The sequence below is a fragment of the Capra hircus genome, chromosome 12 (assembly GCF_001704415.2).
Source record: "Capra hircus breed San Clemente chromosome 12, ASM170441v1, whole genome shotgun sequence".
Classification (NCBI taxonomy): domain Eukaryota; kingdom Metazoa; phylum Chordata; class Mammalia; order Artiodactyla; family Bovidae; genus Capra; species Capra hircus.
In genome coordinates this window covers 73,803,490-73,875,578 of record NC_030819.1, presented here as the reverse complement: position 1 = coordinate 73,875,578, position 72,089 = coordinate 73,803,490, and the positions used below count along the sequence as shown (strand labels likewise).

The 72,089-nt window shown below is 44.1% G+C and overlaps 1 protein-coding gene across 1 annotated transcript; it reads left to right on the top strand.

The window, feature by feature from the left end:
* On the top strand, window positions 22,430-64,193 carry TNFSF11 (tumor necrosis factor superfamily member 11). Its single transcript, XM_018056784.1, has 5 exons — window positions 22,430-22,676; window positions 29,834-30,001; window positions 55,363-55,408; window positions 55,489-55,587; window positions 62,645-64,193. The coding sequence occupies exons 1-5, from the start codon at window positions 22,461-22,463 to the stop codon at window positions 63,064-63,066; spliced, it is 951 nt and encodes a 316-aa protein (XP_017912273.1). The 5' UTR covers window positions 22,430-22,460; the 3' UTR covers window positions 63,067-64,193.

Genomic DNA, 72,089 nt, shown 5'->3' with positions numbered 1-72,089 from the left:
AGCCTTTGACTGTGCGGATCACAATAAACTGTGGAAAATTCTGAAAGAGATGAGGATACCAGACCACTTGACCTGCCTCTTGAGAAACCTGCATGCAGGTCAGGAAGCAACAGTTAGAACTGGATGTGGAACAACAGACTGGTTCCAAATAGGAAAAGGAGTACGTCAAGGCTGTATGTTGTCACCCTGCTTATTTAACTTCTATGCAGAGTACATCATGAGAAACGCTGGGCTGGAGGAAGCACAAGCTGGAATAAAGATTGCTGGGAGAAATATCAATAACCTCAGATATGCAGATGGCACCACCTTTATGGCAGAAAGTGAAGAAGACCCAAAGAGCCTCTTGATGAAAGTGAAAGAGGAGAGTGAAAAAGTTGACTTAAAACTCAACATACAGAAAACTAAGATCATGGCATCCGGTCCCATCACTTCATGGGAAATAGATGGGGAAACAGTGGAAACAGTGGCTGACTTTATTTTTCTGGGCTCCAAAATCACTGCAGATGCTGACTGCAGCCATGAAATTAAAAGACACTTTCCTTTCCTTGGAAGGAAAGTTATGACCAACATAGACAGCATCCTGAAAAGCAGAGACATTACTTTGTCACCAAAGGTCCATCTGGTCAATGCTATAGTTTTTCCAGTTGTCATGTATGGATGTGAGAGTTCGACTATAAAGAAAGCTGAGCACCGAAGAATTAATGCTTTTGAACTGTGGTGTTGGAGAAGACTCTTGAGAGTCTCTTGGACTGCAAGGAGATCTAACCAGTCCATTCTAAAGGAGATCAGTCCTGGGTGTTCATTGGAAGGACTGATGCTGAAGCTGAAACTCCAATACTTTGGCCACCTGATGTGAAGAACTGACTCATTGGAAAAGACCCTGATGCTGGGAAAGATTGAAGGCGGGAAGGGAAAGGGACGACAGAGGATGAGATGGCTGGATGGCATCACTGATTTGATGGACATGAGTTTGAGCAAGCTCTGGGAGTTGGTGATAGACAGGGAAGCCTGGTGTGCTGCAGTCTATGGGGTCGCAGAGTCGGATACGACTGAGCGACTCAACTGAACACAATAGTGCATGCATGTCCAACTTTTCAACCCTGTGGGCTGTAGCCTGCCAGGTTCTTCTGTCTGTTGGATTTCCCAAGCAAGAATACTGGAGTGGGTTGCCATTTCCTTCTCCAGGGGATTTTCCAAACCCAGGGATGAAACCCATGTCTCCTGCATTGCAGGCAGATTCTTGACCAACTGTTTCATCTGGGAAGAGGTAATCAAGTTAAAATGGGACCTCTAAGGGTGATGCCTAGTCCAATAAACTGGTGTCCTCATGAGAAGGAAATTTGGACTCAGAGACAGGCATGAAGGGAGAGCCCCAGCTTGAAGACAGCCATGTACAAGCCAGGGAGAGAGGCCTGAAATAGACCCTTCACTCACAACCCTCAGAAGGAACCCACCCTGCAGACACCTTGATTCCAGAGTTTCAGCCTTCCAAACCATGAAACAATAAATTTCTGTTGTTTAAGCCACATTCATGGTACTTTGTTATGGCAGCCCTAGCAAACTAGTCAAACCAAACTAACGGAGGTAATGCAATTTGCCAAAGACGGCCCAGAGAATGGAGTCTGTAGCTCACACTTACATTTCCGTTCCCGAGTCCTGGGCTCCCCTTAACACCACTCCCTCCAGCCTCTAGTGGGGAGAGTGGACTCTCTTCCCTGGGCTTCATGCTCTGCAAAAACGGATGAGCCCATCCGTGAGAGGCTGGTGGTTCCTGTAAAACTTTTCATGTCACACAGCCATTATTGACCTGCCATGCCATACTACTGGTGAAATACTGGTTACATTATTACTCCCCAGGGAAAAATGAGAGCCAAACTGATCCCATCCATCTGTCCTACAGTCTGACAGTGGGCCCAAAAACACTCTTCAGGGACACTCTTGTCCAAGTCATCTCCTGAGTCTGATAGTTAGGGTCTGCAACTCAGGGACACTGCCTGAAGATATATCAAATCTCAAAGTTCTGATCAGGTCATTCAACTGGATGAAACCCAGATGACCATCTACTGCCAGGCTGTGTGGAATAAAATCGCTAATCTTCCAGCTCATACAGGCATTACCCTGGCCTATGTTTCCAGACCTCATTAGAGCACTGACCCTCTTCCTCCCCACATGTAGGCATGTGCAGGTGTGTGTACACACACAGAGACACATCTGGGCCCACAGTCACGTTGGCCCACCCCCTTCATCCAGGACTCTCCATGCAGACTGTCACACCTGGGCTCTCAATCCAGGGACCTCCTTGATCTGAAATTTCCTTCTTTTCCTTTGTTCATCTGTTGACACTCTGCTCATGACTTGCAAAGTCCAGTTCAAACCTCACATTTGCCAAAGACATTTCTTCTATCCCTTCAAACAGAATTATTTCCCCTCTAATTCAAAGTCCCAGGCCTATTTCCCAGTCTGTCTTCAAATGGGGATAATTATGAGTCTGTAATCCCATGAAATCTTAGGGGAGAGAGACTTTGTTGTTTTTTTTTTTTTCTGTGTCCACAATACCTAGAAAGGACGTCTTTACACAGTAGGTTCTCAATTAGTTTTTGCTGGATTTACTGTAGTCTCCTAGGTTATCTCCATAAGACTTCTAAACTAGCTCCATAAACTTCACCAACCTTCAGGAACAAAAAGCAAAACCCTGGAGTCTTGCCCTTGGCTTTCATTTTAAACAGAGCCAGCTCACAAGGGTAGAGAAACTCTTTCTCGTGTTTTTCCTGGAAGACAAAGTATGGGCCTGTGATCACTAAGTATGCCTTGCGGTCTCAAGTTCATTGTCTACCAACTCACAACATTTTATTTTGTTCCTAGACTTAACTACTTCGAACTCCAGGAGTTGGTAGTACAATGTACCCAACGATTCCTTCCATTTAGGTCAGGTGACAAAATGACAATTCAGGTAATGTGGTGGCCCCAAACATAAATGACATCCAGTGTCAGAGTGGGGGCTGCATATGGCCAAAGGCTATGTCATTTCTCTAGGTTGCTTTCTTCTTAAGAAATGAGAAGAGAGCACAAAATAAATCTGTTTCCCAGCTCACAGGCCTCATTGAGGCTGACTGTCCAATTTAAAATCACACCAATTACAATTGCAACAATTTCATGAGCAGCATGACCAAAAACTTAAGTCTCTTTTTCCTGCAACATGTTGCTTTTGAACTTGACGACAAGTATTCAGTTCTCAATGGCGCTTGTGCCTGCTCAGTTGCTCAGTCGTGTCTGACTCTTGGTGACCCCATTGACTGTAGCCCACCAGGCTCCTCTGTCCATAGGGATTCTCCAGGCAAGAGTACCGAAGTGGGTTGCCGTGCCCTCCTCCAGGGGATCTTCTCGACCCAGGGATCGAACCTACATCTCCTGTGTCTTCTGCTTCGGCAGGCCGATTCTTCACCACTGCACCCCCTGGGAAGCTCTCAGCGGTAGCTGGGTATAATTGTTAATTGCATGGGAACAAATCCTGGTGGTAGTGCTAACTAAATCTTAGGGATCTTTGACTTTCTGGGCCTCAGTTTCATTATCTGTAAAATGGAGGCAGAGGACTGTTTTAAAGGAAAGTATGACGGCCTATTAACTGAGTCAATAAAGAGAAACTACACTGACTAGTACCCAGAACATAGTCAGTGTTGGGTTTAATGGTCACTGTTATGATTTCAAAATGTTCCCTTCACCAGAGACAGGAAGCAGCAGAGAATATTACTGGCTTCTGTTATGGATGCCATCTCAAACTTCTTTCCTTCTGCTTTTTTTTTTTTTTCCCTTTCCAGAATATCTTGGAAATTGTAAGCAAACATGCAAGTGATGCATGTGTATTTAGTTTCACATACAACCTCATTGTTACTTCCTGGCGTGCTCCCAAGGTATCTTACAAGTTATCAGTCTCACCAGGACAGAGTGTGTTTTCTGACCACTTCCCCTTTGCAATTAAGGACTCTGACCACTCGCTTACGCAGACGGAGACCAGCATCCGTAACCCCAAAGGAGGTCAGAAACCCCCAGCTCTTGCCACCGAGGGGGCTAGCTGAGAACCCGACACTGTGTGTTTCAGGGCTGTGGCCACGACCGTGACCGTAGGAACTGGGAACACCCACCAACACCCTGCTTCCCCCAGCCCCACTTCCTTCGCTCCAGTGCCATTAAGTATGGTTGCAGTGCCTCCGTGAATGTTTTGAGTGGAGTTAGGTTTCTGGTGTTTATTATTGAATTGCTAAAGATTTGGAGAGAAGACAAACAGACAGACGAACCAGCAAAGCAAGAGACAGAAGACACCCTTGACGGACACGCACTAAGTGCATATCTGGGGTCCGTGACGGTCGGGGCTCTCACCAGAGCCCCAGGGTTTTGTCAGTGGCTCTGCAAATAAAACCTGCCCTAGATACACACAGAGGAGGCTCTATTTGCCTAGGAAACCTGCCGCTCTGGCCCTGCAGATAGCAGGTCATAGTCTGAGAGGTGGTGAGTTTTCCTGTTTACCTTCTGCCTTCACAGAAGTATTGAATGCAGGGCCTGGGGAAGGTCTGGGAGGGCCAGCTCTCCTCTTTCCCAGACTGGGGTTTCGATTAAATCCCAGCCGTTGCCTCTTTGCTCTCTGTATCGCCTCTACTCAACAGCATGTTGAACACAGAGAAGTTAAACTCACAGAGAATTCTCTTCTGAGGATGTGGGAGGGCTTGAGAGTCGGGCTGGTCAGGCTGGCAGCTGAAAGGCCAGGCTGCACTGTGTCGTCCACAGGCTCTCCCAGCTGAGCAGGAAGGCTTCCCCATCTGACTTCTTGGCGCCTCTTACACAAACTCCCTCAGCCACAGAAACTAAATCCACGTAGGTGGAGGCTGTGTCTATGCTCTTTGCCATTTGCAATCCCAGCATCTACCACATATGCGCCTGATGCATATCAGATTCTTTGTGCATGCTTGTTGAATAATAAATGAATGTCTATTCTTTAACTTTTTATTTCATATTGGAATATAGTTGATTGACAATGTGGTGATAGTTTCAGGTGTCCAGCAAAGTGATTCAGTTATACATGTACATGTATCTACTCTTTTCCAAAATCTTTTCCTGTTTAGGTTGTCACATAATATTGAGCCGAGTTCCCGGTGCTATACACCAAGTCCTTGTTGGTTATCCACTTTAAATATGGAGGTGTGTACATGTCGATCCCCAATTCTCTAACTGTCCCTTCCCCTCTGGTAAGCATAAGTTCGTCTCTAAGTCTGTGAGTCTCTTTCTGTAAATTCATTTGTATCATTTATTTTTAGATTCTACTTAAAAGTGATATTGAATGCAATATCATGCAATATTTCTCACTCAGTATGACAATATCTAGGTCCATTCATGTTGAATAAATGTCTACTAATAGACACAATTGGCCATCTGCTGTGAAGAACTGACTCATTGGAAAAGACCCTGATGCTGGGAAAGATTGAAGGCAGGAGGAGAAGGGGATGACAGAGGATGAGATGGTTGGATGGCATCACCGACTCAATGGACATGAGTTTGGGTAAACTCTGGGAGTTGGTGATGGACAGAGAGGCCTGGCGTGCTGCGGTTCATAGGGTTGCAAAGAGTTGGACACAACTGAGTGACTGAACTGAACTGAACTGAATAGACACAAACACACCAATCGATATAGTCTAGACTTAAAATATCCAGTCCCGCTGTCTTCATATGTACATTTATATACAATCATGCTAGATTTTTCATTTAGTCAGTATAGTCAGCGTGTCTATTTTATCTTTTTTATTGTTGAAATGGGGATGGCAACCTTCCAAGGGCTGGGGAAAGAACATGTTTGAGAGAATCTCATGATTTCTTGGGAGAATGGACTCCAAAGGCTTTCCAACATAGTTGAAAAGTCTTGAAGTGTGCAGGCTTCTGCATCTAAGAGAGACTATATATTCCTTGGGAGTCTAGAATCTTATCACTCCTTTGAGAGGGGATTAATGTTTAAAGAAGCTGAAGTCACTGGATCTGGTGGGGGGAAACTGAATGGCACACTTTAAGATTATGAAAGATCATGCTCTTTGAAAATGATGTTGGCTGCAAGAGTATAAATTATAGCTTAGAGAGTCTTAAAATTTTATCTTTTCATCTAAGAATTCTCTAGGAATATAGCCTAAAGATATAACATGGAAATCAGCAAAAGATCCTTACCTAGTAAAGTTCATGACATCATGACATATGAGAGCCAAAAGCTGGAAACAATTTTAAAGTCCAGCAAGGGGCAATGGCTATGTAAATTACACGGTGTAATCATTAAAGTGGATGATAGAGCACTTCTTTGTGGTCATGGATAATTTCTGTCCCTAAAGAACAAACTACTCAATTCATAATTAAAAAAAAATAAAAGTGATGTACTTAACACGTATTCCATCTCTGAAACACTGCTTCTTCCTACTCTGACCCTAACCCCAGGACTTTAGGGATTAGGTGGATTTTAGACATAGGATGAGTCTGTTTGATGCACAAATAATCTGTAATTTAAAATTAAAAGCTTAAGGATTTATTTTTAGTGTCACCAAATAGCTGTGGATGTTAAACATGACAGCCAAAAAAAATAGGGTCCAACTTTTACTTATCATAGTAATATTTATTTATGAAGAGTATTTATTTGGGCTTCCCAAGTATCCCAAGGCTTCCCTGGTAGCTCAGATAGTAAAGAATCGGTCTGAAATGCCGGAGACCTGGGTTTGATCCCTGGGTTGAGAAGATCCCCTGGGGAAGGAAATGGCAACCCATTCCAGTATTCTTGTCCGGAAAATTCCTTAGACGGATGAGCCTGATGGGCTACAGTTCATGGAGTCTCAAAGAGTGGGACACATCTTAGAAACTAACACTTTCACTTTCAAGAGGCTCAGTGGTAAAGAATCTGCCTGCCAACACAGGAGACGCAGAAGACATGGGTTCAATCCCTGGATTAGGAAGGTCAGCTGGAAAAGGAAATGGCAACCCACTCCAGTATTCTTGCCTGGGAAATCCCATGGACAGAGGAGCCTGGTGGGTTACAGTCAGTCCATGGGGTTGTAGAGTTGGATATGACTAAGCAATCAAGCATGCATGTATTTATTTGTGAAAAGGAATACTTAATATCAAGACAAAACAAGACACACATATGCACATACAATGCAGTCTAAATAAAATAAACATATTGATATGAATATACAGATAGTCACATGCCAAATTATTTACATGAGTTTCACCAGTGAGATATGATGAGTGATTACTTTCTCCTTAATATTTTAATATATTTTTTCATATAGGGGCATATAGCTTTTTAAATTAAAAATTTATAATAAAAGTATTAAAATGACAGTGTGCTGGATTGGGATAATTATCAAGGAGAACATATTGATGGAAAATGCTTTTAAATACTTGAAATGAGATCCTTGGGTAAAATGTGTGGCTACTTGCCCCCAAAAGTTATGGAAAAAGGATGCCCACTTTTCTCCCTGAAAGTTTAGTGAATCTGAAGTGTGGGCAGTCTAGGTCACTGATACCTCTTGTGTCCTAAATATCTGTTAAATTTAAGCATGCAATGATCATGTTTTTTCTCTTGACCACAGTTTTTCTGGCAAGTGCTTTACTACTGACATGGCTTGAAAATTTATCCCAAGGACATAGCTGTTTGTAAGTTCTCTGTTGTTTACCACTTCTCTCCATCCAAGTCCCCTTTCAGTATAAGCCCCTGTTAGCCGAAGAATTGATGCTTTTGAACTGTGGTGTTGGAGAAGACTCTTGAGAGTCCCTTGGACTGCAAGGAGATCCAACCAATCCATTCTAAAGGAGATCAGTCCTGGGTGTTCTTTGGAAGGACTGATGCTAAAGCTGAAACTCTAGTACTTTGGAGTTTCACCTCATTCATTGGAAAAGACTCTGATGCTGGGAGGGATTGAGGGCAGGAGGAGAAGGGGACAACAGAGGATGAGATGGCTGGATGACATCACTGACTCAATGGACATGAGTTTGGGTGAACTCCGGGAGTTGGTGATGGACAGGGAGGCCTGGCGTGCTGCAGTTCATGGGGTTGCAAAGAGCTGGACACGACTGAGTGACTGAACTGACCTAAACTGATAGATGGTGGAATCCTTGAGGGCTGAGTTCATCTACTTCTCCCAAGGCTTCCTATGCATTGTGCAGTGCGAGGTGCTAATGGATTAGATGACAGTTTAGATAACAAAGCCAGAAGCTGCTGAAGCTGAATGGTTCTTTTTTACCTTGCAATTGGCTATAACCTCTACTCTCAAACCCTGAGGTCCAGCTTTCTCAGGGATATAGACCCAGACTAGGATAGGTAGGCATCAGAAGAGGACAGGAGAATCTCCTAAGGTTTTCAGTTGCCTTTGAGGTTCTCAAAATATGGCCAGCTCTCTTTGTGACCCTGTGGACTGTAACCCACCAAGCTCCTCTGTCCATGGGATTCTCCAGGCAAGAATACTGGAGTGGGTAACCATTCCCTCCTCTAGGGGGTCTTCCTGGCCAGGGATGGAAGCTGGGTCTCCCACACTGCAGGCAGATTCTTTACCATCTGAACCACCAGGGAAGCCCAATATGGCAACACTAAATAACAAATGGAATCACAAATTTGGGCAAGAAAATGCATATCTCCTGAATAAAGTTAAAGGCAATATCATTCATTTCATTAATAATTTCAATTATTTGGAGGCAGGACATGGAAGAGGGTGTGTTATGGAGCAGGAGTTTTATTCCCATGGATCCTGACAAAATACCACTTGGACCAGAAGCAGCCCGTCTCAGTCTTCATTTTCCTAAAGCCAACTTTGGGAGAATTGGCCTGGATGCTGGGGACCCCTCAGAGCTTCCCTGGCCTCTCCAGGGACAGTCTGGATCCTGAAGATGCTTCCTAATTTATTCCAGGCAATGGGAAAAGAGGGAGCCAAGGGAGAGAAGCAGCAAATGAATTGTTGTAACTGATTTGCGACATTTTGGGTAAAGGTTTCCAGGGGAGGAAAAACAGCTCCCATCTTGGGCAGAGGAGTGCCTTTGTGTTTTTTCTGGCTGTGTGTTCATGGTAGTAAAAGGAAGATGGTGGTAAAGAGGTCATATCCCTCCCAAGAAGTCTACGGCCCTATACAGAGATGGAGCTAGAAGACGTCTGTGATCATTTACTGGGGCTGCGTAGCAAGGTACCATGGACTAGGGGCTTAACCAACAGAAATCCATTTTCTCACAGTTACAGAGGCTAGAAGTCTGAGACCAAGGTGTCAGGAGGGTTGGTTCCTCCCGAGGGCAGTGAGGGAAGGATCTGTTTCAGGCCTCCGGCTTTGGCTTCACACCATCTGCCCCTTGTATGTATTTGTATCCAAATTGCCTCATTTTATAAGGACCCCAGTTACATTAGATTAGGGCCCACCCTAATAATTTCATTTTAACTTAATTACCTCTCTTCAGACCTGATCTCTAAACATGAGCACATTTTGAAGTACTGGGGCTTAGAGCTTCAAAAAATACGAATTTTAATTTGGTTTCTGTGGCATTCTCTTCCATTCTAAGTAAGGTGCTTTTATGTATAAGAGACTCGTTGGAAAATACCCTGATTCTGGGAAAGATTGAGGGCAGGAGGAGAAGGGGGCGACAGAGGATGAGATGGTTGTATGGCATCACTGACTTGATGGACATGAGTTTGAACAAATTCCAAGAGGTGGTGAAGGACAGGGAGGTCTGGTATACTACAATCTATGGGGTCGCAAAGAGTGGGACACAACTCAGAGTGACTGAACAACAACTTGTAAATTTGCTAGGGTAGATGCACAGTGCCCTAGAAATACTGATTTCTTTTTTTAATGAAAACATCTTTATTTATCCCAAGACATAGAGTTGTCCAAATTGAATAAAATTACTGCTCTAATCTCAAAAAAATATAAATTTGGGAGGATATACAATTCGAGCCATAACAAAGCCTGTTCATTTCTGGCTGTGGTAGACTCTGGCTGAGGAGTATTTCTCAGTCTTTAGAGTCTATAGGTCTGGGGTTCTCCACTCTTTATACTAGTGGGAGAGGGGTGGAGAAAACCAACCAGCAAGCACATTGCATGCAAAACTTCACTCTTACAACAGGGCACTGCGTGAACCACCCACTCAACCCCAGCCTAGACTGGGGACCTGCTCTCCTTCTAAATGGAGCAGTTGCAGAAAAAGCAAAGTTCTATGGTGAATCCAAAATAGTCTGAAACTATGAAGCTGGGCAGTTTGGCTGTGTGGTGGAGCCCATTAATTATAGAGTGTCCTGATCCTGTTTATTTGTCTAAACTCTTCTCGGTGTGGCAGAACCGCCCCACTTAGGCATTAAGCAACAAGAAAGTGAGAGCCCGTGTAGCGATAGTCGTCCGCCTGTGGCTGCAGGTCTTGGAGGGGAGGAGTGGGAAGGCACGCCGCATCTCACTGGGCTGGGGCCCTGGGTGACAGAAGTGCAAGGGTCCCCTGGAGAGAGATGTTCCTGAGGGCCGTGGTGGGTTGCCCGGAGTGGTCGCCAAGACCAGCTGCCATCTTGTTTATCACCAGTCAAATGCTTTGTGAGCAAAAGCGATGGGTTCTGAGCCAGGGGGTTGGGTGACGAGGTGAAAGGAACACAAATCCTTTCCTAAAATGCCTTTTGTCCCTGTCCCAGACTGCGGTAAAAGAGAGCAAGGACCAGCTGGCCAGACTTGTTTGTTTAAGCTGTTGACTAATCTCTGAGTTCATGGGCTGAGTTGGTTCATGAAGTTCTAGAACTTTTATTATCCTTGGACTTTTGGTACAGTAAAAATGAAATAAGAAACTGGTGCTTTTCTTTAAAAGAAACGTATGGGATGGAGTCAATGAGATGTTTGAATTCAGAGACTCAAGGGATTCAAAGAAAATTTGCGTGATGTTTTTTGACAGCTACCCTGTGTCAGGCACTGTGCTAGCCTATGGAACTGGAGTCAAGTTGAATTTTCTTCTCAACTCCATCAAGAACTCTACTCACGTGGGCTGGCTCTAGAGTTATTTGGTCATAGTGATCCTGAGTTTCTGTGAAATGATGTTTTAAATGCAAAATACTAAGAAGCATTTCTAAGTCAGTGTTAAAGAAAAGTGAATATAGACCTGTACTTTCCAATATGGTAGCCACCTATCTCAGTGGCTGATGAGGGCTGAGGAAACTAATTTCCTCAGTTGCACTAGCCACACTTCAAATGCTCCCTAGCTATGCTTGCCTAATGGCTACCGGATTGGATGACACAAATCAAGAAATTTGCATCCTGGTAGAATGCTCTGTTGGGCAGCACTGGTGTAGACAATAAAGAAATACAGATTCATATGGAATATTTATCACTCCAAAACATTTTGCCAACTGCAGCCTATGACATCTGGAAAGGCCAGGTAAGATTTTACATTTATATCTCAAGACTGGAAACAACTTTAAAGGTGACCTAGATCATCTGCCTAGCTGATGATGAACCCATCCTGCAACAATCCTCTGTCTATTTTGGGCTTGAAAATTCTGAGAATAGACAATCGCTTTACAAGGCATTGGATTTTGTTCTGTGAATTTCCCCTAGTCCAAAATGGCTGGTATAATTCAGTACAAGGCCCTTAGCAATGCCACTTTTTTTCTTTGAAAGTATTAAGTCCATATTTGTCTTAATATCTTTTATAGATGCCTCACACAATTTCATTACAGTAGTGCACAGGAAGAATAAATGTCAAATGCAAATACAAATGTCAATAATAAAATGAGATTATGCATCAACAAGGACCTATTGTATAGCACGTGGAAATATGTTCAATGTTATGTGGCAGCCTGGATGGGAGGGGAGTTTGGGGCAGAATGGATACATGTGTATGCATGGCTGATCCTTTCCCTGTTCACCTGACACTATGACAACATTGTTTGTTAATTGGCTATTCTCCTATAAAAAGTTTTTTTTTTTTTTTTTTTTAATGAGGTTATGCAGTCGTCTGCTCTGTGTCCTATGGTATGCTTACAACAACTTAAAATTAGGTTTGGACATACTAACGTGAACGACCAAACAGATGACTTACTACTAATACTGATCTTACACATTCCTCAATGATTTTCTTTCTCAAAAATATTTCACCATTGAAAAATGAAGGAATTTTCCAGATAAAAAGTTAGTAAGTTTTCTTTTTACAGCTCCCACATCATCAGAATGAAAAACTCAAGCTTGATGGAAATATTTCCATAGAATGTCTAAGCTTAATTAAGCAAGGCATACTGACACAGCCAGCTTTCCATGAGGGTCTTGCCCTCAGCCCTGGAGTTCTGGCCCGGGCCCTCACACCCCCGAGGCTCACTGGCTGTGCAGCTCCGCAGCCACTCTGCTGTGCAATCCTCACTTGTTAGTCATTCTTCCAACTCTTCCCCAGCTCTCACCAATCATTTCTAGCTGCGGTGGGCCGTCCTGTACTACAAGGCAGATTTTCTTGTTTCAATGCTTCTGTTTCTTTTCACATGCACAGAATTTATGTTTGAAGATAAGAACCTGAAACAACGATTCTTCTAAGATTCCTAATTACCGCCGCTAAATACAGGGCATAGGCTTTGGGACAGCTTTTTCTTCATGCCTGTCCTCTTACTTCCAGTCCTGACTGATGATGACAGACCATCTCCCTGGCTGATAAATGATGCTGCAAAGCACTCACAGGAATAATATCAAAAGGAGAAGAGGAGGGGGAGGGCAGGAGGGATGATGGGGAGGGCAGGAGGAAAGAAGAAGAAGAAGAATGAGAAAAACAGCAACAGCATGGCACCACTCACTTGCAGGAGGCAGAAACCTCTGGATATCTCTGACTTGGTCCCTATTCCTCACTGTCCACAGCCAGCCAGGCACCAAATCCAATGCATTCCATTTCCCGAATGGCTCGGGAACCCATCGCTTCTCTCTACTGCTTTTGCCGTCACCTGTGTACCAGGTGGGCGATCAGAGGGGAGCCCGTCTGAAGATGGTATTAAGTGGACTCCATCCACGCAGATATAGAGAACACGCTTATGGACAAAGGCAGGGGAGAGGAGAGAAAGGGTGAGGTAAATGGAGAGAGCAGCATGGATGCATCTGCACCACCGTATGTAAACAGCCAGCCAGTGGGAATTTGCTGCATGACTCAGGGAACTCACACTGGAGCCTGTAACAACCTAGAGGGGTGGGAATGAATGGGAGGTGGGAGGGAGACTCTAGAGGGAGAGGACATATGTACACCCATGGTTAATTCATGTTGATGTATGACAGAAATCAAACTGACATTATAAAACCATCATCAATCAATTAAAAATAAATATCTTTTCAAAGTAAAGTGAAAAAATAGCATTAAAAAAAAAATAAATAAAAGGACTCCATCTGAAAAAGGGCTTTTAGCCAGAGACAGACTGTGGTCAGAAGACAAAGGGATGTACTCATTAGTTGTAGAAACTGAGGGGGAGAATTATAAATATTTAGCCAGAGGAGGGGGAACAATGGAGGCAGTGAAGGGGGGATAATGCACTTTTTTCTTTCTTTTTGCATTTACTAGGTTTCTGTTCTTTCAATGCAACTGTGACACCTGTCTTAGACTGTAAGCTCTATGGGGACAACATCATACCTCCTATGCCCACCACAGTGCCAGACTCATCGCTGGTGTTCAGTAAGCACTTGTTGCAAGAATAATTATCAGCATGAACAAAAAATGCAGGGGGTTTGAAATACATAGCACAGCGTATAGGGAAATTATAACTTATCCTTTATGTTCTAAAACTAGAACTTTAGGTACAAGGCAGAGAGCGATGGGTGATGAGGCTAAAGGTACAAGTGGGAAAAAGATGAAGAAGGCGTTTGTAAAGAGCTCGGATTTTATCTGAAGTGATCACAGGCCACTGACCAGTTTCAGATGGGAGAATGACACAGGCAGCTGCACATGGTAATTAGATTCTTCTGGAAACAGGCTTAAGGAGCAGCAGTTTGCTGGCAAAGGGACAGCAGGGAAGCCAGTTTAGAACGAGAGGCAAGAAATGACGAAAGGCTGATTCAGAGACAAATAGCAGGGAGCAATAATTTGGGGAAGATGGCAGCATCAGCAAATACCTTTGTCACCCTCTGACTCTCAAGAAAACAGATAATATGCAGGAGGTTTACCTGAAATTTCACATCCTGAGGACTCAGTAGAGAAGCAGAAAAGCATGGGCTAATTTCTGGACGAAATTTCTTATGGCAATGTGTAGATCTAAGAATTAATAGATTCTATAAAATCTTAAAAAAAAAAAAAATCCCATAGCTTACTGAGAGACACTGGCCAGGTGATACCCATGCATCCTGAAACACTAGGAATTACTTGAATCTCATCAGCCTTTTCTAAGTCAGCCTGCTGGTGAGAAAACACCTTTAAAAAAAAAAATTGTGCTATAATTGCTTGCCAATGTTGTGTTGGTTTCTGCTGTACAACAAAGAGAATCAGCCGTGTGTATACAGATATCCCCTCCCCCTTGAACCTCTCTTCTGACCTGGCCCGTTTCAGCCCTTCAGGTCAGCACAGAGCACCGAGCTGAGCTCCCTGAGCCATACAGCTGCCCTTTCATCCCCGCTTCCTGTGTGCGTCCACCATTGCCTAAGACGCCTCCAAGAACCGATACACACGGGCCTCAGAAACTGAGAGGAGCCAGCCCAAGTAAACAAAAGAACTGCCTTGCAGAGTAGAGATGAATGTAAAAATGGTTGTAAGGAGAATTCTTAAAGACACACAAGAAAGTGTTGCAAAAGATCAATCGGAGACGGAGAAAAGACGTCTTAAAATAAAATTTGATTCTGAATTTAAAAATCCAACAAATGACCTGAAGAATAGACTTGAAACAGCTGAAAAATGAAAACAAAGACCTAGATGATCAAATGAAAGTACATATTCATGATGAGAAGTAAAAATAACACAAAAGAATATTACAAGTTAAATGATCATGAGATCATTACAAGCGATCATGAGAGATTCACCTGAGAGACCCAATATAGTGAAAACAGGATTTCCAAAGGGGAGGAAAGGAGAAAAAATAATTACTTTCTGAGCAAAACTGAAGAGGGGAAAGATTCAGAAAACATTTAGGAGATAAATACAGTAAGGTTCTTCACTATCATTAATCCCATTTGATGATGTTTTCAGAAACAGCTACAATCCCTTTGATTAATTCTTGTATTTCCCAAAACTTTAGTTAAGAAGTCTAATACTTCAGATGATTTCATCTTCAGAATAAGTCTGAGATGATGTTAATTAGTTAAAAACCTATCAAACACAAACAACAAGTTCCCATTGCACAGCACAGGGAAATGTATTCAATATCCTGTGAGAAATCTTAATGGAAAAGAATATGAAAAAGAACAGATAGATAGATAGATAGATAGATAGATCTCAGCCACTTTGTTATAGAGAAGAAAGTAACACATTATAAATCAACTATACTTCAATAAAAACTTGTTTTAAAAAGCCCTATCAAACACTTGCTTCTTAAAGAGCTGGAGGTAAAATTTCTATAGATAGTTCCAGCATTGTGCATCAAGTTGACACACCGCTGCAGGCAGGTATACTTCCTTCGTACACGGTCAAGATTTTTCTTCACCTCCACTTTACCATTCAAGATTCCCTAGAGTCTCATAATTTACCATTAGAAATGTACTCGTGGACTTTCCTGGTGGCGCAGCGGATGGGAATTCACCTGCCGATGCAGGGGACACGGGTTTGATCCCTGGTCGGGGAAGATTCCACCCGCCGAGAGAAAACTAAGCCAAGTCAACCGTAACTACTGAACGCTGCACACTCGAGAGCCCGTGCTCAGCAAACAAGAGAAGCCACTGCAATGAGAAGCCTGTGCACCACAAGCAGAGAGTAGGGCCGCTCCTCGCAGTTAGAGAAAGCCCACGCACAGCAGCGAGAGACCCAGTGCAGCCAAAAAAAAAAAGAAAGAAAAAAAGAAAAGAAATGCACTCCTTTAGGGATATAGCAGTAAGTTTCATGACTGAATGCAAACATTAGAGCTTAATTCAACCGCCTTTCGACACATATCAATGTTAACTTGTTACAGTTCATTAGTTCATTTGTTATCACAAGGGAACGTGATGCGAACAGATTGCTTATAAAGGGTAATGGAAATGATAGGTTAGATTTTTAGGGAGGTCAGACCCAGACAAGGGATTTCAATGGGTCCTCAGAGAACCACTGAAACAGCTTGGACCTGAGATCAGAAGAGGCAGGGATGCTCAGGGGAGAAGAAGAGCTCGTCCAAAATAAAACTCACCATTTCTTTTTGCCCCAATCTACCTAACACCTAATTTTTCTCTTGTGTTCTCTTTCTTTAAGATTCACAATGACTTGGGAGTTCCCTGGTGACCCAGCAGTTACGATTCTGGACTTTTACTGCCTTGGCCCAGGTTCAATCCCTGGTCCGCACATGACAACAAAAAAAAAGAGAAAAGATTCACAATGTTTGACTTCATCACTAAAACTTTTTATATGCTTTATATTCTGGGTTTAGGGCACATCCACCCTGCTACCCCAGCCAATACTCCTGCAAGCCACCTTCCATGTTCAGTCATCAAGTTCTATTTTCTGTCTTACATATTTAAAAAATGTCTCCATGACCTTTGATCAAGTGTTTGCCACATCTAACAGAACTAGGCTGTACTGTGTACAAAGTGCCAAGGTGTGCCTCCATCCAACAGATTAGTGGTTCTCTAAGTGTGGTCCTCAGATTTCTGAGGTCTCCGAGACCTTTTGAAGGGCTCCTCAAGATCTAAGCTATCTTTATAGTATTGCTAAGATCACAATTTGCTTTTCGACTTGGTAGGCATTTGCATTGATGGGTAAGATGATGGTACCATAGCATAAATCAGTACAGTTGATGTGAAAGTGGCTTAGCAATCATGTGTTCTTCACTGCTACACACTTCAGAGTTGTTTTTTTTTGACTTAAGTTTCACTTAAGAATATCCTTGATGGAGTAAAAACTATTATTTTTACTGTCCTAATACTTGAATACATACCCTTTTTATATTACATGGAACAAAATGGGATGTATGCCGTTAAGCACTTCTGCTACATAACTAAGTATGACTGTCGTGAGAAAAAGCGCTCAAGTGATTGGTTCGAGTTGCCAGATGAATTAATGGCAAACATTATGCTTTTCAGACTTGGGTATCTGGCAGATATTGTCTGAAAAATGAACAAAGTGAGCCTGTCAATCTAAGAAAAGCAATTGGCAGTATTTTTTGCCAAGATAATGCAAGCTTTCAAGGACAAATGAGAATTTCAAAAAACTCCTATTTGCCTCTCTGAACTTAACAGCTTCCCAATACTAAAGACTTTTCTGATAAAATCATTGATGATATTAGTGAATGCAGGTTTTTTTATATTGTATAATGAAATAGGCCAATAATTAGAAAATCTGTGGAACTCAGTGAATGAATATTTTCCAAATGACCAATGCCTGATGTTACAAAATCATTCCTGGGTAAAAGATTTATTCAAATAAAAATAGAAATAAAGATAGCCTTGAAACAGAGGAGGAAAATTTCACTGGTTTTAGTTTCCATAGTACAGATAATGGCCAAGAAGTGACCAGTTGTTGAGTTTGGTGGTAGTAGAAAAGGAAAACACCTTGTATAATTGTATCAGGAAAAGCAACTAAAATCTTCCTCATTTTTTGAACCATATGTTTGTATGAGGCTGTATTTTCTTCATACACGTTGAGGAAAAAAACATGCCACATCAGAGTATAGAGGCACTTAAGAAAATACAGTTGTCTTCTATTAAAGAGATTTGCAAGCTAAACAATCCTATTCACCTTTATTTTTATTTTGAAAGTAATACATATTTCATAAATAATGCTATATATTGTTACCACAAATGAGTAGACACTTCTCTGAATTTTTAATATGGTAAATATTGACAGCTACAGCCCACAATTAAAAAAAAATGCTTTTAGAAGTTTCCATTGTAAGAAAGTAAACAAATTCTGAGACCAAAATGTTTGAAAGCTGCTACAGTATAGATAATTACATAAAACTGAAAGTCAACCAAGTTCAAATTTTCTTAAGTTCTACAAGCTTGATATTAAAATTTTACAAAATCAGCATTACAATTTCTATATGTATGCCTCTTTATTGTCCAGGTATGATAGGCCCTTACATTTGCTGTGTGTTTCCCCAGTTAAATTAGGTTTTCCGTATAGAGAGTGATGTTATTTGGGCAGTTTCCTGTTTAACACTTAGTGTTCTCCCTAGCTCAGCCCTCCATTATAGGAATGTCAGAAACATATTATATTCTTTTATTTATTCATTCATTCCACAAACCTTCATGAAGCACTGTGGGAAGGCAGAAGGAATGCAAAGGTTGTGACTTCCCTCAGGCAGCCTGCAGTCTAGTGGGTGAGACAGAGACAGAGAAGAAAACGTAAGATCATAAAAAGAAGTTTCACAACTATGATGAACATATTCACATTGTGTCATAAAGAATCAGAAGTAGCGCTCAGCCTGGGGGTGGGGGGCTAGCAGGAAAAGCTTCATAAGGACAAGGGACCTTAACTGAACACTTGAAAATAAGGCAATAATCAGGCGAAAAAGTCGGGGCAGATCAATCCTGGCAGATGACTTTGAAAGAGTGAAAGGTATAAAGGTATGAGGGGCTTTCCACGTGGCTCAGTGGTACAGAATTCGCCTGCCAGCGCAGGAGATGCTTGGATCCCTGAGTCAGGAAGATCCCCTGGAGGAGGAAATGGCAACCCATTCCAGTATTCTTGCCTGGAGAATCCCAAGGTCAGAAGAGCCTGGCGGGCTGCAGTCCATGGGGGTCGCAAAGAGTCAGGCTTGACTGAGGGACTGAGCACGCATAAAAGCAAGAACATGCGCGGGTGCAAGCAGTCCTGTGTTGCCGGGGCATAAAATGTGAGGCCGGAGGGGGAAAAATGCAGCAGGAAGGAAGCAGGAACCAGAAGATGATCCGAGACACGGTAAGCAGCCTGAGAGTTCACTGATGGGCTAGCGGGGTTTAAGGGCGCTCCAAGAGGCCCTGGCAAGAACAGGAAACTGCAGGTCTGTGGCTATAACTTGGACAGGAGCATGATGCTTTAAGAAGGATTTGTACTGTACAGCGCAAAGAACTCTACTTGATACCCTGCAATAAGCAAAGTGGGAAAGGAATTTGAAAAAGACCAGAGACATGTGGATGTATTACTGAATCATTTTGCTGTACACCTAAAACTAACACAGCATTGTCAATCAACTATACTCCAATATAGAATTAATAAAAATAAATGGATCTGGATGCTTTTCTCCAGTTTGACCCAATCTTTAGCATCCTCCGTGGTCTTGTTTGGGTCCCTCCTGTTCCTTTAGTCCCTCTCAGCTCCCCCGCTACTGACTATTTTACTGACACTCAGGCCATTTTTGTTTCCTGTCCTATAGATGCTTCTCATCTGTTTTTTTTTTTTTTTTTAACCCGACTTTGTTTCTTAAACCCTTGGTATGTGAAGCCTCCCTCCCCCTGGAAAAAAGATGAGAACTCTTTGGAAAACAGAGAATTCCAAATCCCTTTGTTGGAGATTTATAAAATGCATGTGTACATTAATGTCACCGATAAGATCTGTGATAAACAAAAAGCAACTACTGTAATTTTGTTTAATGCAGAATTTTCCAAACGAAGCCAACCATGGGACCACCCCATTTATTAGGCGAATGTCAAATAATTAGGGAGTGGAATGTTGCCAAATGAACAAATAAATGAATAGGTCAGAAAGTTTCATTACCATTGAAGAAGCAACACGTGGACTGACAGTGGGGTTTCCAATCCAGCCTGTGGATGTGGGAACACCATGGGATGGCATCTTTGGGATAAGAAAGGAAAATAACTGCCATGTAGGTAGGAGTGTCACATGAAGAATTCCGTAGGAATGTAATTTACGGACCTGTGCATGAAGCTACTGGGTCAAGAATTTGTTGCTCTTTAGTCGCTCGATCATGTCCAACTCTTTTGTGACCCCATGGACTGTAGCCCGCCAGACTCCTCTCTCCATGGGATTTCCCATGCAAGATTACCGGAGTGGGTTGCCATTTCCTCCTCCAGGGGATCTTGCCAACCCAGGGACTGAACCCGAGTCTCCTGCATTGGTAGGCAAATTCCTTACCGCTGAGCCACCAGGGAAGTTTGGGCCAAACGCGATTCAGAGAGTTGAGGGAACTCCTTGTAATCTGAAGAGTAAGATGCCAAGGAATAAAAGACTTGTATAAAGCATTGAAAAATGGGACTTCCCTGGTGCTCCAGTGGTTAAGAATCTGCCTTCTACTGCAGTGGACACAGGTTCCATCCCCAGCCTGGAACCTAAGATCCCACACGCCCAGGGCATCTAAGCCTGCACACCGTAACTACTGAGCCAGCACGGCAATGAAAAATCTCACATGCCCCAACTAACAGACCTGAGGCAGCCAAAAAGGAAGAAAGAAATATTTGAAAAAGCACTGAAAAAGAATGGATAGGGCTATATATGAAAATCACCATGGGCTTAGTAGTTATCATACATTTAAAAAATCTTTGAACTCAATAAAGATTTGTAAAAAGGATGAAATATAGAATTGTCTCCCCAAAGAAGAAAAATAATGAAGAGGAAGAGAGGGAAAACAACCCTGATTTCCCAAAGTGAACAAACAAAAAGTAGGAAGAAACCCAGGACCTCGCAAAGGAGACCCATGTTTGCTGTTTCTCTACTGGAGTTTGAAAGCTCTTCTCCCGTTTCCCCCATCAAACTTGAGATGCATACACGTATACATGCTAAACGCAATTTTTAAAATTTACTTATTTTTAATTGGAGGACAATTGCTTTACAATATTGTGTTGGTCTCTGCCATACATCAACATGAATGAGCCATGGGTATACATACGTCCCCTCCCTCTTGAACCTCCCTCTCACCTCCCACCCTATCCCACCCCTCTAGGTTGTCACAGAGCCTTGGGTTTGATCTGAATCGGAACAGATCATTTCATTTGTTTGGGTCCTTTTTAACCCATCCTGGTTGCTCTTCAAAGCATGATGAGCTCTAAGTGTTCAACCGAGAACACAAACTTTGGCGACTCAGAGATGTGCCATTGTGAAAAGTCTCCCCTCTTGGAAGCATCCTTTCGAGAACTATGCAGAAAGGGGACACACACTGAAAACATACGGACACAAAGCGAAAACATCCGAACTTCTTAGCTGTGTTTTCATTGGCCGGCACCTCCATTCTCTCCTACTGAAACAGTATCAAATTCTGTGAGCAATGTTCCTATTTTCATTTTCTCGCCAAGGGTACAATTCTGAAGAGAGACTTTTGAAAAGCCCTAGAAAGTTTTCCTTAGCAAGGAAACCCAACATTTAAGGCCACCTCAGCTTTGTGTAGCATTCTCCTTTCCTGATTGGCAGCAGGATGGGCCCTCCTGGGTGGCCCACCTCCGAGTGTATACTCTTATTTTTAGGACAGAAAATAACTGCCAAGTGGTAGCAATGCCATATGACCCAACTCTTTTAACATCTATGGTCCTGTATGTGACCTTACTGGATCCTCTGTCTGTACCATTTCTGTCTTCTTCTTCCTTCCTTTCTTTCTTTTTAAGTCTGACTTGGTTTCTATAAGCTTCCTGCTGCCACATTCAAAATCTGCCTCATTTAAAGCCACTTTGAGGGTGCAGAAACCAGGGTTTGGGGAAGAGGGTTCTGGTTTTCTAAGCTTGCCAAAATACATAATCAGAATCTATATTTGGAACCTGTATGCTAGAGGCTGCACCCTCAGTATTCCTGAGGATGCTTCCTGCAGAAAAAAAAGGGGGGGTGGGTCGTGGGAGGGAAGAGGAGGTGAGACAGACAAGAAGGGCCTTCAGACATCACCAAGTCTGACTTTTTAAATCCTGTAGGGGAAACTGAGGCTCAGGGATGCCGACTGACTCAGGAATGCCTGTAACGTCACCTTCATCCTTGACCAAGGCATTGCCTCACCTCTCCCCCTACCCAGCTCTTGGGCTTTCAGAAAGCCCATCTCCTCGAGCTTCAGATGGCGGGCAAGTGGTGTCTGGGAACCGCTGGGCCAACCCACAGCCTCCACCCCCGAGGGCCCCGACGGGGAGGGAGGAGGCCTTTGAGTGAGAGAGGCAGGGAGGGAGGGCGAAAGGAAGGAAGGGGAGCCCGGGGTGGGAGTGGAAGAGGCAGTTTCGCCCGGGGCGGGTTGGCTCGCGGGGCCAGCCCTCCCGAGGCGGTTTATAAGAGCTGGGGCGGCCGGGAGCCCTCCCCGCTGGTCCGCGCGCCCCCGGAGCAGCGCCGGGTTCTGAGCGCCCCGCGTCGAGGCCCGCCTGGCCGCGCGCCGGCTCCGCGCCGCCTTCGGACTTGAGGGCGCGGCAGCCCAGCCCGGGAGGGAGGCGAGCGCCCGAGCCAGGGGGCCGAGCGCCATGCGCCGCGCCAGCCGAGACTACACCAAGTACCTGCGCGGCTCCGAGGAGATGGGCGGCGCGGGCGCCCCGCACGAGGGCCCGCTGCACGCCCCGCCGCCGCCCGCAGCCCCCGCGGCCGCCGCCGCCTCCCGCTCCACGTTCGTGGCCCTCCTGGGGCTGGGGCTGGGCCAGGTCGTGTGCAGCGTCGCCCTGTTCCTCTACTTCCGAGCGCAGGTGAGTGCTCGCCCCCCAGGGGCGTGCGGGTGGGGCGCGCCCACCTCGACCCGCCAGCACTTGGCAGGCGGTGGCAGCACTTGGCAGCGGTAGGAACGTTTGGTCCCCACAAGCCGGGCTTCCCCGGATCTTGCATATTCCGGAGGGGAAAGCAACTCAAAAGAGAGCGTGTGACTGCGGGGCAGCCGGGCGCGGGGCCCGGAGCGCTGGCCCCGGTCCCCGCGCGCGCAGCCCGGCCCGGCTGATGCGCTGAGGCTGGGCTCGCCCGGCGTGGTGCGTTTGAATTTCCCCCGGCGAGACCGCATTGGTCGCTCACCTCTTTTGGAAACGATTACGCCCTTTTCTCCCCTTCTGTATCCTCCTTGGAGCAAAGAGTGAACTTATTGATGTTCACTTAGGAACAAAATGGAGCGTCTCCAGTTAGGCGTCACCGACCGTTTCCCTTCCCACCCACCCCCCGGAGATTGTGGGGTCCTGGGGCTGGTTGCTTTGCACCGTGCCGAGGTGCGCGCGGAGCCGAAGGTCGCAGTGCGTGCGCTGCCCGCAGCCTCTGGAGCATCAGGTGGCGATGCCCAAGGCACCAGACGGACCAAAAGACACAGCGCGGCCAGGGACGCCTAGTCTTAGAAGCCGGGCTCCTCTCGCTCGGGGTGAAAGAAGAGAGAAGGGCCCACGTGCCTGCCCATGAAGGTGGGCGGAGGAAGGAAGCGAGACGTGTGTGGAGGTGGTGAAGTTCTCTGCCCGGGCACAGCCTGGCGACGATCTAGCAAATAACCAAGCTTTTCAAAGATAGGGAAACCGGCTAGGGACTGGGGAGAGATAGTAGAGAGGAAGGGGTAAATTTGTAACATTATGCTTTCTGGTGGTTTGTGTTTTCTTGGAAATTGCTGTGCAGTTGCTTGGGTTCATTCAAATATTCTTGTCTGGTGCTGTAAACTCTTTCTCAAAGGAAGTGGGGGGCTGACTGTGCATTTTTTTTTTTTAATGGGAAAAAAGAGTTGGGTTTGGACTTCACTGGTTTTCAGATTCAAAGGTGATTACTAAACTAAATTGGATGCGTGAGACATGGCAATGCCTGGGTTGTACAGGTTTTTGACATGTGCCTGAACTTGTCATCATAGACTTTTTGCTAAGTATTCAGTATCCACTAATTTGCATTTTGTAGAACTGGTTTGTGAACTGAGACAGAAGTAGACATACTATGCACAGTATTTTATATTTGTATTTGTGTATTAATAAAGATATTTTCCTATTGAGAAAGTTTTTCAGAAACTACAACTTTCAAGTAGTTTGGTGCTCAGTCTCTCAGTCCTGTCCCACTCTTTGCGACCCCATGGACTGCAGCAGGCCAGGCTTCCCTGTCCTTCACTGTCTCCCTCCCAGAGTTAGCTCACACTCATGTCCATCCAGTCGGTGATGCCATCCAACCATCTCATTCTCTGTCACACCCTGCCCTCCTTCTCCTCATGCCCTCAATCTTTCCCAGCATCAGGGTCTCTTAGATTACATAAATCTATATGAAAGTGATGAAACATGTTTCTTTCATTGGACTGTGCTGCAGCCAAGAATGACTGATTTATCCATTTTCTCATCCGGTATATAGTCCTGCCCCCTCCCCCATTTAATACTTATATACTGAGTGCCTGCGCTGCACATGGCACCATTCAATGGTGCGGAATACGAGTTAAGAATCATTTAGTCAACATACAGTGCCCACCTACTGAACTGCATGCATGATGCCAGGTAACGATGGGGACTCTAACAAAAGACTCTAAATTCCTAGTCAAATAAGAGAGAAGCATCGAGAAAAGAGGCAGGAGATGCAGTCGTTCCCTCTTTGTAAATTTAACTAATTAATTAATTAATTTTTACTTCTCGGTCCTGGGGCCTGGGAGTTCTTAGTTCCCTCACCAGGAATCAAACCTACCTCCCCTGCATTGGAAGGGCGGTGTCTTAACCACTAGGCCACCAGGGAAGCCCCAGTACTTCTCCCTCTTTTATCTCTTCTAACACCTTAACATTATGGCATTTTCATAGCAGGAATTGTGAAGTGAGTATTCAGCACTGAAAGAGCTAGGGGATGAATGGATTGTAGGGACCAGGAACAGCTTACATTGACAGGAACCATGGAAATGTGACCATTTCAAAAAGAATGACTTGCTGGGCTGTTGAATAAATTGTTTGACTTCTTTGTAGGGAGTCCCAGTATTAATGGTCTGGCGGGCTGAGAAGTCTAGCCTTCTCATGATCCTTTAGCAGTCTTGACGTCACATGGATAACAGTGAAAACTTTCAACTATTTTTTCCAAAGTCCACATGTAAGTTAGTAAGCCTGGCTAGAAAAAATTCATTTGGAGAATTTAATGTCATCGAATTTCTGGGTACATTTTTCCTAGATGTCATGAAGATTGGGATTCTCCAAAATTTATGCAAAATGTATTAGCCATTATGCTGAACCCAGCTTTGGGCTGCATTTTTTTTTTTTTAAGTGGCCTTCTTCAGTAAAGAAGTAATATTTGGACCAATGTTTTCATAGGAATACCCCACTAGATGTGGTTAGGTTTTGCTGAGGATGATATCTAAAGGAGATACATTCAGAAGAAGTTCCAGATGAAATAGAATGTTTCGAATTTGTTTCAAAATAATAACATGGATGCTTGTAGATGAAACCAGATGCCGGTAACTGTTGAAACCCCGTGGTCAGTACCTGTAGGTTCAGTCTATGGTTCTTTACACTTTTGCATTTGCTGGAAGCCTTCTTTGAAAGTTCCAGCTGGGAGAATAGACCCAGTTTGACCTGACATCGGTTGAACGTTTTCGCTTACATCAGTTCCTTTGGATGAGAACTTGGTACTAAATAAGAGATAGATTTTTGATTTCCACTCAGTTTGTGGGTCACTTACTTGGAATTCCTGAATGCATTTGAGTTAGAATGAAATCATCTAATACCAGGTAACATATTTGCAGTTTATAGTAAAAAAGAAAAGAAAACAGACCCAGTTTTATTGTTTTTGTTTAAAAGTGAGAGAGGGAAGTCCTGAAAATCCTCAAGAATCACAACATTATTAATTGGCTATACCCCATTATAAAAGTTAAAAAAAAAAGTTCAATTTAGTTTTAAATGCATTTAGAAAAATATCCCCAAATAATGTAAAAAAAAAAAATTATAGTGACTTAAAACAAGTTTCCCTTTCTTAACTCATGTTTGAATAGTTAAAAATGAATCTGCCTCCCGAATGTTTGCAGATTGCTTGTGCCTAAATTAAGAAAAAAAAAAAAATGAAAGTACTGGATCCAGTGTAGATTGGCTTTCCCCCCACCAACCTTGCCAAAGAAAAAACAGCATGTGGTTTATGCTATATATTTACTACATAGCATTCATACTTTGGTTTACAAAGAAAAAAATCCCTTCCAAAAAGTTGCTTTTAAATATTGCTGTGTATTTAAACACACATACATACAACATCCATATAACCATATTCAAGTTTAGAACTTAGCTGTAAGATAAGTGTTTCAGAAAACTCAGTCTCTCTTCCCTTTTAACTCTTTCCCCAAACCCCCAGCATGCACACCAACCTCCCTGGGCTGTTCTTTACCCAAGAAGGAGAGCTGTCACTACCAAAAGTCTGATGTGGAGGTGTGTGGGCTGTCAGCTTGAAAAAACAGAAAATGAAGTAGCACAGATGGCAAGCATCCTGCCTCATTTAACCCTACAAGCGATGAAGTTTCAAGGAAGCTTTCAGACTGAGTTACTTTCGTGTGAACCACACCATCTGATAAATGTGTTTTTGAAGTCCAGTTTAAATCAGATATTCAAGATTCACTTAATATTTTCAGTCATTTCTAGGTACAGTGAATTCATCCGTAAGTCAGTTTACTGTGATTTGGGGATTCCCTGGTGGCTCAGACAGTGAAGCATCTGCAGGCTGTGCAGGAGACCTCGGTTCAATCCCTGGGTGGGCAAGACCCCCTGGAGAAGGGCATGACAACTCACTTCAGTATACTTGCGTGGAGAATGCTGTGGACAGGGGAGCCTGGTGGACCACTATCCATGGGGTGCAGAGAGTCAGACATGACTGAAGCAACTTAGCATGCACGCACGTGGCTGGCCCTGCACCCTGCACCTCTGCTCAGCCCTTTCTCCTGGTCTGCATTTGCAGGCACGGAGAGTTGCAAGGGCAGCGGACTAACAAAGACATTTGGTTGTAGATGAAAAATAAGTTCCTAAGACACTTGCACCACTGTGTTCACAGCGGCATGTTCACATCAGCCGAGACAGGGAAACACATGTCCACTGATAGATGACTAGATTAAGAAGATAGGGTACACATAGATAACGGAATAGTACTCAGCCATAAAAAGAACGAAACGATGGCATTTACAGCAACATGGATGGATCATTCTAACTGAAGTAAATAAGATAAAGACAAATATCATATGGTATCACCTATATGTGGAATCTAAAGTGGGACACAAAGGAACTTATCTATGGAACAGAAATAGACTCAGACATAGAGAACAGACTTCTGGTTGTCAAGACAGAAGGCGTAGGAGAGACAGATTGGGAGTTTGGGATTAGCAGATGCAAACTGCTATACACACACACACACACACACACACACACACACATATATATAACTGAATCACTTTCCTCTACATTAGAAAATAATACAACATTGCAAATTCATTCAATAAAATAAAATTTAAAAATAAATTTCTAATGCATGACCCTCAAGCAAACAAAATAAGTGAGTACAATATCAGACTTAATGATGTCACACTTTCATTTGGGAAAACAATCGGTAACATTTATATATGTTTAGCTCTAAATGTGCTTTCCAGATGACTCAGTGGTAAAGAATCCACCTGCCAATCCAGGAGATGCGGGTTTGATCCTTGGGTTGGGAAGATCTGCTGGAGAAGAAAATGGCAACCCACTCCAGCATTCTTGCCTGGAGAATACCATGGACAGTAGACGGTGGGCTACAGTCCATGGGGCTGCAAAGAGTCGGATATGACTTAACGACTAAACAAGAAAAAAGCCCTAACATGAGCATCTGAAGCAGTGGCTCTCACTTACACATTAGATACACTCGGGGAGAGAGATTCAGTTGACCTCAACTCTTAGGGATATTGAATAAATTGGCCCAGGGTGGGACCTGGGCAGGGCTGTTTTTTAAGAGGGAAGAGAATAAAATCTTTGCATCATATTTCTCTTTATTAAACCTTTAGTCATCATTGACCATATCAGTATTTTTGTGCTGGCTGGTATTACTTGTGAAAAAACTTTAAAAGTGGGTGTCCAAGGAAATTTGGAGACATTTTAATAGTAGACAATTGATGTTTGTACCTTTGGTATTTGAAAGCATCACTTCTCAAACCTGAACGTGCATGAGAATGCCTTGAATCTGAGTTAGAATGCAGATTCATAGGCACTGCCCAGGGTGGGGCCTGGGCATCTGCATTTCTAACAAAATCTGGCTGAGCTTGTTACCCTGAAGATGACAGGACTATACTTCCCATAGCAAGAGTCATGGGGACTAATGTTTCTGTTGATGGCGCTCAGCTTGTCAGTGGGGTTGGAGCTTAACCAATGTTAGGGTCCCCAGGCATTTCCCCACTAATACCACACTGTCCCTTTAGCTCAGCGGCTTTCTGGTGGTGAGCCAACTGAGGCCTTCGCAGGAATCTTCTTTCTTGAGGTCTAAACCCAGTGACCCTTCATATCAGTTGCCCAAGCCTCTCTGGTTTTGTGGGAAACTTACTGGTGTAAGTGAGCTTTTTAACAGAACTGTGGCATGAAAAGCTTGCCTTATATGAAATCTCAGATATTATGATTCGTACTCATTGTCTTAAAGACATAAAAGATAAATATGGGTTGCAAGTAGTTTTGAGTCCTGAGTGACACCTCTCCCGTGATTATAGATGTTACCAATCCTTTAATTTACGAGTGGAATGATAAAATTTGCATTGGTGGGTGCACATTTGTTGAAAGGCTATCATTTTGAGAGTTTTGGATATGGGTAGGGTACTGAGTTTACTTCTAACAGCTGGTTAATAAATCTGCACATCTTCCACTGACTTTTAGAAAGATAATTAAACCAGGGATTGAGAGACCTGGTATTAATTGACTGTGCTTTGGTTATGGCAGACTTACGTAATTTCCCTCCCTTCTTTTTTTTTTAAAATCTAGCCTGTACCTAAAAAGCAAATGCACATGGAGTACCTTGAAGTTTTCGAAAGAAGAGAATGATAAATTAAGCCACTATTATTAAAGCAATTAGATAGCTAATTACCTCTCCTCTTTACTTGGCAGTTGAAACCACTACAAAGACTCGTCAGAGCCCCAGGAGGAGCTGGCAGCCAATTTTAAGAGTAATACATAAAGAAGTGCTTGTGCTGGTACCTGTTGTAACTAGGCAACCAGCTGATAACTCCGTGGGGATATTTTGGGTGGGACTATCCCACGCACTTCAAGAACTGTAGCATTCCCTCAGCATGAATATGTATAGGTTGCTCATGAGCCCCCTTCACCCCAGCTGATATCAGGCATCACCAAACACGTTTTCAGTCACCTTCTGACAGATGTAGCTCTCCCATCTAAGAAAACTGGTGAGAGGTTCGACAAAAAGGGAAGCTGCTTCTGGCTGCAGGTTTCCTTTGGGGCTAGGAAATGGATTTCTTCGGCTGATTAAAACACACATTGATTAAGGGAAAAGGCTAGGCAAACATGGCAGCTGAACATGATGTTAATTTCACCTGATTTATGTAGGTTTCATGCTTTGAATATCCAAGTGGGTTTCATAATCCCACCTGGGGTGCTCCTTAGGACTTAAAAGGCCTGTTCTTCCTGTACTGAACACCGGTAATTTCACTGATGCCCTTCCCCTCAGTGAGGACTTGGATAACGTGACAATTCTGATAATTTCCCCATGAATTACATGTGTACGCTTGTGTTGTGGATGATAGATACTCATAAAAACAAATTAGAAGTCAATGTTTGCACCAACTGGAGGGTAATTGTATGAACTGTTAGTTGTTGGGGACCTGCGTTCATTCTTCCAAGAATGAATTCTGTTGTCTTAATCACACTTGACTCAACAGCAGAGTGATCAGTGATAACCACTCTTACGTCCTCACACTTTTTTCCCCTCTCAGATGGATCCTAACAGAATATCAGAAGATGACACTCACTGCATTAATAGAATTTTCAAGCTCCATGAAAACACGGATTTGCAAGACACAACCCTGGAGAGTCAAGACTCCAAATTAATGCCTGATTCGTGTAAGAGAATTAAACAGGCTTTTCAAGCAGCTGTGCAGAAGGTGAGTCCACACTGAGATGATAAATCAAGGGCCCTCACTGACTCTACTAATGCTGAAAATTAAAATTGGCTAAGTGCTGTTGACTTTGTTCTTTTTTATTTTAATAATTTGTAAGAGAGCTAAAGAGAATTTTTTTTGAGGGATTAGCAGAATCCTTTTGAAGTTGGTAGTGGTTAATTGGGCTTCCCTGGTGGCTCAGATGTTAAAGAATCTGCCTATAATGCAGGAGACCTGGATTCCATCCCTGGGTCAGGCAGATCCTCTGGAGAAGGGAATGGCAACCCACTCTAGTATTCTTGCCTGGAGAATCCCACGGACAGAGGAGCCTGGAGGGCTACAGTCCATGGGGTTGCAAAGAATCGGACATGACCGTGTGGTTAATTACAGTGACCAGCGGTGTTCATGCAAATATTCTTTCCTTTCTCTCTTTCTCTCCCCTCCTCTCTCTCTCTCTTTCTCTTGTTTTGGAGGAGGCATTTAAATTCACTCTGGAAAGAAGGACAGGGATGGTTTGTAGTAGTCAGGGAGTCAGTGTGCTAGTTTGAAATCCCTGCCTTAGAAACCATTCTCTCTGCTCAAGGATTCTCCACTGGCTACTTCCCTTAAGTTGGGTTCTGGGCTGGGAAGACCCCCCAATCCCCATCTGTGTGTGGATCCAGGGTTCCGTGGAGAATACGTATTAGCTGGTCCTCTGTTGTCAACTGACTTGCGGGGGAAGCCATGTAAAGCAGGAGTTGATGTTGGGGGAGAGGAAACTCTCTGGTCCTTTTCTGATTTTCCAGGAGGGCTGAGTGAAACGGGAGGGGATGGGGACACAGACTTCTCTGTGTCCGACTCTTTGCAACCCCATGGACTGTAGCCCTCCAGGCTCCTCTGTCCGTGGGATTCTCCAGGCAAGAATACTAGAGTGGGTTGCCATTCCCTTCTCCAGAGGATCTGCCTGACCCAGGGATGGAATCCAGGTCTCCTGCATTATAGGCAGATTCTTTAACATCTGAGCCACCAGGGAAGCCCAATTAACCACTACCAACTTCAAAAGGATTCTGCTAATCCCTCAAAAAAAATGACTTCTCTACACTGACAGCCTCCGTGGAGAAACGCTGGAATAAGTGCCTGTTTTGTTTTCCTGGATACGGTCCCTTGAGAATTCTGCAGCCTTGGCATTATTTTACTTACTGACTCCAGCAAGGACTGGGTAGAGCCCCCTGACTCCAGGGCGTGCGCGTGCGTCCATATTGCTGCCTCACATAACGCATCTGATGGGTTCTTGCGTCTGCTCGAGCATCCCAACCTCTAGTTTGCAGCTCCCTGGGCTATCTCTGATCATCTCACAGTAACTTCTAAATTTCTCAAATATCTCAAACCTAAGTTGAAATTTGAGTTTCTTTTTTAAAAATTCACAAGTAGTAATCGCATGTTTATTTATTTTTTTTTTCTTTTTTTTTTTTTTTAAATTTTTTATTTATTTATTTATTTTTTTTTAAATTTTAAAATCTTAAATTCTGTATTAGATATAGAGGTAGGGAGAGATAAAACTGTTTTGTATCACCCTTCAGGCTGGTATTTGCTATATTTCAACAAATTTAAGATACCACGAATTTTCAGCTTACGTTATTATTTCATGCATCACAAAGAGAAAAAAAATTGACTAAAGAAATAAACATAATCATTATAGATTCTAGTTGCATCCAGTTCAGAGATTCTGAAATATAAAAAAATATATATCGTAGAATCAAGGAAGTATATATCATTCTAATATCTATAAGAATGTTGTTTAAAAAGATTGCATTTTCATCATATTTAGGGTGTAGGTGCTTAGCCTTATGCAGTAAATGCCTATTTTAAAATGTAGGTTTAAATTTGATCTTTTGATCTTCTATTGTAAATTTTGAGCTATTTAGTAACAGTAATTCCATTAGTCTAATTCATTTTTAAATGTTCTATAGCATCTTTCTTTTTCTGCTTTTTCAAAAAATTAAACTACTGAAAACAGGAGAAAAATGAATAACTTCTGATTTTTCACTATTGGAAGCAATGGGAAATTGCATGGCTACTATGCGGTATTTATCTCATCTGAGGTTAGGTGGCACAGCGGTAGAGAATCCACCCGCCGATGCAGGAGACGTGGTTCAATCCATGGGATGCAAAGATCCCCTGGAGAAGGAAATGGCTGCCTACTCTGGTATTCTTGCCTGGAGAATTTCATGGACAGAGGAGCCTGGAGGGCTACAGTCCATGGGTTCACAAGAGGCAGACATGACTGAGCAACCAACATTTGCTCTCTCACTTTTAGGTCTTTCCAAGTAGTGCTAGTGGTAAAGAACCCGCCTGCCAATGCAGGGAATGTGAGAGAGGTGGGTTCGATCCCTGGGTCAGAAAGATTCCCCTGGAGGAGGGCACGGCAACCCACTCCAGCATTCTTGCCTGGAGAATCCCATGGACAGAGGAGGCTGGCGGGCTACAGACTATAAGGTTGCAAAGTGTCAGACACGACTGAAGCGACTTAGCACGCTCTCTTATCTTTTTAATCATGTATATTTGTGGGAGAAATTGTAGCATGTAAAGTCAGACTTATGTTTGAATAAATGTGATCTTGGGAAACTACTTAATATTTCTTCACTCTGGCTTCCTCATCTTTGAAAACTAGAGTTCACAATCCCTCTGTGAGAGGATTGTGGTTGATTTGAATAAAAGATGTAAAGGACCTAAGCACAGTCCTGGAAATAGAGTATGCCCTCATTAAATGTTTATATATTACTTTACCGCCATTGTTACTAATTCATTGTTATTGATGATTTAATCAGACATATTTTTTAATGCTCTATCTTAGAGCACATTTGATCATTTTTCTAAAATTGCATTAAAACAATGCAAACACTGAAGCAGGTTGCAGAAAACCACTGTGATGTTTTTATTACTAGCAACACGAAATGTGTTAAGTACATATTATCCTTAGGAAACTTCCAGGTCTATTTAAGACTTAGACTTGATTTAAATAATGCAGTAATTTAGAATATAGAGAGCCTGTTCTTAAGACATTTATAAGCTGTGTTGTGAAGGACAGTATATTAGGGGAGGAAAGAAAGAACATTTGCAAGACCCTTAATTTAAAATTATCTTCAAAAATTCTGATCCACACTGGGAAAAGGGGACTTACTGAGCTGTACACTGTGAAATCTAACACTCAATTTGCTGTTATTGATTTAGAATATGATGTTAGTTTTGGATATACAGTGATGTGGTTTAGTTATTTTTCCCACGTTGTAGCCCATTATAGATTATTACAAGATGTTCAATATAATTTCCTGTGCTATTTTATGTATAGTAGTTTGTATCTGTTAATCCGGTACTCCTAATTTGCTCCTCCTTTCTTTTATCCCTTTGGTAACTATGAGTTTATTTTCTGTCTGTGAGTTTATTTATGTTTGTTTATAGATTTATTTGTATTATTTTCTAGATTCCATGTATAAGTGATATAATATTAAGAGAGAAATGAAATACTGCCATTTGTAGCAAGATGGATGGGCCTAGAGAATATATATAGTGAAGTAAGTCAGACAAAGAAAGACAAATTCTAATTCATTTTTATTATTTTGTTCTGTTTCATTTTTGTTAGTCTGCTTTTAATTCTGCCTCTGAGATATTGAGTAACCTATCTATAAACAACAATTACATGTACTAGAGGTAATATATTAGTTCAAAACTGAACCCCTAATTAAGGTAGTTCTGGTTATGTAAGTGATTGCTTCCTAATTTTCTGTTTAGATCAACATATATTGAGCCTCCTTACAATGGAAAGAAGACAAACTTTTAATTTCATTGGTAGCCTGGTCCTTAAAAATTATACTTTGGGTTTCTTCTGGGAAAATGAGTATGCAAAATCAGCCAAGATAATTTAGAAAATAAGTAATATTAAGAACAGATACCATTTATGTTTACTTATGGGAATGCAAGGATGATTCATTTTAACAGGTCAAAGAAGAAAAACATTATCATTTGCTAGATACTGAGAAGTGAGTGACAAAATTTTGCAGATATTTCTGATGTTTAAAATCCATTAGAAAGTAGAACTAGTTGGATTCTTGATGTTATCCTAAATAGCTCAAACTAAAAGTTAGCTAATGATGAAAAATAGGAGCATTTCTCTCACTATCAGGAACACAACAAAGATATCCACTGTCCCCATGTTATTTAACATTGTTCAGAATGTGCTAGCAAACACAATTACATATAGGAATGAAATAAAATATAGAGAAGGTAGAATTTGAATGTGATGTGCGTGTACACTTGGGAAAATTCAAAGGAACTGAGAGGCTACAAGAAAAATAAATCCGTTTGCAAAAGTAATAGGTAATAATCACTAGCTGTCCCCATTTCAAACAATAATTAGAAAACGTGAATGAAAGATCTCCTTCAGAATTTTTAAAAAGCCCTAAAAATTCATTTAACAAGGAATATACAAAGCTTATGAAAATAAAACTAGAAAACTCTACAGAGACATTTAAAATAGGATTGGATGATGTAAAGATGGAACTGTGCAAAGTCATAATCCATAAAAGAGAGCAAACGCCTTAAGGTAGACGCCATTGCGTGTGTGTGGATATGATTGTGTATATATATATATATATATATATAATTTGATATAAATTATTTTGTATAGTGGGTATAGTTTAGGTTATTAAAAAATGGAATTAGGACAGTTTGTTTCCTATTTTTAGAAAGTGATTGTGTTACCTCATGGCTTGCATGCACGCTAAGTCACTTCAGTGATGCTCAACTTTTTGTGACCCCATGGACTGGAACCCACCAGGCTCCTCTATTCATGGGATTCTCCAGGCAAGAATACTGGAGTGGGTTGCCATTCCCTTCTCCAGGGCATCTTCCCAACTCAGTGCTCAAACCCCGGTCTCCTGCACTGCAGGCGGATTCTTTACCGTTTGAGCCACCGGGGAGGCCCGCAGGATGAGTAGAACTTTTTATTAATTTCACATTTATTTTGGTTGTGCTATAGTATTTTACATGGTATTCATGGGTAACAATGTTACACACAGGTAATCCTTTTTAAAGAATAAGAAGCTGTCATAATATACCATTGTGTGTTTGAAAACAAAAGATGCCATCTTTTTCCCCGACAAGAGAATCTTTAGGCAAAAGGTGCGTGCTGTTCGTATCTTATCATTAGAGCCCAGCAGTGTTCATGAAGGGTGCTGCTGCGCTAGGCACTTTGCTATAACTTCTCCAACAGCAAGGATTTACCTTTCCCTTGAAGTGAAGCGGAAGCTGCTCAGTCATGCCCTACTCTTTGCGACCCTATGGACTATACAGTCCATGGAATTCTCCAGGCCAGAATACTGGAGTGGGTAGCCTTTCCCTTCTCCAGGGGATCTTCCCAACCCAGGGATGGAACCCAGGTCCCCCGCATTGCAGGCAGATTCTTTACCAGCTGAGCCACATTACCTTGGCCAAACAGTGATTTGCCAAATGTGTTATCCTATAATAAGGATTATTGGTTAATGTGATAGCCTGCATATCTTGCCAGAATAATCAGACTTCTCATTGCTCTGGCTGATGCTAAAAATAGAGCACAGGTAGGTGTGACTCTTAGTTTCAGTTCTAATGTAGATATTGGGTGAAACTGTGAGACAAAATGACACTGGCGGCTGCAGTCATTACTGAGAGCTCACCCCATCCAGTGGTAACAAATGCTAGACATAAGCACAGTATCACATTCTATGTGTGCAAAAACTGGTGTTTACCCAGCCCGTCTTTGGTCAGACTAGTAATGCTGTTTTTCTCCCTTTTTTTTGTTCGTGGCTGGGTTTTCTTGGCTTTTTTTCCCCTTTAGCACAGAACTCTGAAAGCCTCTTAGTGATCCAGCTCTACCAACCACAATTTACGAAGTCTGTCATAACAGTCTATGACAATAAAGAAAACACTAGCACAAATACGGTGTCCAATTTATAAAGCAGTTCTTGTTCCGGCTTCGGTGGCCTCTCTGGCCTCTGCCAGGCTGAAGAGCGATGTGGGCGCTCAGGGCTGAGCAGGGGTACATGGCCCTCAGACCTCCCGGCCAGGCTCAGTTTATACATCCTGAGACCTGGGGAGGTAACTCTACTTGATGTTACTGTTAAGTTTAAGTGTTAGTCGCTCAGTCGTGTCTGACTCTTTTCGACCCAATAGACTGTAGCCCCCCAGGCTCCTCTGTCCGTGGGATTCTTCAGGCAAGAATACTGGAGTGGGTTGCCATGCCCTCCTCCAGGGGGTCTTCCTGACCCAGGGATTGAACTCATGTCTCTTACGACTCCTACATTGACAGGCTGGTTCTTTACCACTAGCGCCACCTGGGAAGCTCTGATGTTTCTATGCTTGCTTGCTAATTTCACGTTGGCTACCTGTTTGTCAAAAACTTCCGGAAACTTATTTTGAAGTGTATCTGAAAGGGTGATACAGGGCAGAGAATCCATATACAAATTATATCAGTCACCTTGTTCTCCAGTGTGAAGAGCTCAGTGCGTTCAAGGTGACCCTCTAGGATGTGGGAAGGAAGGATGGTGGCTTACATGTATGCGTGCGTGCATGCTAAGTGGCTTTGGTGGTGTCCAGCTCTTTGTGACCCTGTGGACTGCAGCCCGCCAGGCTCCTCTGCCCATGGGATTCTCTGGCAAGAATACTGGAGTGGGGTGCCATGCCCTCCTCCAGGGGATCTTCCTGACCCAGGAATTGAACTGGCATCCCTTACATCTACTTGCATTGGTAGGCGGGTTCTTTACCACTAGCTCCACCTGGGAAGCTCTTACATGTATATGTATTTTTTAATATTAGCTTTAGAATATTTTTGTTAATATTTTATAATGTATCTAATATTCAACAATGTTTTAATATTTAAGTAAAAAATATGTAAATTTGGGAGCATTGAATTTTTTCCTTCTCTCAAGAAACTGCACAATCAGAAATGTTTAGAGGTCTTGGAACAAAACTGCAGCTCCATCAGGACAAGAGCTGTAGACTTTTGCTCACATTTGAATATATCACATCTGACTTAGACTCCAGATGGAAGGAAAAAAAGGACTGATGACTTCTTAAATTCTGTAAACTAATTTTTAATTAAACATGGGTCGTTGATCAATTCATAAAGCCATTCAAAAAGTTATGAGCCTGATTTTCATTTATTGGTTGTCTTACCAGTGGTATGGTTGGTAATTGTTACTATTATAGCCTGAAGCAATAATGCCTCCGTTGTTGCCGTTGTTCAGTTGCTAAGTCCAGCTCTTTGCGACCCCATGAACTGCAGCACACCAGGCTTCCCTGTCCTCCACTATCTCCCGGACTGTGCTCAGATACATGTCCATTGAGTTGATGATGCTATCTAACCGTCTCATCTTCTGCTGCCCTCTTTTCCTTTTGCCTCTATGCAATCATATTTTGTTGAAGGTTATCTTCAGCTGAACTTCTTGCTTTCATCATGGTTTTGGCCCCTTCATGGCTTGTAACCTATATAGAGGCAGGGCTATGATGGGAACTGAAAACATGGCTCTGGCTTCTTATATGCTCTTACAAAACTCTCTATTTCACCCCAGAATATAAAAGCCAATGGTGATGGCTACCAATGAATTATGTTGTTAGCACATTCCTACCTAACCATTTCATGGAGTCAATAGGTCACTGAGCCTCAAAAGATTTACCGAAAATGGGGAGTCAGACCAGAGTCATAATCACCGAACAATTGATTCTTACCTGGAATTCTTATTTTCTTCCCCAGGAATCAGCACGTTAGTTGATCTTCAGGGTTCACAATGTGAAACTGTCTCCTGATACTGAGAACGATGTAGCCAGAGATTTGCCATCTTTTGATCCTTGGTCGCACATTCACTGTTCTTTAGTACAGTCTGTGCTGCTATAACAGAGACCCATCACTCAGTGAAAGAAACAAGATAGAAGTTTTTTCCTCTTACGTGCAGAAATCTAAAGGTGCAAGTTCAGGGCTGGCAGGAAGGCACCTCCATCCTCAACAGGTACTTTCCTCTCTGGGTCCAAGTTGTCGTCTCCACACATTGTCATCCCCAGAAAGTGGAAAGGGAGAAAGAAAGGGTCGAGGCGGTACTTGGAAGCTGAGACATCATCATTTCTAGTAGTGTCTTGTCTGGAACTTACTCATAAGCAGACACTTGGATGCGAGGCGGGCTGCACGTTGTCGTTTCTGGTTTAGCAGCTGTTGGCACCAAAGCTGGATAGAAGAGGGTTGCCTGTCACTAGTTGCAAAGAGGACAGGATGGATTCTAAGAGGACAATGACTGGTCTCCGATATTCACTAAATCCTATTTAGGCAGGAAAGTGGGCTCACTATGTGAACAAGAGTTAACTCTATGTATATGCTGCTACTGCTGCTGCTAAGTTGCTTCAGTCGTGTCCAACTCTGTGTGACCCCAGAGACAACAGCCCGCCAGGCTCCCCCGTCCCTGGGATTCTTCAGGCAAGAACACTGGAGTGAGTTGCCATTTCCTTCTCCAGTGCATGAAAGGGAAAAGTGAAAGTGAAGTCGCTCAGTCGTGTCCGACCCCATGGACTGCAGCCCACCAGGCTCCTCCGTCCATGGGATTTGCCAGGCAAGAATACTAAGTATATTTAAATATACAAAAAATTGGAACAGTCAAGATTTTATTTGGTAAAAGTTAAAGTACTTTAGGATTACTTAGATTCCAAAAGAGAGAGAAATTTGAAAGTAGATTTAACAGCGTGCATCTTTCTGAGGAACTTTCAAAGGTTTGTTTAAACTTATGCATCTGAGATCTTTGAATAAATTTTGATTCTCACTTTACCAGTTTTTGGTAGGTTTACCAGAAAGTTCATCAGACTGAGTGGTTGTTTTTTCCATCTGTAAAGCCGATTCCTTAGAATTCCAATGTCAATTATTACAGGAAACATATTTCTACTTTTAAAACTAAAGTCCATAAAAAAAAGCAAGTAAAACTGAGTAGATCCTAACTACTTATGAAATTATAAGCATTGCAGTTGTTGTATAGACATTATTTTTCATTTGCTTTTTAGTTAAATTCACATGACAAAAACAAGGGGAAAAATTAAACCCCATTCATTATCTCTTTGCCTTTGTATATAAGAATATGTGTCCCAAGAAAGTTTCTTGTAAACCCACAAGGCAGCTTGGGGTTTGGGGGCACTGACGTTCCCAAGTCAAGATGTTAGTCATGTAGTGGTTTTCCAATGGGATTTCATCTCTGCCATAACAGTTTTGGGAACTGCAATTCAATCAACCCCAGTCATATCTAGCATTTATAAAAGCTGCCTTTATGGGAAAGCCAAAGCACGACCCACAGAATTTTCCTACAAAACCAAGCCATCTACTGGTTTTTGTCCAACAACGACCCATTAGCTGTGATGGGCTCAGTCACAGGGGAGACCCAGGGCAAAAGGTAGGAGGGTTTGCGAAAGGGAAATAGCCAGGGAGTGGTGTTGTAGGAGTTGGGCTTTTCTTCATGCCAGAACTACTCCAGGGTAGAAGAAAAGATATTCTGGCTTGACCTTAGAAAAGAAAACGGAAGACCAAAGGTATGCCTAGCAGAGGAGCATCTCATTGTGTGACACAGGCTCCTGGGCTGCAAGTCCAGAAGTCAGTACGACTGAGGGTCCTCAGTGGGAGGGAACCTGGGGAAGGAGGCTTGGATTGCTCCACCAGGATTGACTCATCCTAGGAGAGGGCCAGCCTGCGGAGCTGGAGAGAATGATGTGCCCTTGAGCAGCATTTCCCAAACCTGACTTGATCTTAAAAATCACTTGGGGAGCTTGTTTAAAACAGAAATGAAAAGTTCCCAGATCTGCTACAAAGATTCTGATTTGGTAGTTCAGGAGTAGACTCTATGATTTGGGAAATCTTTCTTAGAAGGGCTGGTCTGTTTTCGGGAAGGCTTCAGGGTAAATACTGACCAAAGAGGTGTTCTAAGCCTCTTATGGAGAAGGACACGGCAACCCACTCCAGTATTCTTGCCTGGAGAATCCCATGGAGAGGAGCCTGGCAGGCTGCAGTTCGTGGGGTCTCAAGAGTTGGGCATGACTTAGTGACTAAACTACCACCAGGTGTCTTAGGAACAGGTGAGAGCTGCTAGGGGACAGGTAAGCCACTGGTGAATGACAGGACTATATTTGAGAAGCAGGGTTCAGCCTGTGTGGTACAGAGAAGACGGGTCTTGGAAGTCGCACAGAACTCTCTATGTCTGGCTCAGTCCTGTCCGACTCTTTGCGACCCCATGGACTGTAGCCCACCAGGCTCCTCTGTCCACAGGGTTTTTCAGGGTTCTCATAACCTCCTCCGGTGATCTTCCAGACCCAGGGATCAAACCCCGGTCTCCTGAGGCTCCTGCATTGGCAGGTAGACCCTTGACCACTGCACTCCCTGGGAAGCCCATATCTGAGATGACCAGGCAGCAAATATTTGCTTGAACTTTTCAAGATTTAAGGTCTGAGAGGTCCATCCTCACATAGCCTCCTTATCCCTAGGGTGCCCCCTCAGTTCTCAGGTTTAGCTCTTTGAGAGCGCTGGGTGGTGGTGGTGGTGGTGATGGTGGTGGTATTGTAGCCGAAGCAGCAGTAAAAATGATCATGATAGTTATAAACCGTAACGCTCATATTCATCAGAAACTTGATGAACTCAGAACCTTTTCTCCTCCACGCATATAGCTTCTCATCTGATCGACCCTTTGGTGGTGAAGGACAGAGCCGTCATCTCCACCACTCCAAACCAGAAGCCAGAAGATGGTCTTACAGGCTTCCTCTAACTTTCTTTCCTCACCCTCACCTTGTGGGTTCTACCTCCTTCCTAAACTTTCAAGCACTTTTCTCTGCACTGTGTCACGACCGTTGGCCCCTCAGTATAGGCGTCACCATCCCCATCATCACTGTTCACCTGGACCACTGCCAGGCGGCCGCCCTGCCCTATCACACTGCCTCTAGCCCACCCTCTCTACAACTCAGCAATTTCTCAGATGCCAGTTGGAACGTGTCACTTGCTTTCCCACTGACGAAAATCCTTCAGTGGACCCTTGTAGTCCTCAGGATAAAGTCTGAGCTGCTGAAGATGGAATACCAAGTCTTCTGTGTTCTGAGACCCTCCTTCCAACCTCCGCCTCTCCAGCCTCATTATCCTCTGGCTCCATCTCCTCACTCTCCTCGGCTGTGCTCAGCAGCCCCACCTCAGTAAAGGGTTAGAGTTCCCTAACCTGGCTGGTGCCCGTCCCCATCCGCCGCTTCCTACCTCCTTGCTGTGACTGTAAGCACAGTGAGGGCAGAGAGGATGTTGGTTCTGGATGCACAGCGTCTTGGCCTCCTGCAGGATGCCTGGCCCTTGCAGCCATCAGCGAGCCCCGCGGAGTGGACGGCTGGGTGGATGGATGAAGTATAGGTCTTTGTGCGTGTCCCGTATGTGCCATTCCAGGCTTCTCTTTGTGTACAGTTTTCATTTGTCTTTCAAATTTAGCTCAGCCATTTCTTCACACACAAAAAGGTGAAAGTGTTCATTGCTCAGTTGTGGCCGACTCTTTGTGATTCCATGGACTGTAACCCACCAGGCTCCTCTGTCTATGGGATTCTCCAGACAAGAATACTGGAATGGGTTGCCATTTCCTTCTCCGGGGGATCTTCCCCATCCAGGAATCAAACCTGGGTCTCCTGCATTGACAGGCAGATTCTTTACCACCTGAGCCACCAGGGAAGTCCCCAGTGATGCCTGCCTGCCCACCTTTGGGGTAGGAACCCCTGTGATGCACACCTGGGGCTTCTTGTATTCACCCCAGCATAGCATCGATGCCAGGGGCCTGGTGCTGGCCTGACACACCCAAATGCAAGCTTTCCAAGGGCAGAGACTCTGCGATGTTTTGTTTCTCTACCCAATGGCAGGTACGCAGTTGGTGCTCAAGGAATGTTTAAAGAACCAGCTTAATGAATTTATGAGTGATCTGTGCTCACCCCTGCTCTTGATGTCATCAAGCAGATGATGGTTTAATATTGCCAGAAGCTGGCCACATTATCAGTGCCCGGAAGATTCTCCTTAATGGCTGGAGGGCATTCCCAAGCGTGGTTCTTTAAGGCATGAGCATGACAGGGACTGTGAGGCTGGAGAACCCTCACGGCCAACCTCTCCCCTCCCTCCCTGGCCTCACGGGTCCACAGCGGCTGGCCTGGTACCTCTGTCCCACTTCGAGCTCCGTTCCTAGCAGTCAGAGATACTGTGGGGAGACTATGCAAATAACCTTCTTGGGGGGCTGGGGGGAGTGGGGATGAGTCTTTGTGGATGTCAGAAACTCTGCCAGTGTGAGGTGGCATGATTATGTTGAAAAGTGGCAAAAGAGGACTTCTCTGGCGTCTGGTGCTTGAGAACCCACCTGCCAATGCAAGGGACACAGGTTCGATCCCTGGTCCTGGAAGATTCCGCAAGGCATGGGGCAACTAAGCCACGCGCCGCAGCTGTTGAACCTGTGCTCTAGGGCCCAGGAGGCGGCTCCTGGAGCCTGTGTGCAGTAGAGCCCATGCTCTGCGACGAGAAGCCACCACAGCGAGAAGCCCTCACACCGCAGTGAAGAGCAGCCCCTGCCCGCTGCAGCCGGAGAAGAGTCAGCACAGCAACAAAGGCCCAGGCTGGCCAGAAGGAAACAATGGCTTAATTAACCAAAAAAGTAAGTGGCAAAAGAGAGCCGAGATGCAGTGAACAGCGCAGTTGGCCCAAGACGCTCCACTGCAGTTAGTCAGCTAAGCCCTTAGATGAAACTTTGTAACAAGTACATGAGCGCAAGACATTTTAAAATGGAGCTCTTTATGAAGACTACTATTGCTGTCATAAGGCTACTTTATGAAAACTCGAGGGGACCTTTAACTGTAGCAGAAACTTCCTCATTTAAACCATGAAGGTTAAACAATAAAAACTAATTTTCTATTCCCAGTATAGCCATCGCCCGGCCAGGAAGGCATCACTCTGCTTTAGGAAAACAAGGGCACTGTATTCTTCAGCCCTTCGGTGGGTAGAGTCCATTATCTGTGTGCAAAGACATGTCTTTTCCAATCAGCAGCCTCTTCTGGGAGAAATGAGCCCCCGCTCGCCAGCTGTACTTAGTGGGGGAGGAGGAGACTGGTCCACATCTTGGTAAAGCTCTTCCCTGAGAGTTTCCAGGGATGGTCATGGCTGAGGTGGGTGATTCAGTGAGGAGACAGAGATGAGGAGATTCAGAATGGGGTGCGTGAGGGCGGAGAGGTAGAACCCTTGTTTGGCTTTGAGGGATTTTTTTTTTATTGGAGGATAGTTGCTTTATAGTTGGAAGGACTGATGCTGAGGCTGAAACTCCAGTATTTTGGTCATCTTATGTCAACAGACAACTCATTGGAAAAGCCCCTGATGCTAGGAAAGATTGAGGGCAGAAGAAGAGGGTGTCAGAGGACGAGATGGCTGGATGGCATCACTGATGCAAGGGACATGAACTTGGGCAAGCTTCAGGAGATGGTGTGGGACAGGGAGGCCTGGTGTGCTGCAGTCCATGGGGTCTCAGAGTTGGACACGGCTGGGCAACTGAACAACAACAATTGCTTTATGAAGTCATGTTAGTTTCTGCTGTATTGCAAAGTGAATCAGTTATATCTGTACGTAACATCCCTTCCCTGTTGAGCCTCCCTCCCACCCTTCACCCTAACCGTTTAGGAGAGAGAATTTTGTTTAAGCAATAGTGTTTGGTTAAAAATAAAGAATTTTAGGGAACAAAGGGTAATATTACAAATTCAGGTCTGAGATGGCTCTTACCTTCAGGGTTAGTGGGGCGTCTGTGGTATCTCCTGCCCCCTCCCCCACCCAGACACTCGCCAGGCTCTGGACCCCTCCCCCCTCCCATCCCCATCCCCCACCCCAGGCGGATGGGTGGAGCTGCCCCACCCATTTCCCAGTGCTCCTGCCCTCTCTGTCCTGGTACCCAGTACCCCCAGGGCCTCTGGGCCTGAATAACAGATGTCTAGGTGGTGTGCCGTTACCCAAGTTGTGTCTGGCTCTTTGTGACCCCATGGAGGGCAGCACGCCAGGCCTTGCAGTCCTTCACCATCTCCCAGAGTTTGCTCAAATTCATGTCCGTTGAGTCGCATCCTCTGCTGCCCTCTTCTTTTGCCTTCAATCTTTTCCAGCATCAAGGAACCCCTTAGTGGCTCCTGCCCTTAAAGTTCTTTGCCTTGAGGTGTTTTCAGAGTGTTAACCATTGACTCTTCACAACAAGCCAGGAGGTCTCCGGCTCCATCCAGGTGCATACGAAGTGTCCCCCGACATCCTGTGGATTAGAAATTCCAAGCAAGCATTAGCGGAGGGACAAAGAGGGGCTGAGACATCGATTCTAGATCAACCCTAACCTTGTCACTTGGACTTCCCTGGCAGTCCAGTGGTTAAGACTCTGCACTGTCAGTGTAGGGGGTGTGGGTTCTTATCAGGGGACTAGAGCCCGCACGCCGGGTGAACTGAAGTCGCTCAGTCGTGTCTGACTCTTTGTGACCCCATGGAGTGTAGCCTGGCAGGCTCCTCCGTCCATGGGATTTTCCATGCAAGAATACTGCAGTGGGGTGCCGCTTCCTTCTCCAGGAGATTTTCCTAACCCAGGGATTGAACCCGGGTCTCCTGCATTGTAGGCAGATGCTTTACCATCTGAGCCACCACATGCCAGGTAGCTCGGCCTTAAAAAAACCAATCCTGTCTCTTTTGTTGTTCCATAGCATCTGGTGGTTATTCTTTCTGTGCTTTGTGAGCCAAGAATGCCATGGAAATAAAATCTTTGCAACGACAGATGAGCTCTTGATAAGACAGTAAGATCTCTCTCCAGGGGAGGAGCTGTGTGCCAAGTCTTCATGGCTGGAAGCACAGGAGACCTGCTGGAGATGACTCTGCAGTGGCGCCCTGTGGCTTGAACGCCCAGAGGTTCTCAGGGGTGATGGGCTTTGGGTGTGCAGGGGAAGAATGGCAGGAGAGCCTGGGGTGGTAACCAGCCCAGTCATGTGCGGCCTTATCAGCCCAGGTTAAGAATTAGACTTGTTCCTGAAGTCTGCAGGCAGCCCCTGGAGGGTTTTCAGAAGAGAAGGGACTTCACCAATAGAGGAACAGATGAAGATGTGGGGCATATACGCAGCGGAATATTACTTTGGCCATAAATATTAATATTTATATTAATTGTCCATATATATATTTGTATATAATTGGGCAATGGCACCCCACTCCAGTACTCTTGCCTGGAAAATCCCATGGACGAAGGAACCTGGTAGGCTGCAGTCCACGCACGGGGTCGCTAGGAGTTGGACATGACTGAGCAACTTCACTTTCACTTTTCACTCTCATGCATTGGAGAAAGAAAAGGCAACCCACTCCAGTATTCTTGCCTGGAGAATCCCAGGGATGGGGGAGCCTGGTGGGCTGCCATCTATGGGGTCGCACAGAGTCGGACACGACTGAAGCGACTTAGCGGCAGGGGCAGGCAATATACATAATGTGGCCATAATATTAACTGGCCATAAAAAGAATGAAATAATGCCATTTGCAGCAACATGGATAGATAGACCCAGAGATTATCATACTAAATGAAATGTCAGACAGAGGAAGACAAATACCATATGATATTGCTTATATGTGGAATCTTAAAAAAATATACAAATGAATTTATTTGCCAAACAGAAATAGACTCACAGACATAGGAAACTAACTTATGGTTACTGTCGTGGTCCAGGCGCGGGTTGGTAAAGAATTTCCAGACATGAGGCAGAATGAGAGGGAAATAAAGTTTATTAGAGCGGGAGACGCCGTTAGAACAGCGGGCCGGCTCAAGGGAGAGCCGATGTTGAACAGGGCTCCTTAGTCCGCTTTTATACCCGGGATACAGGGAATAGGGTAGGGGTCTTGCGGGTCATTTGCTACGGATGAGGAGAAGGCAATGGCACCCTACTCCAGTACTCTTGCCTGGAAAATCCCATGGACGGAGGAGCCTGGACGGAGGAGCCTGATGGGCTGCCGTCTGTGGGGTTGCACAGAGTCGGACACGACTGAAGCGACTTAGCAGCAGCAGCAGCAGAGGCATGTATACTGGGTTGGGGGAAGAGTAAGGCAAATACCTTCTCCCTATGGGTAGGAGGGGAGACAGGTTATACCACTCAAGAGGACCTGAAATCCATTAATAGTTATAACACAAGGGAGGGAAGGATGATAAGGGTCCAGTTTATCCGTTCCTGCATTCCAAGACCCTCCTTAGTTTTATCTGCTCTTTTGTCCTTGGGTCACCGTAGTTACCAACCAGGAAAGAAGAGGGAGGGAAAAGTTAGGAGTTTGGGATTAACATATACACACTACTATATATAAAACAGATGACCAGCAAGGACCTACTGTGTAGTATGGGGAACGTTACTCAGTATCTTGTAATGACCTATAATGGAAAAGAGTCTGAAAAAGTTTATCCACACCTGATGCAAAGAGCCAACTCATTGGAAAAGACCCTGACGCTGGGAAAGGTTGAAGGCAAGAGGAGAAGGGGGCAGCAGAGGATGAGATGGGTGGATAGCATCAGTGACTCAATGGACATGAGTGTGAGCAAGCTCTGGGAGATAGTGGAGGACAGGGAAGCCTGGGGTCGCAAAGCGTAGCGACTAAACACACACACACATATCTATGTATAGATATATAGTATCTGAATAGTTTTGCTGCACACCTGAAACTAATACAACATTGTAAATAAACTGTATTTCAATAAAATAAAAAAATTTTTTTTTAAGAAAATAGAAGATAAGGGCCTTGCTCACTTTTAGACTTTCTGACGCGTGCTCTAGCAGCGTTGGGCTGGTTTGAGGAAAGCAGGAGCCCAGAAGAGGGGGTAGGAGGCTATTATTATAACTCTGGAGAAGGCAATGGCACCCCACTCCAGTACTCTTGCCTGGTAGGCTGCAGTCCATGGGGTCTCGAAGAGTCCGACACGACTGAACGACTTCACTTTCACTTTTCCCTTTCATGCACTGGAGAAGGAAATGGCACCCCACTCCAGTGTTCTTGCCTGGAGAATCCCAGGGACAGCGGAGCCTGGTGGGCTGCCGTCTATGGGGTCACACAGAGGCGGACAGGGCTGACACGACTTAGCAGCAGCAGCAGCAATGAGAAATGATGACAGCTTGAAGGAAGGCAGTGGTCCTCTGGCTGGAGGGATGAGGATGGATTTCTGAGCTCTTTACAAGGTGGAAGTCTGCAGGATTTCTCTGCAGGAATAGGAAACTGGCTATTCATTTTCAGAAACAACCCTCATGTGGCATTCATGTGCTAACTCGGCTGATGAATACACTATTCTCGTAACTAGGTTGGAGAAGAATTACAGGAAGGGTATCATTAAGATGTTAAAATGAATGCATTACATATGTTAACAAGTGTATGAACCCTGTATTATATCTGGCAAACGGGGTGTTAAATCCTTGTTCAACCAGCCAGATGTCCCTGCAGCTGCCTTTGGGATTGCAGAGGGAGGCAGCCACCTGAGACCCCAGCTAGGAGCTGGTGCCAGTGGCTTCCGGAAGCATCTGGCTAGACAAATTGCCCCTCCTGCGCTCTGACTGACAGGTACCGCATGGATGGCACAAGTCACATCACAATGCACCGGTGGGCTCTTTAGTCTGATGAGACCAGACTCCAGCGACTTGACTTTTCTCAGGGTTATCTTTACAGTTGGGAGTATCCTCAGTGAAGATTTGTATCTGTTTATCCATATGATTTTATAAGACCAATTTAATAACGTTCACTTTTGAATTGGAAGGCTCTCAAAGTCTTGTTGGGGGCGGTTATCCAGCTGAGTTTGCAGAGGCTGGGTTAACCGTTTGCTGTCAATGTTTAAATAACCTGGAGCAAAATTCCCATGACTGCTCAAAAGGAGCTGAAAATGCTGACAGGTGTTTATATTTATTCTTATGGAGTACGATCTCTCCTAAGTGGCTCTGATAAATCAAGATTGAGCCAGTCCTGGGATGTCTCTCCCCTACTTCTCTTTGGCAAAATGATCTGAAAATATTGTAAGATGTTCAGGGGAACCTAGCACGACAGTCTCCCCATCACACTCCCGGGAATCATACTTAGATGTTGAGTTAAGGCGGAAGTTGAAGAGAAGCCATCCTAGAGACCACAGTTACACAATCCTATGGATCTCTTGTGTACTCTCCTTCTTGAAGCAGAAATTGTGAAATCCCAACATTTTTCTATGAGTGAAATAAAAAGTGGAAATTAAAGAAAAAGGAAAAATCATACCGGTTGTTTTCTTGTCTGTTCAAATGTACTGTGACGGCAAAGATGAAAAAGTCAGTGCAGTCTAAATAGGAAAATACCACAAGGAGAAGATTTTCAAAATATTTTGTAATTTCCTCCTCATCTATTGTTTTTAGAACTTCGTGGAGTTGGGGCAGAAGGCATTTTCAAACCTAAAGTCTGGCTTGTCAATGTTAGACAGTGTCCACTAGGGGGCAGCATGTCAGAGGATTTCTTTTATCCTTGAATTGGCAGTGATTTCTTTGGCTGTCTACCAGTAGTTCGGTTTTTCTTTTTGGTCCTGTTTTGAAGGGTTAAACGAAGCTCTCACAATTTAGACGCAAATTATGCTTATTTAAAAATGCATAAATTAGCTGAAAAGCCTGCTTGTTATAGTGTGACCATAAATAAGTTCATTCGTGCATGGGATTTTCCTAGGAACTTACAGGTAATGATCCTACTGGTCCTGAGTAGATTTTGGAAGCCAGTGGGTAGTTCTCTTTGTCCTTGAATGTGACAGACGCTAAGCATGCTCTCTTCTGAGAAGGCAGATCGCCAGTGTTCCTGGGGAACAGGACGCTGGGTTCTCTTTAGGAGTTCTCGGCCAACAGAAGATAGCAGAGAGGGCTATCTGCCCAGCTTTCTCACCCTGGAGACTGTTTCTGGCTTCTGCTGGAGGCTGTTTGCTGGGAGGCGTGTCAAAACTCTCTATACTTCTTTATGCAGAGCTGTGGGCATTCTGGATGACAGGAGGGAGACAACATATGATTGTATTGTGTGTGTCAACTTAAAAACTATTCACAACCTAGAAGTTGAGAGTTATGTTTTATTCAATGGGAATTTTTAGGACCTCAGGCCTGGAGACAGCATCTCACATGACCGTGAGAGAACTGCCCTGAGGAGGCGAAGGGAGGAGCCAGGTTACACAGAAGTTTTGTGACAAAGGGCAGGGAGTCTGAACGTCAAAAAAATCAATGCTAATTAAAGGAGACGGATAACTGAAGCTAAGGCATTTAGCGCTTTCCGGTGTTTGAGAAGATGCGAGTCTCCGCTCACTCAAATCACTCTCTTGATATGCCCCTCAGCTATGGGGTTTCCCTGGTGGCTCAGATGCTAAAGAATCTGCCTGCAGTGCAGGAGACTCAGTTTCAACCCCTAGGTCCGGAAGATCCCCTGGAGAAGAGAATGGTATGCACTCCAGGATTCTTGCCTGGAGAATTCCATGGACACAGGAGCCTGGTGGGCTACCGTCCATGGGGTCGCCAAGAGTGGGACACGATTGAGAGGCTCACGCTTTCACCTTTCACCCTGTCAGCTCTCTGGGGCCGCGCTCCTGTTTACCCCGCCCCGAGTTTCTCACCACCGGGCGTGGCTGCCGCCTGGTGGCTGCCAGACGGCAGGCAGGTATTCTTTCCTTCCTGAGCTCCCTCGGGGCTCATCTGCTCACCAGCGGCGGTGGCTGCGATCGCCCGTGACTGTGAACATCCTTGTTTACTGAGCCAGCAGGAAATATTGCATTTCTCAATGTGTATCCAGGGAGTTAACTTAAAAAAAAATTTACAGCTGGATTTAAAATAAGATAAAACCCATATAACATTCTTTAAAAGATCTCTTTCATGTGAATAATTTGTTCAGAGGAAAGGAGTTTGGATGTGCTTTGTAGTGTCTTCCCCAAATTAGACAGATCAGATCTTTCTGAATTCAAAGAAACCAGAAGCGGTGTGGGAATGATAAGATTTAGGACTAAAGAACTCTGCGAATTTTAAAACACTCTAATTAATGTGACAAAAGGAGAGGACGACTGTGGATGAAAATAAATGTAAATGCAAAGCTTGGGAGATAAATAGAATTATACTCCTTCAGAAGAGTCTCCTATAGTCTTGAAAATTAAGAATATTAGGAGGCCATTCGAGAGAGCACTACATGGTATGCACATAGTCAAGTGTCTGAGCTTTGAGAAAAGGGACCAGGCTGGCCCTGGTGTGTGGCGGGGCCTTGATGGAGCCACTATTGGAGGTGGGAGGCCCCCATGCCCAGGGGCCGCCTGGCTGAGTCTGGGGGCTCCTCCACCCGACAGGCAAGCTCTGAACTCGTCGGGCAGGTTCTGAGCCTGCTGTTCTCTGAAGACTCCCTTCGACCCGTATTTCCTGATGTTGAGTTTCCTTTTTGTCAGATTCCCTGGTCCAGGTGGGCCTCCTTTCAGAATGACTACTTCAGGGAGGGAACCACCCTCTAAAGATTTCTTGACAGGTGGAGAGAGGGGAAAAAAAGACTTTTCCCCTCTCCCCACTTAGGTTCACCAGTGGGGGTCCTATAAATTAGATTGGCAAAAGATGAGTTAATAAGAGAAGCCATCCCAATTTATTTAATGTAAGTTTTATGTGACACAGGAGCCTTCATAAGGAAATGAAGACCCACAGGAATAGTTAAGCCGAGTCGGTTTTATACTCAGTTTGATGAAGAGTGGAAAGGTATAGAAAAAAAATGGGACAGGACAGGGTCTAAGTGAAGGGTGGTACACTGGGGGAAACTCAGCAAGGCCTGTTCCTTCATTTTTTCTTTTTTTCATATTTAAGCTAGATCTTGCAGCAATCACTTTTTCCCCCAAATAGAAAAAAAATAAGATAATGTTTTTATTAATCAACCTTGGACACAGCTCTGTAATATGATTTTTCCAATATTTGTTACCCGCATAGCCTTTTTTTGTTCCTTTATCCGAAAATTGCGTAACCTTTTTTTTCTTTGAACTTTTTATTTTATATTGGCATATAGTTGTTGATTAGTGAGGAGGGCATGGCAACCCACTCCAGTGTTCTTGCCTGGAGAATCCCGGGGACCGGGGAGCCTCATGGGCTTCCATCTATGGGGTCTCACAGAGTCGGACACGATTGAAGCGACTCAGCAGCAGCAGCTACATATTAGAATCACCTGGGGGGAGATTATTGTAAAAAAAAAAAACAACAAAACTAGCAAGTCAATATCAGACTAACTGAGTTAGACTGGCTGGAGTTGGGCCAGGGCACCCCAAAGCTGTAGCCTTTTTGTTATGTTCATGGTTAATATGTGTGCACATAAATAAGAATGATCTTAGAGTTCAAAAGATTGGAGGTGGGCTGAGAATATAAGAACAGACATTGAGTCTACATTTTTTGTCCTTTGCTTTTCATGTGGATGGTTTTCAAGAAGAAACTGCAATTCTTGGATACCCAAAATCGTATAACATGAAAGCAGCGTTACCTCATGGGTCTTTTGCTTGAGTTTTAGTTTATCTTGGGTCATGACGCTTTTTTTTTTTTAAGCAGACATTGAAAGTGCTTCTGAATGGCTCTGGTTATTGCATTTTCTTGTAATAAAGAGATTCTATGACAGCACTGACCTCGCAGCTGCTGATTAAATGGACAGAAGTTCATTCCCAGGTGGGAGAGAACAAACTTTCCCTGCCCACTTAATCAGTGACTTCTGTCTGCTGCTTCTCTGGCCTGGTCTCAAGCTTTGAGAAACTCTCAGAGGTGTGCATCTCTGAGATCTTTGGGGATGGGAGTGGGGTTGCTCTTCTCAAATGGAGGCCCCAGGTCAGCCACACCAGCTCACCTGCGAGAAATGCGCATTCTCAGACGCCACCCCTGGGAAGTCATGCTTCACGGTCAAGGCTGAGAACCACGTTCAAGGCTGAGAACCGCGGAGCTAGCACAGCGGTTCTCTCCTTGTTTTTCTCAAGAACAAATGTGCTCTTCTCGGTAGGAAAGCGGCCAGCAGGCGTCCTCAGGCCTGTGTCACGCTGGGCGCTGCCTCCTTCTTCCTTCCGCCACCGCCTTCTCAACAGCTGGCTGTGATGCGGGGGCTCCGGCAGGAGATGAGTGCGCACCCCTCTACTCCGCCGTCTTGAACCCCGTTCCCCCCTCTTCCTCCTGACGAGGTCGATCAGGGCTAGAGGGAGAAGGAGAGGCAGCTTGAAGTCTCTGAACTCCTGTCACCCACGTTCCGACTCCTGTTCTGTCTTCTCAGAGGTAGTAATCAGATGAAGATATGTTATAGACACCTATATAAATAGATAAGGCGATGCACAATGTATAAAGATATACTTAATCATAAATATACAAAGCTATATACACTGTATAGTAAACATTTCATATATTGGGTTGGCCAAAATGTTCATCCATAAGATGGTACAGAAAAATCTGAACAAACTTTTAGGCCCACCCAATATGTATCTTCATTTTATATGTATAAATATATATAATGAATAAAGATACATTATGTATGCGATATATTACACATGTGTAAGAGATGTATACGATGTATCATTGTGTATATATAAATGCATAAATACACACGCACTGTAAAATAGGTAGGTTGTGCATACATAAATCTTTGTTGAGATTGCAGGGAAGGCTAAGAAATTCCAGAAATCACGGTCCCATTGGGAACCCAGAGATCATGAGAAGAGAGTCAAGGGATGGGCAGTCAACAGGGGAGAGAAATAAATCTTGGATGACGTGGGGAGAGGGAAAGGGCCTGGTGAGGACCACTGCACAACCCCAAAGGACCAGCCACTATTTGCCCCAGAAGTGAGCAGGGCAGTGCCCTGAGCAATTAGGGCAGCAGGTAGTCCTAGATGAGGCTGAAAAGTTTCCACTAAAAGAGAACAAATCTGTGGATACCAAAGGGGAAAGGGGAAGATGGGAGGAATTGGGAGACTGGAACTGACGTATATACACTATCAATACTGCATATAAAATAATTAATGAGAACCCACTGTACAGTGCAGGAGACTCTACTTAATGCTCTGCGGTGACCTGAAAGGGAGGATGTCCCAAAGGGAGGGGATATATGGATATGTGTTCGTTTTGCCGTACAAGAGAAATTAACACAGCAGCATAAAGCAGCTATACGCCAATAAAATGTTTAAAAACGATCCCAATGTGCAAAAAAAGAAAGTTAATCACACTGTGTGTGACTTCTTTAGGCCATTAGAACAGGTCATTGAAGACAGCTCTGCTGTGTCCTCCAAGGGCCTTTAAAAATAAGATTCTCCATGTCTCCACTGCTGCCCTGCAAATAGGGTTATGAGCACCGTCTTTCTAGGTTCCCCATGCATGCGTTCATATGTGATAATCGTCTTTCTCTCAGGGGGGCGGGCACTGGGAAAAGGGAGTGGGGCGGATTGAGAGAATAGCCCGGAAACAGATAGATGACCACATGTAAAATAGATCGCAAGCGGGAATGTGCTGGGTGATACAGGGAGCTCCACCCAGACACGTGCTCTGCGCTAACCTAGAGGGGTGCGGTGGGGAGGGAGGCGGGAGTGGTGTTCAGGAGGGAGGGCACCTGTGTATGCCTGTGGCTGATTCATGTTAAGCTGTGGCAGAGGCCAACACACTATTGTAAAGCAATTATCCTCCAGTTTAAAAAAAAAATTAGAAAAAAAAAAGTAGCATAAAGTCTCTTCTCTCTTGGGGGTCCTGAAGGCAGACAGAAGAATCAGTGTGATTTTATCACTTCTAACTATTAGCAGTTGAAACTGTGTTCCTGCCTCTATCTACCCACCCATTATCTGTCTCAAAGCCCTTATTTCCAGACACTCAAAGAACTTGAGCTATCTGGCTCATCTTTTAAACATTGTGGAGGGTGTGGTAGTTAGCGTGGATCACCACCCCAACAACACAGAAATTCAGACTCTCTCCAGAGTGTTTCTAGTGTTGATATTACTAATTATTTTTTGAAAAATATCTATTTGTTTGTCTGCATCGGGTCTTAGTCATCGTGTCATGTGGGATCTTTCCTTGTGGCAACAGGCTGCATAGTTGTGGCACAAGGCCTTAGTTGCCTCTCAGCATGTGGGATCTTACTTCCCTGACTAGGGATCGAACCCATGTCCCCTGCATTGCAAGGCGGATTCTTAACCACCCAACCACCAGGCAAGTCCCTCTAGTAGTATTTACATGTATGCCTTTACCAGACCCTTTGCTAAGTGCCTACATGTATGAGCTCATTGAATCTTCACAACCAGCTATGATAGAGGCTCCCTGTGATCGGGGTGCTGTTAATATGTATGTTAGTACATCCAGGGGACTGGGAAGGGACTTGACCTGAAGTCAAAGCCTGAAGTTTCATCCGCATCACTTTACTATTTAACAGGAGCTAAGGTCTTGATATAGGTGGGCCTGCAGTTACCTGTTGGACCCTTCACTGTTAGGGTTCAAATAGAGATAAGTAATTACCTATACTCTTTGTGTGGGGTTTCCCCAGTAGCCAGCGGTAAAGAATCTGCCTGCCAATGTAGGAGACGTGAGTTCGATCCCTGGGTTGGGAAGATCCCCTGGAGAAGGGAACTGGCAACCCACTCTGCATTCTTGTCTGAGAAATCCTGTGGACAGAGTAGCCTGGCGGGCTACAGTCCATGACATTGCCAGGAGTCAGACACGACTTAGCGACTGAAAGACAATGCTTTTTATGTACTTGAACTTGAGCTCTTTTTGTTTCTGCCTTGAGCTTCTACACCTCGATTTGCGGCAATATTTTCAGTTAATTACTGGTAATCTAAAAGCTCCTGGACATCCACATAGTACTTTAAATACACTGTGACTTTTTAAAATAAAAAATTAACCACTGGGAGCCAGGCATCTTTCTCTTTCTTATGGGCTGAGCTTCGACGTTATAACAGGAATTCACTAATGAAATAGACATAAAAAGAGCCTCCCTAAAGATTTAAGAGGGTCATATATTCTGTGGTAATTGTTATTTTCCTAGTTAACTTCATCTTCGTTTGTGTACCTGCTACAAATGTTTAATTATGTTTGGTGATTCCATGTTTTATAATTTACACTGTCTTTTATTTCCTCTTACTGTCCAAAGTATTTTGTTGGATAGTATGTGTGTAATCTACTTTTTAAGCACATCCGATAATTCTTTGGAGATGAACTTCCCTGATGGCTACTTCAAGAAATTTTATTACTTATGTATTTTTGGCATATTTTGAGGGAAAGAGGATTAATTTATTGTGTGTCTAACAGTCCTGAATTCTTAACTGCCTTATCAAAAGAGTGAGTGTATAAATAAGATTTTTTTCTTTTTATTGCAGGAAATGCAACATATTGTTAAATCACAGCACATTAGAGCAGAAAAAGGTAAGCGTGGACCTGTACAAATATTTGAAAACCGCTAGGGTGACTCCTCCTTGGGCTAACGTGGCTTCTCTTATCTCCAGCCATGGTGGAAGGTTCATGGTTAGATCTGGCCAGAAGGAACAAGCCTGAGATTCAGCCCTTTGCCCATCTCACGATTAACGCCACTGACATCCCATCAGGTAAGTTCCATTTGCATCCAGCTTGAACAATGTTTCAAGAGTCATTTGTCAGCCCAAATGAATACTCAGACCTATTGTTAGCCTGTTACCAAAATTTTGAGAGCCTATAACTTCTAGACCAGAAGAAAAGTCAATCTGGTCTTCAGTTCATCATCCACACCATGGAAACAGGGATTCTCAATCATGCAAGAATGCGTATCATCACCGTATTCAATTTCAGACCATCAGAGTGACTTTATGTTAAACAACTGCCAGGTGAGGTGGCATAGCTGAGAAGAATGGCCTCTTGGTATACTCATCTCTGTATATCCAGGCCAAAGTTGACAAGTCCCCATGGCTGGCCTGTGAAGTGCATGAATTCCTCCAAGTAGTCATATACTCGGGGCTTCCCAGGTGGCTCAGAGGGGAAAGAATCCACCTGTAACGCAGGAGAAGTAGGAGATGTGAGTTTGATCCCTGGGTCGGGGCGATCCCCTGGAGCAGAGCATGGCAACCCACTCCAGTATTCTTGCCTGGAGAATCCCATGACAGAGGAGCCTGGGGGGCTGCAGTCCACAGGGTCGCAGAGAGCCGAACGCGACTCAACTGACTGAGCACACACAGTCATATATTCAGCCGTCTCCTGCGGAGTGCCCGGTAGAAGCTTAGCAGAGTGATATTTCAGAGGCAGGAGCCCTCGAGAAAATGAGACACACTCCTTCTCCAGGGGGTTATCACTTTTTTTCAGGCTAGGTATTTAGCTCAGTGGACTGGAGACCCGATTTTCTTTTGGAAAGGAGACTCAGAGCTCCGCATCTACATTTGCCCAATGTAGTCCATCATATAATCCCCAATGGGTCCTTCACATCAGGCTAGGTGAGCGTAAAAAAGATTACAGAGAACCTTACAACAGTTTCAGCTCCATATTGGTGCTTGCCATCTGCCTCTACAAGGATTAGAGCACGTGCTGTTACAGTTGTTGGCCTCCAACACCCCCTGAAGGGAGTTCAGGGTGGAGATCAGGAATGAGGCGCTCTGTGCTCTGGGGAAACTGGCGGAACAGGTCTTTAGATAGATAGATATTTTCAGGATCTGATTTTATGAGGTCGATCCTTGTATCTTCTCATATCTAGGAAAGCACTAAATCCCTTCATGGTGACCTCAGCTCCTCGTGACTAACAGAAAACTTTTGCAAAGATACATGCTTGATTGCACTGAACTCCCCCTTCACCAAAATCGTATAAGTTGACCTTCCCCCTACCTCTTTGGAGCAGTTTTTCAGAGCTGTCTGAGGTGCTGTCTCCCAGGCTGCAGTCTTCATTTTGCCCCAAATAAAGCTTAACTTGCATGAAACTTAACTTGCAACTCTCACAATTGTGAAATTTTTTGTCAACAGTAGAGTTAACAAGGAACATTACTATCGTTATACTATTTATTGAGTACACACTATGTGTCAAGCATTTTGCCTTGTGTTCATTATCTTTACTGCTGCTGCTGCTAAGTCGCTTCAGTCGTGTCCGACTCTGTGCGACCCCATAGACGGCAGCCCACTAGGCTCCCCCGTCCCTGGGATTCTCCAGGCAAGAACACTGGATTGGGTTGCCATTGCCTTCTCCAATGCGTGAAAGTGAAAAGTGAAAGTGAAGTCGCTCAGTTGTGTCCAACTCTTAGCGACTCCATGGACTGCAGCCTACCAGGCTCCTCCATCCATGGGGTTTTCCAGGCAAGAGTACTGGAGTGGGGTGCCATTGTCTTCTCCTAATTATCTCCAATTCTACAACCCTGCAAAATAGCGATTATCATTCAGATTTTGCAAATAGGGAAACCAAGATGCACCTAGTATAAGCTACCTGATCCAGGCTACAACATGGCAGGCTTAGAGACTGAATTCCACTCTAGTTGATTCCCAAGTCTGTGCTTTTTACTCTGTAGATTATCACATAAGTACCTTGTGGCCAGTTGGCTTTGTCAGAGGGAAATACATTCAGTGTTCTTATGTTCCCTCTTTTCCTGTAAGAAGTAGATGAATGCAGTTTTAATAGCAGCTGTCTCAGGGCTGACTGCCTGGGTTTGAGGCCCCACTGCCCTACTTCCTGATTGGGTGACCTTGTGTATATCATCGAAATCCTTTGTGTGTCAGCTTCTTCATGGGGATGGTAATAATATCCACTTCCTGCAGCAGCTATGAAGATTTAAGCAGCTCACGTACTAACATGCTTATGTGGAAATGAGCATAGAGTAAGCACTCAGTGCATGTAATTTGTTATTTAATTAAATAATTATACATATTCTTTTTTTCCAAAAAAATTATTCAAGGCAGATTTTTCTTGTGCTGTGCTGTGCTCAGTCACTTCAATTGTGTCCGACTCTTTGTGACCCCATGGACTGCAGCCCGCCAGGCTCCTCTGTCCATGGGATTCTCGAGGCAAGAGTACTGGAGTGGGTAGCCATTCCCTTCTCCAGAGCATCTTCCCAACCCAGGGATTGAACCTGAGTCTGCTGCATTGCAGGCAGATTCTTTACCCACTGAGCCATCTGGGAAGCAGGCGGTAACCTTCCCAAAAGGTTACCACTCCCATACCAGGAGTTGAACCTGGGCTGCCTGGATGAAAACCAGGAATCAAGACCACATGGGAAGTGCAAAATTTTTAAAAAATCCAAGTTTAAATAAACAGTTTTGTAGCCACTATTACATTTAATAGTATGGACCACAAAGGAATTTTGCCTGACTGCAGACATAGAAAGTGAGCAACCAACTGTTTGATTTTCAGAAGATTTTCCTCAACTAACTCTCCTGTCCCAGATATTTGCTTCATAAACAAATTTACTCTGTCTCTCTCTCTCTGTGTATGTGCCTTATGGAACTGTTCTAATTTTCTGAGTGGAAAACTATTTTGCATGTTAGCAGAGGCAATCAAATTAATACTGATCTATCATCCGTGTGTGCTGTGAATGCACTCTGCATTTATCTTTTCAGTTCATTTTAAATGGCATATGATAAACATTGCATTAGACTGTGTGCCAAAGTCTATTTGGCAATAACAAGCATGTTTTAGTTATAAAGCTCTCCCTCCAGGCACCTAGCATCAAATCATTGCCAAAAACAAGGCAAAACTCCCGGACATTTTCTGATGGTTATTGAGCTTGAGACGGAGTGAAATGAACTAGTATATGCTTCTGTTTAAGAAAATAGAATTTGATCTTCTGGCTTGGTCAGTGACTCCTTGAGTTCGTTTATCTCCTAGTTTGGACCAGGATTGGATACTCTGGAGGAAGATGGCTTTACGTTTGCATGTTCATCTGGGGTCTCTTTTTCATACTTGTGATTAGTTGTTCAGTCGTGTCCTGCTCTTTGCAACCCCATGGACTGTAGCCCGCCAGGGTCCTCTGTCCATGGGGATTCTCCAGCAAGAATTCTGGAGTGGGGTGCCATTTTCTCTTCCAGCAGATCTTCCCAACCCAGAGATCAAGTCCTGGTTTCCCTCCCTGCAGGTGGGTTCTTTACCATCTGAGCCATGGGCTTCCCTGGTGGCTCAGATGGTAAAGAATCTGCCTGTACTGCAGGAGGCCTGGAGAATTCTGTGGATAGAGGCGCTGTTTCATACTTATTTGTACTTATTTACATATAGGAAAGGAATCAGAATCTGCCTTATACTGATATATTTCAAAGCTTCTTGAATTTTCATTGGGGAGCATTTTGTGAGGTCAGGATTCATGGCTTTCTTAAGGGGAGCTGAGGCTAAATATCTGGAGAGGCTTCTCTAACAGCTAATATCAGTGACTCTAGGGGTTGGGGAGGCTGGGAAAGCTGAAGGTCCTCTAGAGGTAGAAACTTAGGCTTGCATTGTGAGGTCCTCCAACCTGATGGGGGCGCTCTTCTTGTCTTTTCTCCCACTGGCATCTACTCATGAACCCTCCTGTTCACACTGATGGTTTTTCTCCTTTCTCCTCTGCATACTGTGTGCGTTCCATTCTTTGCTTGAACAGTTTCTCTCGCTCACAATACTCTGCCTCTTCTCAGCCCATCCACATTTGATCCAAGTTCTCCCCGTTCTCTGTCACTGGGCTGAACTCACCTGATCGCCATTAATTTCTGCAGCTTCCGCTTGCAAGTTGCTTTAACTGAAGTTCAACCATGTGTTATGTGACACGCAGAGATGACAATGTTACATTTTTCATTTTGCGTGCCCGTTTCTTATTTTCTTCACTTCTAAGTTGTAAGCGCCTCGTGGGTATTCTGCTTGATATAATTCTTAATTATGGGTAGAATGAATGCCGATAGGAAGCACTAATCAAATATTTACTGAATGACTGAATCGATCAGGGAATGGATAAAAGTAAGCCTGTAAAGCAGGAAATTAGGATACTCCTTCCACTTGAGGTAACAGTGAGAGTGGCAGGCGGTCAAGGTTTCTACATTCTTCCCTGCCTTCCCAGACCAGTCTCCCAGCCCTTGGTCTACGGCTACCTGATCCATCCCATTGAGAGGATAGACCTCACCTTAGACATTCCTTTGCTCTCTGTTAGGAAATGGCAATCCACTCCCGTACTATTGCCTGGAAAATCCCGTGGACAGAGGAGCCTGGTAGGCTGCAGTCCATGGGCTCGCAAGAGTTGGACACGACTGAGCGACTTCACTTTCTTTATTTTCTTTCTTAAGGACCATCATGGAAGGAAGATGAAGTATAAGGCCAATTATTGATTGGATAAAGGATTGAATACACGAGTAGGGGAAGAAGGAGGTAACCATGTGTTGATCTGAGATAGGAAACACCTTTGAGTTTTATTAGCTTTGTCAATGGACTAGGTGGCTGTTTACGAGCCCGGAGAAGTAACTTTGCTAGTGTTTATGAGGATGTGATGAGTAGAGTCTGAGAGTCGCATTTCTGACTCAGTTGGGACCATGGAATGATACTTATATTTGGGGTGCTTTCATCTGGGATGATCTGAAGTAGAACGTTGGATGAAAAAGGGTGAGTGCTCTGCTGGTTCTGGAGGCTACGGTGCCTGGGATGGCTTCTCAGACTCACTCTAGCGCCCTCCTGTGGATAAGATGTGCAGTTCAGGAAGTCTGTCCTATTTCTGAACAGAGGGATAGCATTGACTTCTTTGCCTTTGAGGCCTAAGAATGAGTGGCCCTACTGTAGCTTGGATCCTCCTGCATTTTTTTTCTTCCTGGTGGAGGAAGAGCCTGGTGTTGAGGTCCCCAGACCATATTCCAGCTGCCCAGTGGCCCTCTGGAGGTGTTCTAGAAAAAGATGATGTAGGTGTTCAAGTTTCCCCAGGATTCAGGCCAGTCTTGAAAGGTAGCTAGTGTGGGTTTCTGATTCTACAGGGTTCACCCAAGGACCCACTCTAACCAAAGGGCTGTCAGCTCTGATGGATCCATGGAATTTACTCTAAGTGTAAGTTCCATGGACTGATTTCTCTTGGCTGGCAGGCAGCAAAGAACTTCTCCCTGGCTGCAGAAACTACTCCTAATCCCATTCTGAGACTCCTCGGCTCTGTTTTGCCTTGTTGGAATTCTAGCATAAGTATTTACAAAATCCTCTGGAGGAAAACTTTGGATTTTCCACAATATAACAGCTTTTTTCTCCACTAGATGAGACCTTTTCCAGTTGGGTAATGGGTATCCACATAAATATAAATATTTGATTAATGGTGTTTATCATGGATTTATCATGTCACAATTTTTAAAGGAGAGCTTCCCTGGTGGCTCAGTGGCAAAAAAATCAGCCTGCCAATGCAGGAGACATGGGTTTGATCCCTGCATTTGGAAGATCCCCTGGAGAAGAAAATATCAACCAACTTTAGTATTCTTGCCTGGGAAATTCCATGGACAGGAACTTGGTGGGCTACAGTTCATGGGGCCATAAAGCAGTTGAACACGACTTAGCAACTAAACAGCAACAACAACAATTTCTAAAGACCTAGTAAAATACACTAAAAGACCTGAAATATTCAAAGCATTGGACACATTTAGACGACTTCTAGAAACTTCCACTACTCCAAAAACAGTGGCATGAAGATCAGTTGTCACATTTCAAGTGCGAGAAGAGGCTACAGGAGAATTCTGGTTTCTCAGAAGACATTTTAACCATCCTTTGGTCTTCACAAAAGACTGCATGAAGTTGTGAACCCGGGGAGGGCAATACCAAGGATGTTTTCTCTGTGAACTTCCCTAGGGGAAGCTTCTCATTCGTGTGAACTTGGGAGGCATTTGGGCTGTTGGAGGAGGGGAGAATCAATGGTGATGAGAATATAGTTTAAGAGTTTGACTTTTTAGTCAAAGTTGCTGTGACCCAGATTTTCAGCTCCTTCTATATACCTCTCTCCATGAATTAAAAGAGAAGGTGGGGCTACGTGAAGTCTGGATATTCTCTTCGTATACTTGTTTTCTGCTTTCTTGATTCAGCCGCCTTTGGCTGATTCTCTTCCTTCAACCTTTATGCTCTGTAGGCTGAATCCTATTCCTTTTTTAGGTTATTAGGCTCAGTAGCTGGTGGCTCAGTGGTAAAGAATCTGTCTGCAATGCAGGAGGCTCGGGTTCGATCTGTGGGTTGGGAAGATCCCCCAGAGGAGGAAATGGCAACCCACTGCAGTATTCTTGCCAGGAAAATCCCATGGACAGAGGAGCCTGGAGGGCTACAGTCCATGGGGTTGCAAAGAGTTGGACTCGACTGAAGCGTCTGAGCACACAAGCCCAGCAAAACCATTCTTCATCCTTCTGGAAGGAAGTAATCTCTTTCCTTTGAATTGCCTTTGCAAATCTGCACCTTTCTTATCAGGGCCCGTGCCTTGCTTCCTGTCTGAACATATACTACGCTTATCCTTTGTGTGCTGTAGGCTCCTTGAAAAAGTGAGATTGTGTCTTTGACCCCTCTCAGGTGCCCAGCAGACAACGCAGGGACATATTAATGTACTTGTACTTTCCTTTTAGAAAATAAATTTTGAGAGGTCGTTCTCCCATTGGAACAATGGCTGTCTTGGTACGTCTTTCTGCAACCTCACAGAATTGTGAAGATATGCTTCTCGTTGCAGGAGTAAGTTTTAAATCACTTGCCTCTCCTTTCCTCAGGTTCCCACAAAGTGACTCTGTCCTGCTGGTACCATGACCGAGGTTGGGCCAAGATCTCCAACATGACCTTCAGCAATGGGAAACTGATAGTTAACCAAGACGGCTTCTACTACCTGTACGCCAACATCTGCTTTCGACATCATGAGACTTCCGGAAACCTCAGTGCGAATTATCTTCAGCTGATGGTATATGTCACCAAAACCAGCATCAAAATCCCCAGCTCTCACACTCTGATGAAAGGAGGAAGCACCAAGTACTGGCTGGGGAATTCTGAATTCCATTTTTACTCCATAAACGTGGGAGGATTTTTTAAACTACGGTCTGGTGAGAAAATAAGCATTGAGGTCTCCAACCCTTCACTACTGGATCCAGATCAAGACGCAACATACTTTGGGGCTTTTAAAGTTCGAGATATAGATTGAGCCCCATGTCGGGGAGAGTTTTCCTGTGTTTCCTAGGATGTATAGAAAGTGTCCAAAACAAGCCAAGAAAGATGTATATAGGTATATGAAACTACTCAGAGCTATGACCCACAGGGTACAAGAAGACCCTACCCATGCGTTTGACTCTGTAGGGAGCAAATATATTTACAGCCAATAGGAGATGTTGGGCTTAAGGTGTATAAAAATCTAAGGGTTTTCTTACATAATGGTTTATAAATTTTGTAATGAATTCCTAGAATTAAAGCAGATTGGAGCAGTTATGGCTGCCTTTATGAAAAACAGCCTTTGGGCAACGGGAGGGGTTAATTCTCTAGCTCTATAATCTGTTGGTTATATACCACCATGTAGTTGAAGTGGAGAGGGTGTCTTCTAATTGCAAACTGATGACCATCTGAAGGGTTAAATTCTTTTGAATTGTTACATCTTGCTGGAACCTGCAAATAAATACTTTTTCTAATGAGGAGAGAAGAATATATGTATTTTTATATAATATCTAAAGTTATATTTCAGATGTAATGTTTCCTGTGCAAAGTATTGTAAATTATATTTGTGCTATAGTATTTGATTCAAAATATTTAAAACTGTCTTGCTGTTGACATATTTAATGTTTTAAATGTACAGACATATTTAACTGGTGCACTTTGTAAATCCCCTGGGGGAAAACTTGCAGCTAAGGGGACGAAATGTTGTTTGCTAATATCAACTGTATTATATTTCTCCATTCTTTTTAACTTAATAGATTTTTCAGACTTGTCAAGTCTGTGCAAAAAAATTAAAGTGGATCCCTTGAATAATAAGCAGAATGTTGGCCACCAGGTGCCTTTCAAATTTAGAAGCTAATTGACTTTAGAAAGCTGACATTGCCAAAAAGACACATAATGGGCTACTGGGCTCTGTCAAGAGTATTTATATAATTATTAAACAGGTGTTTTTTTTCCTACAAGTGCTGCAAAGTGTAAATTTTTTTTAATGAAAAAGTTATCAGTGGCTTATGGCAAAGAAATTCCATTTTTAATTTAGTGGAAGTTATTTTATACTATACAATAAAAACGTTGCCTTTGAATGTTATTTTTTTGGTATGAAAATAAATTTATAGGAAAACTTGCCTTGTGATTTTGTGCTTCTCTTTCATGTCTGTCTTGCTCTGTGATCCTTTCTCTCCAGTGTGGTAATGTGGCTTCTATCTTTCCAACAGTTATTTCTCCCAGTAGGGAGAAATGCAGATTTAATGAAAATTAGGAACAGATTCAGTTAAATTAATGAACCTCAGAATTTGAAAAATAATTTACAAGGGATTTGTATGCAAGACTGTAGCCAGAACATAGAGACTTTACCACTCAGAAAAGAAAAAAACAATTGTTATGCTTATATTGGGAGAAAAAAATAGTGCTTTGCACAAGTTCATAAGGCCCCACAGAACAATCATTTGACCTGGAGGAACCCCTGAACTAGGAAGGATACACTAACAGTCAAATGTAGAAGAAGCTCTAACGGTGCTTGTTAGCGCTGTGAGCAGGACACGATGTTAAACTAACAGGACGGATGTTTGTCCTCATGGAAATTTATGTGAGGGAGCCATCAATTGCGTGTTGATTACTCCACATGAGACAGAAGAAAATGAAAGCTTGGGAAGACAAGGGAAGCTATCATTCAAGGCACTTGCCATTTGTGGATAAATGTGTCTTGATAGTTATAACAGGATAGAAGGAGAAAAGAAATATTAATAGCAGAGGGTACAAAGAAAAAAATTGTAATTTGTTTTTGATGGTGAGACATTGATAGTGGGACTTAACCATTGACCAAAATACACCTGTTGTTTTCTAACTGTCAGTAAGTCTGAGGTAGATTGGTACAGTCCCTTGGCCTGCAAGGAGATCAGTCAGTCCTAAAGGAAATCAATTCCTGAATATTCATTGGAAGGACTGATGCTGGAGCTGAAGCTCCACCACCTGCTGGAGCTTGGCCACCTGATGCAAAGAGCTGACTCACTAGAAAAGACCCTCAGCTGGGAAACATTGAAGGCAGGAGGAGAAGGGGACGACAGAGAATGAGATGGTTGCATGGCATCACCAAATCAATGGACATGAGTTTGAGCAAGCTCCAGGAGATGGTGAAGAACAGGGAAGCCTGGCGTGCTGCAGTCTATAGGGTCACAAAGAGCTGGACACAACAGAACAACAACAAGATTGGTACAAAATGCCACTTCAGTGTTACATATCCCAATTGCTGGTCCTAATTATTCTTCATTCAATAAAATATTAACTTTGAGGGGCAGTTGGAGAATTTCTTTTTTCTCCACTGACACAAAATCTTGTCATGTGAGAGCTTTATTAGCTCCCTGGCTTCTAGAATATGATTCTATCTTTTCCAAAGATGAATAGCATTCATTCAGTTGTTTGCAGCCCCAACTATGTGCCAGGAATTTTACCAAGCACTGCGGGTACCATGGGCTTCCCAGGTGGCGCTAGTGCTAAAGAACCTGCCTGCCAACGCAGGAGATGTAGGAGACACACAGGTTCCATCCCTGGATTGGGAAGGTCCCCTGGAGAAGGGCATGGCACTCCACTCCAGTATTCTTCCCTGGAGAATCACATGGACAGAAGAGCCTGGTGGGCTACAGTCCATACGGTTGCACAGAGCTGGACATGACTGAAGTGACTTAGCATGCATGCATGATCTTGGATATTCTTCTTGCCCTGAAGGAATCTCCATCCTAGTAAGAGTGTAGTGAGTTCCAGGGCTTGGACATCTACAGAATGCTGTAGGAATAGCAAGGAGGCCATTGAACCCAATCTTAGGGATCACAGAAGTTCTAGAAAGGAAATCAAACTGGATGGGAGGGGGGCTGCATGACTCCAAAAGTGGATATAGAGTGTCCATCCCCACTTTTAACTTAGAGGCAAGTAACTTGCAGTCTCTAAAAGGTGAATCTGGTAAGAAGATAGATGGTCGCACCTGCCAGACTGGAGAATTAATGTGGCGGTTGATGTGCAATGCTAAGAGAGTCGAGAGATCCTCTGGAGAAGACCTTGGAAATTGAGCTGAACCATAATGTGAATTTCATGTATGTTGACAACCCGATGGGTCAGAGATTTTTAGGGCTTCACTGGAATAAATCTGTGACAATGAAATGTTGGTTTATTCCCTGAAGGAGGCGACTGATATGCTGGAAGCAAGTGGATATGCTAGGAGGTCAGGAAAAGGCTTGTTCCCTTCTCTAGTGATGCTCAAGGCTTTTCAGGATCTCAATGTGAAGGGAAAAGTGAAGGTTAGTCTCAATCGTGTCTGACTCTTTCTGACCCCAAGGACTGTAGCCCACCAGGCTCCTCTGTCCATGGAACACACCAGGCAAGAATATTGGAGTGGGTTGCCATTCCCTTCTGCAGGGGATCTTCCCATCCCAGGGATTGAACCTGGGTCTCCCACATTGCAGGCAGATTCTTTACCATCCGAGCCACCAGGGAAGCCCCAGTTTTCCCGCTCACATGCTATGCCTTTTCTTCTCATTCACCCGCTTTTCCTCTTCCACTCTTAGCGTGTTAATCCTTTCCTTTCTTCTTGCCCCCTGATCCCTGGCTCTGGCCTCAGAGGACCATTTAATTCTCCCAGGGCCCTTGGGGAACTGAAGGCTGCTGCACAGGTTTGCGATGGACCATGTGGGCACTCAGCACCGTGCAGTGAATGTTGAGGAGTCACAGTATGTCAGGAAAGCAACACATACTGGATGCTATGGAACCACTTGCTCATTTTAACTACTCCATTTCAATTTTCTTCCCAACACCTGCCAAATGTGAAGCAAGGAAAGCACGCCAAACTTGAAGTCATCTGTCTTCTTGAGTCAGTTTTCACAGCTATCCCAGGTCCATGCATCCTTGTGTCTTCCCCAAAACACTGTATGTACAGCCATTCTTATCTAGCAAATTTTCTTTCCTCCTGCTTCCTTTTGTCTCATTCATCTCCATCAGGCCATGCTAGAGAACTTTCCAGGGAAGATCCATTTCCCCAGGGACTCGGGGAGGGTGGCGGGGGGGAGAGAAACCTAAGCCCCTCATGCTTCATCTCTCTGTGTGTTTAATTATTGATGTGACTAGAGATGGTGCATGCGTGCTCAGTTGCGTCTGACTCTTTGCACCCTGTGGGCTGTAGCCCACAAGGCTTCCCTGTCCGTGGGATTCTCCAGGCAAGAATACCAGAGTGGGTTGCCATTTCCTCCTTCAGAGGCTCTTTCCTGACCCAAGGATCGAACCTGAGTATCCTGCATTGGCAGGCAGATTCTTTGCCACTGAGCCACCTGGGAAGCCCGGCTGGAGATAGCGGCCTGGGGTTATACATACACATTTCAGGGACTCAACTTTGACTCAACCTGCAGTTCCACGTTTGCCTGTGGAGTCACTGGGGGCTCTCCAAGAATGTGCTGATTTCCTATTTGGCTTTGTTGATAGATTCTCTAGCTTCCTTGCAATGAAATTGAAATATGTTCCCTAGTAGTTGCATTTATAAATGCTAATTAGTTATTGATTCACATTATTATGATTTAACCATGTGTCACTTTGTACAATAAGAAATTTGTACACAGTGAGTGTTAGATGTTAACTATAAAACAGAAATCTATCCTTTTGATTAATAATACTTTTATGATACTGCTAGTCTCCAAGTCTTATAATTTAAAAATTCTGTTTCCTAATCATCTACCCTCACCTTCCTTCACCTTTGATGACCGATTTTTTTTCCTGTTCTTACTGCACCTTGACCAGCGCTCTGGCTATTTGCAGTGACAAGCACTTTGATATGATCAGATGTGGACCATTTACATCATTATTCGTGTGCTACTGGCTTTCCATATCTATAGAAAAATCCTGTGGAATCTTCTGTTTTGAAACTTCAAAGAGGTCTCCCTTGCTGCTGGCAAAGGAACAAGCTGCTGCTGCTGCTAAGTCGCTTCAGTCGTGTCTGACTCTGTGCGACCCCATAGACGGCAGCCCACCAGGCTCCGCTGTCAACGGGACTCTCCAGGCAAGAACACTGGAGTGGGTTGCCATTTCCTTCTCCAATGCATGAAAGTGAAGTCGTTCAGTCCTGTCCGACTCTTCGCGACCCCATGGGCTGCAGCCTACCAGGCTCCTCCGCCCATGGGATTTTCCAGGCAAGAGTACTGGAGTGGGGTGCCATTGCCTTCTCCGAGGAACAAGCTAGAAGTTACTTACTCCACTGGTAGCACCCAGAGCTAAGATATTGGGAATCATAACCGATTTCAGAGACAATAAGTTCTCCTGATATAAAATAATAGATACTTCCGTCTCCCTTCTCAGGGTCTTAAAATCATGAGATGTCTTTCTGTTGGGCAAAATCCATTTTCTTCCTTTTCCTATGGATTCTGAAGAAGCTTCATTTCCTCAGAAGACTGATCTCAACAATCCCAAATTGGAATGAAAGCACCTCGCAAGACCTGAAGATATTTTGGAAGAAGAATCGCAGATGTGGGCGTCAGCCAGACTCAGGTTTGGAATCTAAGCTCTGTTGCCTAGTAGCTAGCTCTGGACAGGCTGGCCACAATTTGAATTTCAGTTTCCTTCCTTGTAAAGCAGGAATCTCCCTGTGTTGAAGAACTGTCAGGATTAGCAATGTATGCTGCTGTGTGCTCAGCTGCTTAGTCATGTCTGACTCTCTGCAACCCCATTGTCAACCACCAGGCTCCTCTATCTGTGGAATTTTCCAGATAAGAATACTGGAGTGGGCTGCCATTTCCTACTCTAGGAGCAAGGGAGGAGCTCAGGTAGGAACCACCACTTTTATCCTCTCATCCCCCTTACTATATCTTGAGTCCCAGGTCAGGACACAGTCGTCTTTCTCTCTAGCTGCCCAGGCAAGGCCTGTCTTGAGCAAAGCACTGTGCTCTGCACCGTGGGAGACAGCAGGGGAGAGCTGGTGTTAATCTCCAGGGCAGCAGGGTGGTCACGCGGCTGATGGCAGGAAGGGCAGGAGGGGTGAGAGCTCGGAACCATACCCTGTGGTCACCCTTCGGTAAGTTACCCGTGAATCTCTGGTAAGTTTCCAGCATCCTCAAGAGTTCGGTTTTATTGCGTTTCTGGTGGGAACCAGTGGAAGGACGGCGTTTGCCCGAACACTGTGAGATACAGAACGGAGCAGCCTGCAGAAGCAGGAGAGGCGGGGAATGCGGGCCACAGCCGGAACCGCAGGGTGGAAGTGCTGGTACTTTGAGGCAGGGCCCTTGAACCTTCTCCGGGTGGGGAAACCTGTCCTGAGGACATCTGATCAGGTTGAAGAAAGAGTATTCAGATTTAGAAGGAAAGCATCCTGACCCTAATAAGTAAAAGGAGAAAAGCTCACACCCAACTCTAGAGGAAGCACGAACACTAAATAAATGCGTCTTACCAAAAATGTCCGAATGAGATAGTACATCATGAAATAGGCAAGGGACATCTAGAGGGGTTTATTCAAAGCCCAGGGCTTCCCAGGGGGCGCAGTGGTAAAGAATCTGCCTGCCAATGCGGGAGAAACAGGAGACGTGAGCTTGATCCCTGGGTCAGGAAGACCCCACCTGGAGGAGGAAATAGCAACCCACTCCAGTATTCTCGTCTGGGAAATCCCATGGACAGAGGAGCCTGGTGGGCTACAGTCCGGGGGGTCACAAAGAGTCTGGCAAGCACTGAGCATGCACATATTCAACCTACTAAATATTTCAAATCCCCGATCCCAACCATCAACTGGACCAGACGCTCTGGTATCCTCCCTTCAAGGGCAATGGCATCCGGGGCAGGACTGGGGAGACTGTGACTATAGGAGTGATCCAAATTCCCCAGATCTGTGACTTGCATGGAGGCAGATCCCCGAGACGACAGGCAAACATGAGACTGTTGCTGTGCTATGAAGATGGGGTTATGGATGTTTTCGTCTTTTCAAAACTTCTCTGACTGTTTTTACGCTACCACTGAGTCAAATAATAAAGAGCACTGAAGCTGATCTTTTCAATAGAGAAACAACACTGAAGTTTTTGGCACGAAATGAGCCCCATGAGGTAGCCCTGTGTGCTCTTTCGGTTTTTTAATTGAAGAATAGTTAATTTGCAATGTTGCGTTAGTTTCAAGTATACAGCAAAGTACATTCATTCTTTTTCAGCTTCTTTTCTGTTATAGGTCATTACAAGATATTGAGTATATACAGTAGGTATACTGTACTATACAGTAGGCCCTTGTTGTTTACCTGTTTTATATAAAACAGTGTGTATATGTTAATCCCAAACTCTTAATTTATACCGCCCTCACCCTGCTCTCTCCTTTGGAAACTGTAGGTTTGTTTGCTATGTCTGTGAGTATATTTCTTTTTGTAAATAAGCTCGTTTGTATCACTTTTTAAGATTCTATGTATAAGTGATATGATATGATACTTATCTATTTCTGCCTGATTTAGTTCACTTCATATGATCGTCTCTAGGTCCATGGGCTGTGATTTTGAAATGGAATAGCCTAGAAACTTGGGGAACTGTTTTAGAATGAGAAGAAGTGACTTCTTCATAGTGTGTTGTCTCTGTTTACAGCCTTCCACTCAGGCTGTGTTTGAAATTAGGGGCCAATGTGCCGTGCAGGAACCAGGCTTAGCATCCAACAGTCATTCCCTCCTGACACTCGTCTTTTAACCATCATCCTGATTTTAGAAGACAAGATGAGGGAGCAGGACAGTTTAAGGAAGAATCCTTCCCTAAAGGTGTTAAACCCAAGAGGCTAGAGTTAATTTTTTAAAGATGACTTGACAGCTCGTTCATCTTGTTTTCTGTCCTCAACAAGGGCCTAAGCTTGACAGACAGGGACAAGTTAATTGTAATGTTCCCTTAGTAGGCAAGCTCCTTGGGGAAAGATGGAAAGATGACATCCTTGTAGCATGGCTGTTTAATAAAGTGTGTGGTTTTTTGTGTGTTTTTTTAAAATTAGATTGTTAAGAGGAACTCAACAAGTCAGCTGAACACTTTTGTTCATGGTATAATAAGGATTGATGACAAAGGCTTTTGTTATAAACAGAAACTTCAGGGACTTTCCCAGCAGTCCAGGGGTTAAGACTCTGTGTTCCCGATGCAAGGGGGCACAACTGTGATTCCTGGCCAGAGAAGTGTGATCCCGCATGCTGCATGGCGCGGCACGGCCAAACAAACAAACGAACACCAGAAACTTCAATGTTTTAAAATCTAGGAATTTTTATTTAAACCTGAAAAATTGGCCATAAGTCCAACCCTGCGACCTGTAGTGTCTATAGAACCTCTACTGGCCTGAGAAGAGGGTTAGGCTTCTAACCCAAGCACAGTGAATGAGTAAGTGAAATTCTTTAGTTGTGTCTGACTCTTTGTGACCCCATGGACTGCAGCCTTTTGTCTCCTGTGTCCATGGAATTCTCCAGGCAAGAATACTGGGATGGGTTGCATTCCCTTCTCCAGGAGATCTTCCCAACCCCTGGATCAAACCCAGATCTCCTGTATTGCAGGCAGATTCTTTACCATCTGAGCCACCAGCGAAACTCTCTGACCCAAAACCATTGCAAAATTTCTGCTTTTTCTATCAGTAAAAGCTGGCTAACAGGAGGAAAACAGGCATACAAGGTAGAAAATCTTTCTTATCTGTGCTTTATTGGGCTTCCTTGGCAGCTCAGATGGTAAAGAATCCACCTGCAGTGCAGGAGAGCTGGGATTCAATCCCTGGGTTGGAAAGTTCCTCTGGAAAAGGGAATGGTTACCCTCTCTAGTATTTTGCCTGGAGAATTCCATGGACAAAGGAGGCTAGCAGGCTATATAGTCCATGGGGTCACAAAGAGACACGATTGAGCAACTATCTTTTTAGGTTTTTGAGAGCCTCCTATATATTGAACATTCAGTTCCGTTCAGTCACTCAGTTGTGTCCGACTTTTTGTGACCTCATGAACTGCAGCATGCCAGGCCGCCCTGTCCATCACCAACTCCCAGAATCCACCCAAACCCATGTCCATAGAGTCGGTGATGC

What these genes read in the sequence shown, in the direction of transcription:
- TNFSF11 (XM_018056784.1), top strand. Translation starts at nt 22,461, where the DNA reads ATGCGCCGCGCCAGCCGAGACTACACCAAGTACCTGCGCGGCTCCGAG. An exon ending in TCCTCTACTTCCGAGCGCAG is followed by an intron (nt 22,677 to 29,833) that starts GTGAGTGCTCGC and finishes TTCCCCTCTCAG; the next exon opens with ATGGATCCTAACAGAATATC. An exon ending in GCACATTAGAGCAGAAAAAG is followed by an intron (nt 55,409 to 55,488) that starts GTAAGCGTGGAC and finishes TCTTATCTCCAG; the next exon opens with CCATGGTGGAAGGTTCATGG.